Below are 71,720 nucleotides of genomic sequence, written 5' to 3' on the forward strand. Positions count from 1 at the left end.
TCCCAGCATAGACCTCAAAGCGCTCAAAATATCCACTTGCAGATTCTACAAAAAGTGTGTTTCAAAACCGCTCTTTCAAAAGGAAGGTTCAAGTCTGTGAGTTGAATGCACTCATCACAAAGAAGTTTCTGAGAATACTTCTGTGTAGTTGTTATTTGAAGACATTTCCTTTTCCAACATAGGCCTCAAATCGCTCGAAATGAAGACTTGCAGATTCTGCTGAAAGAGTGTTTCAAAACTGTTCTATCAAAAGGAACGTTCAAGTCTGTCAGTTGAATGCACTCATCACACAGAAGTTTCTGAGAATGCTTCTGTCTAGTTTTTAAGTGGAGACATTTCATTTCCCAGCATAGGCCTCACAGCGCTCCAAATATACACTAGCAGATTCTACAAAAAGAGTGTTCCAAAATTGCTCTTGCAAAAGAAACGTTCAAGTCTGTTAGTTGAATGCACTCATCACAAAGAAGTTTCTGAGAATACTTCTGTGTAGTTGTTATTTGAAGACATTTCCTTTTCCAACATGGGCCTCAAATCGCTCGAAATGAACACTTGCAGATTCTGCTGAAAGAGTGTTTCAAAACTGTTCTATCAAAAGGAACGTTCAAGTCTGTGAGTTGAATGCACTCATCACACAGAAGTTTCTGAGAATGCTTCTGTCTAGTTTTTAAGTCTAGACATTTCATTTCCCAGCATAGGCCTCACAGCGCTCCAAATATACACTAGCAGATTCTACAAAAAGAGTGTTCCAAAACTGCTCTTTCAAAAGGAACGTTCAAGTCTGTGAGTTGAATGCACTCGTCACAAACAAGTTTCTGAGAATGCTTCTGTCTAGTTTTAAGGTGAAGATATTTCATTTCCCAGCATAGGCCTCAAAGCGCTCCAAATATCCACTTGCAGATTCTACAAAAAGAGAGTTTCAAAACCGCTCTTTGAAAAGGAAGGTTCAAGTCTGTGAGTTGAATGCACTCATCACAAAGAAGTTTCTGAGAATGCTTCTGTGTAGTTGTTATTTGAAGACATTTCCTTTTCCAGCATAGGCCTCAGAGTGCTCGAAATAAACACTTGCAGATTCTGCAGAAAGAGTGTTTCAAAACTGTTCTATCAAAAGGAACGTTCAAGTCTGGAATTGAATGTACTCATCACACAGAAGTTTCTGAGAATGCTTCTGTCTAGTTTTTAGGTGAAAATATTTCATTTCCCAGCATAGGCCTCAAAGCGCTCCAAATATCCACTTGCAGATTCTACAAAAAGTATGTTTCAAAACTGCTCTTTCAAAAGGAAGTTTCAAGTCTGTGAGTTGAATGCACTCATCACAAAGAAGTTTCTGAGAATGCTTCTGTGTAGTTGTTGTTTGAAGGCATTTCCTTTTCCAGCATAGGCCTCAAATCGCTCGAAATGAACACTTGCAGATTCTGCAGAGTGTTTCAAAACTGTTCTATCAAAATGAACGTTCAAGTCTGTGAGTTGAATGCACTCATCACACAGAAGTTTCTGAGAATGCTTCTGTCTAGTTTTTAAGATAGACATTACATTTCCCAGCATAGGCTTCACAGCGCTCCAAATATACCGTAGCAGATTCTACAAAAAGAGTGTTCCAAAACTGCTCTTTCAAAAGAAACGTTCAAGTCTGTGAGTTGAATGCACTCGTCACAAACAAGTTTCTGGGAATGCTTCTGTCTAGTCTCTGTCTGAGGATGTTCCCTTTCCCAGCATTGGCCTTCAACAGCTCCAAACATGCACTTGCAGATTCTACAAAAAGAGAGTTTGATAACTCTTCTACCAAAAAGAAGGTTCAACTCCGCGAGTAGAATGCACTCATCACAAAGAAGTTTCTGAGAATGCTTCTCTCTAGTTTTTATTTGAAGATATTTCCTTTTCCAGCTTAGGCCTCAGAGCGCCCCAAATAAACACTTGCAGATTTTACAAAAAGAGTGTTTCCAAACTGCTCTATCAAAAGGAATGTTCAAGTATGTGAGTTGAATGCACTCATCACAGAGAAGTTTCTGAGAATGCTTCTGTCTAGTTTATAGGTGAAGATATTTCATTTCCCAGCATAGGCCTGAAAGCGCTCCAAATACCTACTTGCAGATTCTACAAAAAGTGTGTTTCAAAACTGTTCCATCAAAAGGAAGGTTCAAGTCTGTGAGTTGAATGCACTCATCACAAAGAAGTTTCTGAGAATGCTTCTGTGTAGTTGTTATTTGAAGACACTTCCTTTTCCAGCATAGGCCTCAAAGCGCTCGAAATAAACACTTGCAGATTCTGCAGAAAGAGTGTTTCAAAACTGTTCTATCAAAAGGAACGTTCAAGTCTGTGAGTTGAATGCACTCATCACACAGAAGTTTCTGAGAATGCTTCTGTCTAGTTTTTAGGTGAAGATATTTCATTTCCCAGCATAGGCCTCAATGCGCTCCAAATATCCACTTGCAGATTCTACAAAAAGTATGTTTCAAAACTGCTCTTTCAAAAGGAAGGTTCAAGTCTGTGAGTTGAATGCACTCATCACAAAGAAGTTTCTGAGAATGCTTCTGTGTAGTTGTTATTTGAAGGCATTTCCTTTTCCAGCATAAGCCTCAAATCGCTCGAAATGAACACTTGCAGATTCTGCAGAAAGAGTGTTTGGAAACTGTTCTATCAACAGGAACGTTCAAGTCTGTGAGTTGAATGCACTCGTCACAAACAAGTTTCTGAGAATGCTTCTGTCTAGTTTTTAGGTGGAGAAATTACATTTCCCAGCATAGGCTTCACAGCGCTCCAAATATACGCTAGCAGATTCTACAAAAAGAGTGTTCCAAAACTGCTCTTTCAAAAGAAACGTTCAAGTCTGTGAGTTGAATGCACTCGTCACAAACAAGTTTCTGGGAATGCTTCTGTCTAGTCTCTGTCTGAGGATGTTCCCTTTCCCAGCATTGGCCTCCAACAGCTCCAAATATGCACTTGCAGATTCTACAAAAAGAGAGTTTGAAAACTCTTCTACCAAAAAGAAGGTTCAACTCTGCGAGTAGAATGCACTCATCACAAAGAAGTTTCTGAGAATGCTTCTGTCTAGTTTTTATTTGAAGATATTTCCTTTTCCAGCTTAGGCGTCAGAGCGCTCCAAATAAACACTTGCAGATTTTACAAAAGGAGTGTTTCCAAACTGCTCTATCAAAAGGAATGTTCAAGTATGTGAGTTGAATGCACTCATCACAGAGAAGTTTCTGAGAATGCTTCTGTCTAGTTTATAGGAGAAGATATTTCATTTCCCAGCATAGGCCTCAAAGCGCTCCAAATACCTACTTGCAGATTCTACAAAAAGTGTGTTTCAAAACCGTTCCATCAAAAGAAAGGTTCAAGTCTGTGAGTTGAATGCACTCATCACAAAGAAGTTTCTGAGAATGCTTCTGTGTAGTTGTTATTTGAAGACACTTCCTTTTCCAGCATAGGCCTCAAAGCGCTCGAAATAAACACTTGCAGATTCTGCAGAAAGAGTGTTTCAAAACTCTTCTATCAAAAGGAACGTTCAAGTCTGTGAGTTGAATGCACTCATCACACAGAAGTTTCTGAGAATGCTTCTGTCTAGTTTTTAGGTGAAGATATTTCATTTCCCAGCATAGACCTCAAAGCGCTCCAAATATCCACTTGCAGATTCTACAAAAAGTGTGTTTCAAAACTACTCTTTCAAAAGGAAGTTTCAAGTCTGTGAGTTGAATGCACTCATCACAAAGAAGTTTCTGAGAATGCTTCTGTGTAGTTATTGTTTGAAGGCATTTCCTTTTCCAGCATAGGCCTCAAATCGCTCGAAATGAACACTTGCAGATTCTGCAGAGTGTTTCCAAACTGTTCTATCAAAATGAACGTTCAAGTCTGTGAGTTGAATGCACTCATCACACAGAAGTTTCTGAGAATGCTTCTGTCTAGTTTTTAAGATAGACATTTCATTTCCCAGCATAGGCTTCACAGCGCTCCAAATATACGCTAGCAGATTCTACAAAAAGAGTGTTCCAAATCTGCTCTTTCAAAAGAAACGTTCAAGTCTGTGAGTTGAATGCACTCGTCACAAACAAGTTTCTGGGAATGCTTCTGTCTAGTCTCTGTCTGAGGATGTTCCCTTTCCCAGCATTGGCCTTCAATAGCTCCAAATATGCACTTGCAGATTCTACAAAAAGAGAGTTTGATAACTCTTCTACCAAAAAGAAGGTTCAACTCTGCGAGTAGAATGCACTCATCACAAAGAAGTTTCTGAGAATGCTTCTGTCTAGTTTTTATTTGAAGAGATTTCCTTTTCCAGCTTAGGCCTCAGAGCGCTCCAAATAAACACTTGCAGATTTTACAAAAGGAGTGTTTCCAAACTGCTCTATCAAAAGGAATGTTCAAGTATGTGAGTTGAATGCACTCATCAGAGAGAAGTTTCTGAGAATGCTTCTGTCTAGTTTTTAGGTGAAGATATTTCATTTCCCAGCATAGGCCTGAATGCGCTCCAAATACCTACTTGAAGATTCTACAAAAAGTGTGTTTCAAAACTGTTCCATCAAAAGGAAGGTTCAAGTCTGTGAGTTGAATGCACTCATCACAAAGAAGTTTCTGAGAATGCTTCTGTGTAGTTGTTATTTGAAGACACTTCCTTTTCCAGCATAGGCCTCACAGCGCTCGAAATAATCACTTGCAGATTCTGCAGAAAGAGTGTTTCAAAACTGTTCTATCAAAAGGAACGTTCAAGTCTGTGAGTTGAATGCACTCATCACACAGAAGTTTCTGAGAATGCTTCTGTGTAGTTGTTATATGAAGACACTTCCTTTTCCTGCATAGGCCTCAGAGCGCTCGAAATAAACACTAGCAGATTCTGCAGAAAGAGTGTTTCAAAACTCTTCTATCAAAAGGAACGTTCAAGTCTGTGAGTTGAATGCACTCATCACACAGAAGTTTCTGAGAATGCTTCTCTCTAGTTTTTAGGTGAAGATATTTCATTTCCCAGCATAGGCCTCAAAGCGCTCCAAATATCCACTTGCAGATTCTACAAAAAGTATGTTTCAAAACTGCTCTTTCAAAAGGAAGGTTCAAGTCTGTGAGTTGAATGCACTCGTCACAAACAAGTTTCTGAGAATGCTTCTGTCTAGTCTCTGTCTGAGGATGTTCCCTTTCCCAGCATTGGCCTCCAACAACTCCAAATATGCACTTGCAGATTCTACAAAAAGAGAGTTTGAAACCTCTTCTACCAAAAAGAAGGTTCAACTCCGCGAGTAGAATGCACTCATCACAAAGAAGTTTCTGAGAATGCTTCTGTCTAGTTTTTATTTGAAGATATTTCCTTTTCCAGCTTAGGCCTCAGAGCGCTCCAAATAAACACTTGCAGATTTTACAAAAGGAGTGTTTCCAAATTGCTCTATCAAAAGGAATGTTCAAGTATGTGAGTTGAATGCACTCATCACAGAGAAGTTTCTGAGAATGCTTCTGTCCAGTTTATAGGTGAAGATATTTCATTTCCCAGCATAGGCCTGAAAGCGCTCCAAATACCTACTTGCAGATTCTACAAAAAGTGTGTTTCAAAACTGTTCCATCAAAAGGAAGGTTCAAGTCTGTGAGTTGAATGCACTCATCACAAAGAAGTTTCTGAGAATGCTTCTGTGTAGTTGTTATTTGAAGACACTTCCTTTTCCAGCATAGGCCTCAAAGCGCTCGAAATAAACACTTGCAGATTCTGCAGAAAGAGTGTTTCAAAACTGTTCTATCAAAAGGAACGTTCAAGTCTGTGAGTTGAATGCACTCATCACACAGAAGTTTCTGAGAATGCTTCTGTCTAGTTTTTAGGTGAAGATATTTCATTTCCCAGCATAGGCCTCAATGCGCTCCAAATATCCACTTGCAGATTCTACAAAAAGTATGTTTCAAAACTGCTCTTTCAAAAGGAAGGTTCAAGTCTTTGAGTTGAATGCACTCATCACAAAGAAGTTTCTGAGAATGCTTCTGTGTAGTTGTTATTTGAAGGCATTTCCTTTTCCAGCATAAGCCTCAAATCGCTCGAAATGAACACTTGCAGATTCTGCAGAAAGAGTGTTTGAAAACTGTTCTGTCAACAGGAACGTTCAAGTCTGTGAGTTGAATGCACTCATCACACAGAAGTTTCTGAGAATGCTTCTGTCTAGTTTTTAGGTGGAGACATTACATTTCCCAGCATAGGCTTCACAGCGCTCCAAATATACGCTAGCAGATTCTACAAAAAGAGTGTTCCAAAACTGCTCTTTCAAAAGAAACGTTCAAGTCTGTGAGTTGAATGCACTCCTCACAAACAAGTTTCTGGGAATGCTTCTGTCTAGTCTCTGTCTGAGGATGTTCCCTTTCCCAGCATTGGCCTCCAACAGCTCCAAATATGCACTTGCAGATTCTACAAAAAGAGAGTTTGAAAACTCTTCTACCAAAAAGAAGGTTCAACTCTGCGAGTAGAATGCACTCATCACAAAGAAGTTTCTGAGAATGCTTCTGTCTAGTTTTTATTTGAAGATATTTCCTTTTCCAGCTTAGGCGTCAGAGCGCTCCAAATAAACACTTGCAGATTTTACAAAAGGAGTGTTTCCAAACTGCTCTATCAAAAGGAATGTTCAAGTATGTGAGTTGAATGCACTCATCACAGAGAAGTTTCTGAGAATGCTTCTGTCTAGTTTATAGGAGAAGATATTTCATTTCCCAGCATAGGCCTCAAAGCGCTCCAAATACCTACTTGCAGATTCTACAAAAAGTGTGTTTCAAAACCGTTCCATCAAAAGAAAGGTTCAAGTCTGTGAGTTGAATGCACTCATCACAAAGAAGTTTCTGAGAATGCTTCTGTGTAGTTGTTATTTGAAGACACTTCCTTTTCCAGCATAGGCCTCAAAGCGCTCGAAATAAACACTTGCAGATTCTGCAGAAAGAGTGTTTCAAAACTCTTCTATCAAAAGGAACGTTCAAGTCTGTGAGTTGAATGCACTCATCACACAGAAGTTTCTGAGAATGCTTCTGTCTAGTTTTTAGGTGAAGATATTTCATTTCCCAGCATAGACCTCAAAGCGCTCCAAATATCCACTTGCAGATTCTACAAAAAGTGTGTTTCAAAACTGCTCTTTCAAAAGGAAGTTTCAAGTCTGTGAGTTGAATGCACTCATCACAAAGAAGTTTCTGAGAATGCTTCTGTGTAGTTGTTGTTTGAAGGCATTTCCTTTTCCAGCATAGGCCTCAAATCGCTCGAAATGAACACTTGCAGATTCTGCAGAGTGTTTCCAAACTGTTCTATCAAAATGAACGTTCAAGTCTGTGAGTTGAATGCACTCATCACACAGAAGTTTCTGAGAATGCTTCTGTCTAGTTTTTAAGATAGACATTACATTTCCCAGCATAGGCTTCACAGCGCTCCAAATATACGCTAGCAGATTCTACAAAAAGAGTGTTCCAAATCTGCTCTTTCAAAAGAAACGTTCAAGTCTGTGAGTTGAATGCACTCGTCACAAACAAGTTTCTGGGAATGCTTCTGTCTAGTCTCTGTCTGAGGATGTTCCCTTTCCCAGCATTGGCCTTCAATAGCTCCAAATATGCACTTGCAGATTCTACAAAAAGAGAGTTTGATAACTCTTCTACCAAAAAGAAGGTTCAACTCTGCGAGTAGAATGCACTCATCACAAAGAAGTTTCTGAGAATGCTTCTGTCTAGTTTTTATTTGAAGAGATTTCCTTTTCCAGCTTAGGCCTCAGAGCGCTCCAAATAAACACTTGCAGATTTTACAAAAGGAGTGTTTCCAAACTGCTCTATCAAAAGGAATGTTCAAGTATGTGAGTTGAATGCACTCATCACAGAGAAGTTTCTGAGAATGCTTCTGTCTAGTTTTTAGGTGAAGATATTTCATTTCCCAGCATAGGCCTGAATGCGCTCCAAATACCTACTTGAAGATTCTACAAAAAGTGTGTTTCAAAACTGTTCCATCAAAAGGAAGGTTCAAGTCTGTGAGTTGAATGCGCTCATCACAAAGAAGTTTCTGAGAATGCTTCTGTGTAGTTGTTATTTGAAGACACTTCCTTTTCCAGCATAGGCCTCACAGCGCTCGAAATAATCACTTGCAGATTCTGCAGAAAGAGTGTTTCAAAACTGTTCTATCAAAAGGAACGTTCAAGTCTGTGAGTTGAATGCACTCATCACACAGAAGTTTCTGAGAATGCTTCTGTGTAGTTGTTATATGAAGACACTTCCTTTTCCTGCATAGGCCTCAGAGCGCTCGAAATAAACACTTGCAGATTCTGCAGAAAGAGTGTTTCAAAACTCTTCTATCAAAAGGAACGTTCAAGTCTGTGAGTTGAATGCACTCATCACACAGAAGTTTCTGAGAATGCTTCTCTCTAGTTTTTAGGTGAAGATATTTCATTTCCCAGCATAGGCCTCAAAGCGCTCCAAATATCCACTTGCAGATTCTACAAAAAGTATGTTTCAAAACTGCTCTTTCAAAAGGAAGGTTCAAGTCTGTGAGTTGAATGCACTCGTCACAAACAAGTTTCTGAGAATGCTTCTGTCTAGTCTCTGTCTGAGGATGTTCCCTTTCCCAGCATTGGCCTCCAACAACTCCAAATATGCACTTGCAGATTCTACAAAAAGAGAGTTTGAAAACTCTTCTACCAAAAAGAAGGTTCAACTCCGCGAGTAGAATGCACTCATCACAAAGAAGTTTCTGAGAATGCTTCTGTCTAGTTTTTATTTGAAGATATTTCCTTTTCCAGCTTAGGCCTCAGAGCGCTCCAAATAAACACTTGCAGATTTTACAAAAGGAGTGTTTCCAAACTGCTCTATCAAAAGGAATGTTCAAGTATGTGAGTTGAATGCACTCATCACAGAGAAGTTTCTGAGAATGCTTCTGTCTAGTTTATAGGTGAAGATATTTCATTTCCCAGCATAGGCCTGAAAGCGCTCCAAATACCTACTTGCAGATTCTACAAAAAGTGTGTTTCAAAACTGTTCCATCAAAAGGAAGGTTCAAGTCTGTGAGCTGAATGCACTCATCACAAAGAAGTTTCTGAGAATGCTTCTGTGTAGTTGTTATTTGAAGACACTTCCTTTTCCAGCATAGGCCTCAAAGCGCTCGAAATAAACACTTGCAGATTCTGCAGAAAGAGTGTTTCAAAACTGTTCTATCAAAAGGAACGTTCAAGTCTGTGAGTTGAATGCACTCATCACACAGAAGTTTCTGAGAATGCTTCTGTCTAGTTTTTAGGTGAAGATATTTCATTTCCCAGCATAGGCCTCAAAGCGCTCCAAATATCCACTTGCAGATTCTACAAAAAGAGAGTTTCAAAACCGCTCTTTGAAAAGGAAGGTTCAAGTCTGTGAGTTGAATGCACTCATCACAAAGAAGTTTCTGAGAATGCTTCTGTCTAGTCTCTGTCCGATGATGTTCCCTTTCCCAGCATTGGCCTTCAACTGCTCCAAATATGCACTTGCAGATTCTACAAAAAGAGAGTTTGATAACTCTTCTACCAAAAAGAAGTTTCAACTCTGCGAGTAGAATGCACTCATCACAAAGAAGTTTCTGAGAATGCTTCTCTCTAGTTTTTATTTGAAGATATTTCCTTTTCCAGCTTAGGCCTCAGAGCGCTCCAAATACACACTTGCAGATTTTACAAAAGGAGTGTTTCCAAACTGCTCTTTCAAAAGGAATGTTCAAGTATGTGAGTTGAATGCACTCATCACAGAGAAGGTACTGAGAATGCTTCTGTCTAGTTTTTAGGTGAAGATATTTCATTTCCCAGCATAGGCCTGAAAGCGCTCCAAATACCTACTTGCAGATTCTACAAAAAGTGTGTTTCAAAACTGTTCCATCAAAAGGAAGGTTCAAGTCTGTGAGTTGAATGCACTCATCACAAAGAAGTTTCTGAGAATGCTTCTGTGTAGTTGTTATTTGAAGACATTTCCTTTTCCAGCATAGGCCTCAGAGCGCTCGAAATAAACACTTGCAGATTCTGCAGAAAGAGTGTTTAAAACTCTTCTATCAAAAGGAACGTTCAAGTCTGTGAGTTGAATGCACTCATCACACAGAAGTTTCTGAGAATGCTTCTGTCTAGTTTTTAGGTGAAGATATTTCATTTCCCAGCATAGGCCTCAATGCGCTCCAAATATCCACTTGCAGATTCTACAAAAAGTATGTTTCAAAACTGCTCTTTCAAAAGGAAGGTTCAAGTCTGTGAGTTGAATGCACTCATCACAAAGAAGTTTCTGAGAATGCTTCTGTGTAGTTGTTATTTGAAGGCATTTCCTTTTCCAGCATAAGCCTCAAATCGCTCGAAATGAACACTTGCAGATTCTGCAGAAAGAGTGTTTGAAAACTGTTCTATCAACAGGAACGTTCAAGTCTGTGAGTTGAATGCACTCATCACACAGAAGTTTCTGAGAATGCTTCTGTCTAGTTTTTGGCTGGAGACATTACATTTCCCAGCATAGGCTTCACAGCGCTCCAAATATACGCTAGCAGATTCTACAAAAAGAGTGTTCCAAAACTGCTCTTTCAAAAGAAACGTTCAAGTCTGTGAGTTGAATGCACTCGTCACAGACAAGTTTCTGGGAATGCTTCTGTCTAGTCTCTGTCTGAGGATGTTCCCTTTCCCAGCATTGGCCTCCAACAGCTCCAAATATGCACTTGCAGATTCTACAAAAAGAGAGTTTGAAAACTCTTCTACCAAAAAGAAGGTTCAACTCTGCGAGTAGAATGCACTCATCACAAAGAAGTTTCTGAGAATGCTTCTGTCTAGTTTTTATTTGAAGATATTTCCTTTTCCAGCTTAGGCGTCAGAGCGCTCCAAATAAACACTTGCAGATTTTACAAAAGGAGTGTTTCCAAACTGCTCTATCAAAAGGAATGTTCAAGTATGTGAGTTGAATGCACTCATCACAGAGAAGTTTCTGAGAATGCTTCTGTCTAGTTTATAGGAGAAGATATTTCATTTCCCAGCATAGGCCTCAAAGCGCTCCAAATACCTACTTGCAGATTCTACAAAAAGTGTGTTTCAAAACCGTTCCATCAAAAGAAAGGTTCAAGTCTGTGAGTTGAATGCACTCATCACAAAGAAGTTTCTGAGAATGCTTCTGTGTAGTTGTTATTTGAAGACACTTCCTTTTCCAGCATAGGCCTCAAAGCGTTCGAAATAAACACTTGCAGATTCTGCAGAAAGAGTGTTTCAAAACTCTTCTATCAAAAGGAACGTTCAAGTCTGTGAGTTGAATGCACTCATCACACAGAAGTTTCTGAGAATGCTTCTGTCTAGTTTTTAGGTGAAGATATTTCATTTCCCAGCATAGACCTCAAAGCGCTCCAAATATCCACTTGCAGATTCTACAAAAAGTGTGTTTCAAAACTGCTCTTTCAAAAGGAAGGTTCAAGTCTGTGAGTTGAATGCACTCATCACAAAGAAGTTTCTCAGAATACTTCTGTGTAGTTGTTATTTGAAGACATTTCCTTTTCCAACATAGGCCTCAAATCGCTCGAAATGAACACTTGCAGATTCTGCTGAAAGAGTGTTTCAAAACTGTTCTATCAAAAGGAACGTTCACTTCTGTGAGTTGAATGCACTCATCACCCAGAAGTTTCTGAGAATGCTTCTGTCTAGTTTTTAAGTGGAGACATTTCCTTTCCCAGCATAGGACTCACAGCGCTCCAAATATACACTAGCAGATTCTACAAAAAGAGTGTTCCAAAACTGCTCTTGCAAAAGAAATGTTCACGTCTGTGAGTTGAATGCACTCGTCACACAGAAGTTTCTGAGAATGCTTCTGTCTAGTTTTTAGGTGAAGATATTTCATTTCCCAGCATAGGCCTCAAAGCGCTGCAAATATCCACTTGCAGATTCTACAAAAAGAGAGTTTCAAAACCGCTCTATGAAAAGGAAGGTTCAAGTCTGTGAGTTGAATGCACTCATCACAAAGAAGTTTCTGAGAATGCTTCTGTGTACTTGTTATTTGAAGACATTTCCTTTTCCAGCATAGGCCTCAGAGTGCTCGAAATAAACACTTGCAGATTCTGCAGAAAGAGTGTTTCAAAACTGTTCTATCAAAAGGAACGTTCAAGTCTGGAATTGAATGTACTCATCACACAGAAGTTTCTGAGAATGCTTCTGTCTAGTTTTTAGGTGAAGATATTTCATTTCCCAGCATAGGCCTCAAAGCGCTCCAAATATCCACTTGCAGATTCTACAAAAAGTATGTTTCAAAACTGCTCTTTCAAAAGGAAGGTTCAAGTCTGTGAGTTGAATGCACTCATCACAGAGAAGTTTCTGAGAATTCTTCTGTGTAGTTGTTATTTGAAGGCATTTCCTTTTCCAGCATAGGCCTCAAATTGCTCGAAATAAACACTTGCAGATTCTGCAGAAAGAGTGTTTCAAAACTGTTCTATCAAAAGGAACGTTCAAGTCTGTGAGTTGAATGCACTCATCACACAGAAGTTTCTGAGAATGCTTCTGTGTAGTTGTTATTTGAAGACACTTCCTTTTCCAGCATAGGCCTCAGAGCGCTCGAAATAAACACTTGCATATTCTGCAGAAAGAGTGTTTCAAAACTCTTCTATCAAAAGGAACGTTCAAGTCTGTGAGTTGAATGCACTCATCACACAGAAATTTCTGAGAATGCTTCTCTCTAGTTTTTAGTTGAAGATATTTCATTTCCCAGCATAGGCCTCAAAGCGCTCCAAATATCCACTTGCAGATTCTACAAAAAGTATGTTTCAAAACTGCTCTTTCAAAAGGAAGGTTCAAGTCTGTGAGTTGAATGCACTCGTCACAAACAAGTTTCTGAGAATGCTTCTGTCTAGTCTCTGTCTGAGGATGTTCCCTTTCCCAGCATTGGCCTCCAACAACTCCAAATATGCACTTGCAGATTCTACAAAAAGAGAGTTTGAAAACTCTTCTACCAAAAAGAACGTTCAACTCCGCGAGTAGAATGCACTCATCACAAAGAAGTTTCTGAGAATGCTTCTGTCTAGTTTTTATTTGAAGATATTTCCTTTTCCAGCTTAGGCCTCAGAGCGCTCCAAATAAACACTTGCAGATTTTACAAAAGGAGTGTTTCCAAACTGCTCTATCAAAAGGAATGTTCAAGTATGTGAGTTGAATGCACTCATCACAGAGAAGTTTCTGAGAATGCTTCTGTCTAGTTTATAGGTGAAGATATTTCATTTCCCAGCATAGGCCTGAAAGCGCTCCAAGTACCTACTTGCAGATTCTACAAAAAGTGTGTTTCAAAACTGTTCCATCAAAAGGAAGGTTCAAGTCTGTGAGTTGAATGCACTCATCACAAAGAAGTTTCTGAGAATGCTTCTGTGTAGTTGTTATTTGAAGACACTTCCTTTTCCAGCATCGGCCTCAAAGCGCTCGAAATAAACACTTGCAGATTCTGCAGAAAGAGTGTTTCAAAACTGTTCTATCAAAAGGAACGTTCAAGTCTGTGAGTTGAATGCACTCATCACACAGAAGTTTCTGAGAATGCTTCTGTCTAGTTTTTAGGTGAAGATATTTCATTTCCCAGCATAGGCCTCAATGCGCTCCAAATATCCACTTGCAGATTCTACAAAAAGTATGTTTCAAAACTGCTCTTTCAAAAGGAAGGTTCAAGTCTGTGAGTTGAATGCACTCATCACAAAGAAGTTTCTGAGAATGCTTCTGTGTAGTTGTTATTTGAAGACACTTCCTTTTCCTGCATAGGCCTCAGAGCGCTCGAAATAAACACTTGCAGATTCTGCAGAAAGAGTGTTTCAAAACTCTTCTATCAAAAGGAACTTTCAAGTCTGTGAGTTGAATGCACTCATCACACAAAATTTTCTGAGAATGCTTCTGTCTAGTTTATAGGTGAAGATATTTGATTTCCCAGCATAGGCCTGAAAGCGCTCCAAATAACTACTTGCAGATTCTAGAAAAAGTGTGTTTCAAAACCGTTCCATCAAAAGAAAGGTTCAAGTCTGTGAGTTGAATGCACTCATCACAAAGAAGTTTCTCAGAATACTTCTGTGTAGTTGTTATTTGAAGACATTTCCTTTTCCAACATAGGCCTCAAATCGCTCGAAATGAACACTTGCAGATTCTGCTGAAAGAGTGTTTCAAAACTGTTCTATCAAAAGGAACGTTCACGTCTGTGAGTTGAATGCACTCATCACCCAGAAGTTTCTGAGAATGCTTCTGTCTAGTTTTTAAGTGGAGACATTTCCTTTCCCAGCATAGGACTCACAGCGCTCCAAATATACACTAGCAGATTCTACAAAAAGAGTGTTCCAAAACTGCTCTTTCAAAAGAAACGTTCAAGTCTGTGAGTTGAATGCACTCGTCACAAACAAGTTTCTGGGAATGCTTCTGTCTAGTCTCTGTCTGAGGATGTTCCCTTTCCCAGCATTGGCCTTCAACAGCTACAAATATGCACTTGCAGATTCTACAAAAAGAGAGTTTGATAACTCTTCTACCAAAAAGAAGGTTCAACTCTGCGAGTAGAATGCACTCATCACAAAGAAGTTTCTGAGAATGCTTCTGTCTAGTTTTTATTTGAAGATATTTCCTTTTCCAGCTTAGGCCTCAGAGCGCTCCAAATAAACACTTGCAGATTTTACAAAAGGAGTGTTTCTAAAGTGCTCTACCAAAAGGAATGTTCAAGTATGTGAGTTGAATGCACTCATCACGGAGAAGTTTCTGAGAATGCTTCTGTCTAGTTTTTAGGTGAAGATATTTCATTTCCCAGCATAGGCCTGAAAGCGCTCCAAATACCTACTTGCAGATCCTACAAAAAGTGTGTTTCACAACTGTTCCATCAAAAGGAAGTTTCAAGTCTGTGAGTTGAATGCACTCATCACAAAGAAGTTTCTGAGAATGCTTCTGTGTAGTTGTTATTTGAAGACACTTCCTTTTCCAGCATAGGCCTCAAAGCGCTCGAAATAAACACTTGCAGATTCTGCAGAAAGAGTGTTTCAAAACTGTTCTATCAAAAGGAACGTTCAAGTCTGTGAGTTGAATGCACTCATCACACAGAAGTTTCTGAGAATGCTTCTGTCTAGTTTTTAGGTGAAGATATTTCATTTCCCAGCATAGGCCTGAAAGCGCTCCAAATATCCACTTGCAGATTCTACAAAAAGAGAGTTTCAAAACCGCTCTTTGAAAAGGAAGGTTCAAGTCTGTGAGTTGAATGCACTCATCACAAAGAAGTTTCTGAGAATACTTCTGTGTAGTTGTTATTTGAAGACATTTCCTTTTCCAGCATAGGCCTCAGAGCGCTCGAAATAAACACTTGCAGATTCTGCAGAAAGAGTGTTTCCAAACTGCTCTATCAAAAGGAATGTTCAAGTATGTGAGTTGAATGCACTCATCACAGAGAAGTTTCTGAGAATGCTTCTGTCTAGTTTTTAGGTGAAGATATTTCATTTCCAAGCATAGGCCTGAAAGCGCTCAAAATACCTACTTGCAGATTCTACAAAAAGTGTGTTTCAAAACTGTTCTATCAAAAGGAAAGTACAAGTCTGTGTGTTCAATGCACTCATCACAAAGAAGTTTCTGAGAATGCTTCTGTGTAGTTGTTATTTGAAGACACTTCCTTTTCCAGCACAGGCCTCAAAGCGCTAGAAATGAACACTTGCAGATTCTGCAGAAAGAGTGTTTCAAAACTGTTCTATCAAAAGGAACGTTCAAGTCTGTGAGTTGAATGCACTCATCACACAGAAGTTTCTGAGAATGCTTCTGTCTAGTTTTTAAGTGCAGACATTTCATTTCCCAGCATAGGCCTCACAGCGCTCTAAAATATACACTAGCAGATTCTACAAAAAGAGGGTTCCAAAACTGCTCTTGCAAAAGAAATGTTCACGTCTGTGAGTTGAATGCACTCGTCACACAGAAGTTTCTGAGAATGCTTCTGTCTAGTTTTTAGGTGAAGATATTTCATTTCCCAGCATAGGCCTCAAAGCGCTCCAAATATCCACTTGCAGATTCTACAAAAAGAGAGTTTGAAAACCGCTCTTTGAAAAGGAAGTTTCAAGTCTGTGAGTTGAATGCACTCATCACAAAGAAGTTTCTGAGAATGCCTCTGTGTAGTTGTTATTTGAAGATATTTCCTTTTCCAGCATAGGCCTCAGAGCGCTCGAAATAAACACTTGCAGATTCTGCAGAAAGAGTGTTTCAAAACTGTACTATGAAAAGGAACGTTCAAGTCTGTGAGTTGAATGCACTCATCACACAGAAGTTTCTGAGAATGCTTCTGTCTAGTTTTTAGGTGAAGATATTTCATTTCCCAGCATAGGCCTCAAAGCGCTCCAAATATCCACTTGCAGATTCTACAAAAAGTATGTTTCAAAACTGCTCTTTCAAAAGGAAGGTTCAAGTCTGTGAGTTGAATGCACTCATCACAAAGAAGTTTCTGAGAATTCTGTGTAGTTGTTATTTGAAGGCATTTCCTTTTCCAGCATAGGCCTCAAATTGCTCGAAATGAACACTTGCAGATTCTGCAGAAAGAGTGTTTGAAAACTGTTCTATCAAAAGGAACGTTGAAGTCTGTGAGTTGAATGCACTCATCACACAGAAGTTTCTGAGAATGCTTCTGTCTAGTTTTTAATGGAGACATTACATTTCCCAGCATAGGCTTCACAGCGCTCCAAATATACGCTAGCAGATTCTACAGAAAGAGTGTTCCAAAACTGCTCTTTCAAAAGAAACGTTCAAGTCTGTGAGTTGAATGCACTCGTCACAAACAAGTTTCTGGGAATGCTTCTGTCTAGTCTCTGTCTGAGGATGTTCCCTTTCCCAGCATTGACCTCCAACAGCTCCAAATATGCACTTGCAGATTCTACAAAAAGAGAGTTTGAAAACTCTTCTACCAAAAAGAAGGTTCAACTCTGCGAGTAGAATGCACTCATCACAAAGAAGTTTCTGAGAATGCTTCTGTCTACTTTTTATTTGAAGATATTTCCTTTTCCAGCTTAGGCCTCAGAGCCCTCCAAATAAACACTTGCAGATATTACAAAAGGAGTGTTTCCAAACTGCTCTATCAAAAGGAATGTTCAAGTATGTGAGTTGAATGCACTCATCACAGAGAAGTTTCTGAGAATGCTTCTGTGTAGTTGTTATTTGAAGACACTTCCTTTTCCAGCATAGGCCTCAAAGCGCTCGAAATAAACACTTGCAGATTCTGCAGAAAGAGTGTTTCAAAACTGTTCTATCAAAAGGAACGTTCAAGTCTGGGAGTTGAATGCACTCATCACACAGAAGTTTCTGAGAATGCTTCTGTCTAGTTTTTAGGTGAAGATATTTCATTTCCCAGCATAGACCTCAAAGCGCTCCAAATATCCACTTGCAGATTCTACAAAAAGTGTGTTTCAAAACCGCTCTTTCAAAAGGAAGGTTCAAGTCTGTGAGTTGAATGCACTCATCACAAAGAAGTTTCTGAGAATACTTCTGTGTAGTTGTTATTTGAAGACATTTCCTTTTCCAACATAGGCCTCAAATCGCTCGAAATGAAGACTTGCAGATTCTGCTGAAAGAGTGTTTCAAAACTGTTCTATCAAAAGGAACGTTCAAGTCTGTCAGTTGAATGCACTCATCACACAGAAGTTTCTGAGAATGCTTCTGTCTAGTTTTTAAGTGGAGACATTTCATTTCCCAGCATAGGCCTCACAGCGCTCCAAATATACACTAGCAGATTCTACAAAAAGAGTGTTCCAAAATTGCTCTTGCAAAAGAAACGTTCAAGTCTGTTAGTTGAATGCACTCATCACAAAGAAGTTTCTGAGAATACTTCTGTGTAGTTGTTATTTGAAGACATTTCCTTTTCCAACATGGGCCTCAAATCGCTCGAAATGAACACTTGCAGATTCTGCTGAAAGAGTGTTTCAAAACTGTTCTATCAAAAGGAACGTTCAAGTCTGTGAGTTGAATGCACTCATCACACAGAAGTTTCTGAGAATGCTTCTGTCTAGTTTTTAAGTCTAGACATTTCATTTCCCAGCATAGGCCTCACAGCGCTCCAAATATACACTAGCAGATTCTACAAAAAGAGTGTTCCAAAACTGCTCTTTCAAAAGGAACGTTCAAGTCTGTGAGTTGAATGCACTCGTCACAAACAAGTTTCTGAGAATGCTTCTGTCTAGTTTTTAGGTGAAGATATTTCATTTCCCAGCATAGGCCTCAAAGCGCTCCAAATATCCACTTGCAGATTCTACAAAAAGAGAGTTTCAAAACCGCTCTTTGAAAAGGAAGGTTCAAGTCTGTGAGTTGAATGCACTCATCACAAAGAAGTTTCTGAGAATGCTTCTGTGTAGTTGTTATTTGAAGACATTTCCTTTTCCAGCATAGGCCTCAGAGTGCTCGAAATAAACACTTGCAGATTCTGCAGAAAGAGTGTTTCAAAACTGTTCTATCAAAAGGAACGTTCAAGTCTGTGAGTTGAATGCACTCATCACACAGAAGTTTCTGAGAATGCTTCTGTCTAGTTTTTAATGGAGACATTACGTTTCCCAGCATAGGCTTCACAGCGCTCCAAATATACGCTAGCAGATTCTACAAAAAGAGTGTTCCAAAACTGCTCTTTCAAAAGAAACGTTCAAGTCTGTGAGTTGAATGCACTCGTCACAAACAAGTTTCTGGGAATTCTTCTGTCTAGTCTCTGTCTGAGGATGTTCCCTTTCCCAGCATTGGCCTCCTACAGCTCCAAATATGCACTTGCAGATTCTACAAAAAGAGAGTTTGAAAACTCTTCTACCAAAAAGAAGGTTCAACTCTGCGAGTAGAATGCACTCATCACAAAGAAGTTTCTGAGAATGCTTCTGTCTACTTTTTATTTGAAGATATTTCCTTTTCCAGCTTAGGCCTCAGAGCCCTCCAAATAAACACTTGCAGATATTACAAAAGGAGTGTTTCCAAACTGCTCTACCAAAAGGAATGTTCAAGTATGTGAGTTGAATGCACTCATCACAGAGAAGTTTCTGAGAATGCTTCTGTCTAGTTTTTAGGTGAAGATATTTCATTTCCCAGCATAGGCCTGAAAGCGCTCCAAATACCTACTTGCAGATTCTACAAAAAGTGTGTTTCAAAACTGTTCTATCAAAAGGAAGGTACAAGTCTGTGAGTTGAATGCACTCATCACAAAGAAGTTTCTGAGAATGCTTCTGTGTAGTTGTTATTTGAAGACACTTCCTTTTCCAGCATAGGCCTCAAAGCGCTCGAAATAAACACTTGCAGATTCTGCAGAAAGAGTGTTTCAAAACTGTTCTATCAAAAGGAACGTTCAAGTCTGTGAGTTGAATGCACTCATCACACAGAAGTTTCTGAGAATGCTTCTGTCTAGTTTTTAGGTGAAGATAATTCATTTCCCAGCATAGACCTCAAAGCGCTCCAAATATCCACTTGCAGATTCTACAAAAAGTGTGTTTCAAAACCGCTCTTTCAAAAGGAAGGTTCAAGTCTGTGAGTTGAATGCACTCATCACAAAGAAGTTTCTGAGAATACTTCTGTGTAGTTGTTATTTGAAGACATTTCCTTTTCCAACATAGGCCTCAAATCGCTCGAAATAAACACTTGCAGATTCTGCTGAAAGAGTGTTTCAAAACTGTTCTATCAAAAGGAACGTTCAAGTCTGTGAGTTGAATGCACTCATCACGCAGAAGTTTCTGAGAATGCTTCTGTCTAGTTTTTAGGTGAAGATATTTCATTTCCCAGCATAGGCCTCAATGCGCTCCAAATATCCACTTGCAGATTCTACAAAAAGTATGTTTCAAAACTGCTCTTTCAAAAGGAAGGTTCAAGTCTGTGAGTTGAATGCACTCATCACAAAGAAGTTTCTGAGAATGCTTCTGTGTAGTTGTTATTTGAAGGCATCTCCTTTTCCAGCATAAGCCTCAAATCGCTCGAAATGAACACTTGCAGATTCTGCAGAAAGAGTGTTTGGAAACTGTTCTATCAACAGGAACGTTCAAGTCTGTGAGTTGAATGCACTCATCACACAGAAGTTTCTGAGAATGCTTCTGTCTAGTTTTTAGGTGGAGACATTACATTTCCCAGCATAGGCTTCACAGCGCTCCAAATATACGCTAGCAGATTCTACAAAAAGAGTGTTCCAAAACTGCTCTTTCAAAAGAAACGTTCAAGTCTGTGAGTTGAATGCACTCGTCACAAACAAGTTTCTGGGAATGCTTCTGTCTAGTCTCTGTCTGAGGATGTTCCCTTTCCCAGCATTGGCCTCCAACAGCTCCAAATATGCACTTGCAGATTCTACAAAAAGAGAGTTTGAAAACTCTTCTACCAAAAAGAAGGTTCAACTCTGCGAGTAGAATGCACTCATCACAAAGAAGTTTCTGAGAATGCTTCTGTCTAGTTTTTATTTGAAGATATTTCCTTTTCCAGCTTAGGCGTCAGAGCGCTCCAAATAAACACTTGCAGATTTTACAAAAGGAGTGTTTCCAAACTGCTCTATCAAAAGGAATGTTCAAGTATGTGAGTTGAATGCACTCATCACAGAGAAGTTTCTGAGAATGCTTCTGTCTAGTTTATAGGAGAAGATATTTCATTTCCCAGCATAGGCCTCAAAGCGCTCCAAATACCTACTTGCAGATTCTACAAAAAGTGTGTTTCAAAACCGTTCCATCAAAAGAAAGGTTCAAGTCTGTGAGTTGAATGCACTCATCACAAAGAAGTTTCTGAGAATGCTTCTGTGTAGTTGTTATTTGAAGACACTTCCTTTTCCAGCATAGGCCTCAAAGCGCTCGAAATAAACACTTGCAGATTCTGCAGAAAGAGTGTTTCAAAACTCTTCTATCAAAAGGAACGTTCAAGTCTGTGAGTTGAATGCACTCATCACACAGAAGTTTCTGAGAATGCTTCTGTCTAGTTTTTAGGTGAAGATATTTCATTTCCCAGCATAGACCTCAAAGCGCTCCAAATATCCACTTGCAGATTCTACAAAAAGTGTGTTTCAAAACTGCTCTTTCAAAAGGAAGTTTCAAGTCTGTGAGTTGAATGCACTCATCACAAAGAAGTTTCTGAGAATGCTTCTGTGTAGTTGTTGTTTGAAGGCATTTCCTTTTCCAGCATAGGCCTCAAATCGCTCGAAATGAACACTTGCAGATTCTGCAGAGTGTTTCCAAACTGTTCTATCAAAATGAACGTTCAAGTCTGTGAGTTGAATGCACTCATCACACAGAAGTTTCTGAGAATGCTTCTGTCTAGTTTTTAAGATAGACATTACATTTCCCAGCATAGGCTTCACAGCGCTCCAAATATACGCTAGCAGATTCTACAAAAAGAGTGTTCCAAATCTGCTCTTTCAAAAGAAACGTTCAAGTCTGTGAGTTGAATGCACTCGTCACAAACAAGTTTCTGGGAATGCTTCTGTCTAGTCTCTGTCTGAGGATGTTCCCTTTCCCAGCATTGGCCTTCAATAGCTCCAAATATGCACTTGCAGATTCTACAAAAAGAGAGTTTGATAACTCTTCTACCAAAAAGAAGGTTCAACTCTGCGAGTAGAATGCACTCATCACAAAGAAGTTTCTGAGAATGCTTCTGTCTAGTTTTTATTTGAAGAGATTTCCTTTTCCAGCTTAGGCCTCAGAGCGCTCCAAATAAACACTTGCAGATTTTACAAAAGGAGTGTTTCCAAACTGCTCTATCAAAAGGAATGTTCAAGTATGTGAGTTGAATGCACTCATCACAGAGAAGTTTCTGAGAATGCTTCTGTCTAGTTTTTAGGTGAAGATATTTCATTTCCCAGCATAGGCCTGAATGCGCTCCAAATACCTACTTGAAGATTCTACAAAAAGTGTGTTTCAAAACTGTTCCATCAAAAGGAAGGTTCAAGTCTGTGAGTTGAATGCACTCATCACAAAGAAGTTTCTGAGAATGCTTCTGTGTAGTTGTTATTTGAAGACACTTCCTTTTCCAGCATAGGCCTCACAGCGCTCGAAATAATCACTTGCAGATTCTGCAGAAAGAGTGTTTCAAAACTGTTCTATCAAAAGGAACGTTCAAGTCTGTGAGTTGAATGCACTCATCACAAAGAAGTTTCTGAGAATGCTTCTGTGTAGTTGTTATATGAAGACACTTCCTTTTCCTGCATAGGCCTCAGAGCGCTCGAAATAAACACTTGCAGATTCTGCAGAAAGAGTGTTTCAAAACTCTTCTATCAAAAGGAACGTTCAAGTCTGTGAGTTGAATGCACTCATCACACAGAAGTTTCTGAGAATGCTTCTCTCTAGTTTTTAGGTGAAGATATTTCATTTCCCAGCATAGGCCTCAAAGCGCTCCAAATATCCACTTGCAGATTCTACAAAAAGTATGTTTCAAAACTGCTCTTTCAAAAGGAAGGTTCAAGTCTGTGAGTTGAATGCACTCGTCACAAACAAGTTTCTGAGAATGCTTCTGTCTAGTCTCTGTCTGAGGATGTTCCCTTTCCCAGCATTGGCCTCCAACAACTCCAAATATGCACTTGCAGATTCTACAAAAAGAGAGTTTGAAAACTCTTCTACCAAAAAGAAGGTTCAACTCCGCGAGTAGAATGCACTCATCACAAAGAAGTTTCTGAGAATGCTTCTGTCTAGTTTTTATTTGAAGATATTTCCTTTTCCAGCTTAGGCCTCAGAGCGCTCCAAATAAACACTTGCAGATTTTACAAAAGGAGTGTTTCCAAACTGCTCTATCAAAAGGAATGTTCAAGTATGTGAGTTGAATGCACTCATCACAGAGAAGTTTCTGAGAATGCTTCTGTCTAGTTTATAGGTGAAGATATTTCATTTCCCAGCATAGGCCTGAAAGCGCTCCAAATACCTACTTGCAGATTCTACAAAAAGTGTGTTTCAAAACTGTTCCATCAAAAGGAAGGTTCAAGTCTGTGAGTTGAATGCACTCATCACAAAGAAGTTTCTGAGAATGCTTCTGTGTAGTTGTTATTTGAAGACACTTCCTTTTCCAGCATAGGCCTCAAAGCGCTCGAAATAAACACTTGCAGATTCTGCAGAAAGAGTGTTTCAAAACTGTTCTATCAAAAGGAACGTTCAAGTCTGTGAGTTGAATGCACTCATCACACAGAAGTTTCTGAGAATGCTTCTGTCTAGTTTTTAGGTGAAGATATTTCATTTCCCAGCATAGGCCTCAATGCGCTCCAAATATCCACTTGCAGATTCTACAAAAAGTATGTTTCAAAACTGCTCTTTCAAAAGGAAGGTTCAAGTCTGTGAGTTGAATGCACTCATCACAAAGAAGTTTCTGAGAATGCTTCTGTGTAGTTGTTATTTGAAGGCATTTCCTTTTCCAGCATAAGCCTCAAATCGCTCGAAATGAACACTTGCAGATTCTGCAGAAAGAGTGTTTGAAAACTGTTCTATCAACAGGAACGTTCAAGTCTGTGAGTTGAATGCACTCATCACACAGAAGTTTCTGAGAATGCTTCTGTCTAGTTTTTAGGTGGAGACATTACATTTCCCAGCATAGGCTTCACAGCGCTCCAAATATACGCTAGCAGATTCTACAAAAAGAGTGTTCCAAAACTGCTCTTTCAAAAGAAACGTTCAAGTCTGTGAGTTGAATGCACTCGTCACAAACAAGTTTCTGGGAATGCTTCTGTCTAGTCTCTGTCTGAGGATGTTCCCTTTCCCAGCATTGGCCTCCAACAGCTCCAAATATGCACTTGCAGATTCTACAAAAAGAGAGTTTGATAACTCTTCTACCAAAAAGAAGGTTCAACTCTGCGAGTAGAATGCACTCATCACAAAGAAGTTTCTGAGAATGCTTCTGTCTAGTTTTTATTTGAAGATATTTCCTTTTCCAGCTTAGGCGTCAGAGCGCTCCAAATAAACACTTGCAGATTTTACAAAAGGAGTGTTTCCAAACTGCTCTATCAAAAGGAATGTTCAAGTATGTGAGTTGAATGCACTCATCACAGAGAAGTTTCTGAGAATGCTTCTGTCTAGTTTATAGGAGAAGATATTTCATTTCCCAGCATAGGCCTCAAAGCGCTCCAAATACCTACTTGCAGATTCTACAAAAAGTGTGTTTCAAAACCGTTCCATCAAAAGAAAGGTTCAAGTCTGTGAGTTGAATGCACTCATCACAAAGAAGTTTCTGAGAATGCTTCTGTGTAGTTGTTATTTGAAGACACTTCCTTTTCCAGCATAGGCCTCAAAGCGCTCGAAATAAACACTTGCAGATTCTGCAGAAAGAGTGTTTCAAAACTCTTCTATCAAAAGGAACGTTCAAGTCTGTGAGTTGAATGCACTCATCACACAGAAGTTTCTGAGAATGCTTCTGTCTAGTTTTTAGGTGAAGATATTTCATTTCCCAGCATAGACCTCAAAGCGCTCCAAATATCCACTTGCAGATTCTACAAAAAGTGTGTTTCAAAACTGCTCTTTCAAAAGGAAGTTTCAAGTCTGTGAGTTGAATGCACTCATCACAAAGAAGTTTCTGAGAATGCTTCTGTGTAGTTGTTGTTTGAAGGCATTTCCTTTTCCAGCATAGGCCTCAAATCGCTCGAAATGAACACTTGCAGATTCTGCAGAGTGTTTCCAAACTGTTCTATCAAAATGAACGTTCAAGTCTGTGAGTTGAATGCACTCATCACACAGAAGTTTCTGAGAATGCTTCTGTCTAGTTTCTAAGATAGACATTACATTTCCCAGCATAGGCTTCACAGCGCTCCAAATATACGCTAGCAGATTCTACAAAAAGAGTGTTCCAAATCTGCTCTTTCAAAAGAAACGTTCAAGTCTGTGAGTTGAATGCACTCGTCACAAACAAGTTTCTGGGAATGCTTCTGTCTAGTCTCTGTCTGAGGATGTTCCCTTTCCCAGCATTGGCCTTCAATAGCTCCAAATATGCATTTGCAGATTCTACAAAAAGAGAGTTTGATAACTCTTCTACCAAAAAGAAGGTTCAACTCTGCGAGTAGAATGCACTCATCACAAAGAAGTTTCTGAGAATGCTTCTGTCTAGTTTTTATTTGAAGAGATTTCCTTTTCCAGCTTAGGCCTCAGAGCGCTCCAAATAAACACTTGCAGATTTTACAAAAGGAGTGTTTCCAAACTGCTCTATCAAAAGGAATGTTCAAGTATGTGAGTTGAATGCACTCATCACAGAGAAGTTTCTGAGAATGCTTCTGTCTAGTTTTTAGGTGAAGATATTTCATTTCCCAGCATAGGCCTGAATGCGCTCCAAATACCTACTTGAAGATTCTACAAAAAGTGTGTTTCAAAACTGTTCCATCAAAAGGAAGGTTCAAGTCTGTGAGTTGAATGCACTCATCACAAAGAAGTTTCTGAGAATGCTTCTGTGTAGTTGTTATTTGAAGACACTTCCTTTTCCAGCATAGGCCTCACAGCGCTCGAAATAATCACTTGCAGATTCTGCAGAAAGAGTGTTTCAAAACTGTTCTATCAAAAGGAACGTTCAAGTCTGTGAGTTGAATGCACTCATCACACAGAAGTTTCTGAGAATGCTTCTGTGTAGTTGTTATATGAAGACACTTCCTTTTCCTGCATAGGCCTCAGAGCGCTCGAAATAAACACTTGCAGATTCTGCAGAAAGAGTGTTTCAAAACTCTTCTATCAAAAGGAACGTTCAAGTCTGTGAGTTGAATGCACTCATCACACAGAAGTTTCTGAGAATGCTTCTCTCTAGTTTTTAGGTGAAGATATTTCATTTCCCAGCATAGGCCTCAAAGCGCTCCAAATATCCACTTGCAGATTCTACAAAAAGTATGTTTCAAAACTGCTCTTTCAAAAGGAAGGTTCAAGTCTGTGAGTTGAATGCACTCGTCACAAACAAGTTTCTGAGAATGCTTCTGTCTAGTCTCTGTCTGAGGATGTTCCCTTTCCCAGCATTGGCCTCCAACAACTCCAAATATGCACTTGCAGATTCTACAAAAAGAGAGTTTGAAAACTCTTCTACCAAAAAGAAGGTTCAACTCCGCGAGTAGAATGCACTCATCACAAAGAAGTTTCTGAGAATGCTTCTGTCTAGTTTTTATTTGAAGATATTTCCTTTTCCAGCTTAGGCCTCAGAGCGCTCCAAATAAACACTTGCAGATTTTACAAAAGGAGTGTTTCCAAACTGCTCTATCAAAAGGAATGTTCAAGTATGTGAGTTGAATGCACTCATCACAGAGAAGTTTCTGAGAATGCTTCTGTCTAGTTTATAGGTGAAGATATTTCATTTCCCAGCATAGGCCTGAAAGCGCTCCAAATACCTACTTGCAGATTCTACAAAAAGTGTGTTTCAAAACTGTTCCATCAAAAGGAAGGTTCAAGTCTGTGAGTTGAATGCACTCATCACAAAGAAGTTTCTGAGAATGCTTCTGTGTAGTTGTTATTTGAAGACACTTCCTTTTCCAGCATAGGCCTCAAAGCGCTCGAAATAAACACTTGCAGATTCTGCAGAAAGAGTGTTTCAAAACTGTTCTATCAAAAGGAACGTTCAAGTCTGTGAGTTGAATGCACTCATCACACAGAAGTTTCTGAGAATGCTTCTGTCTAGTTTTTAGGTGAAGATATTTCATTTCCCAGCATAGGCCTCAAAGCGCTCCAAATATCCACTTGCAGATTCTACAAAACGAGAGTTTCAAAACCGCTCTTTGAAAAGGAAGGTTCAAGTCTGTGAGTTGAATGCACTCATCACAAAGAAGTTTCTGAGAATGCTTCTGTCTAGTCTCTGTCTGATGATGTTCCCTTTCCCAGCATAGGCCTTCAACTGCTCCAAATATGCACTTGCAGATTCTACAAAAAGAGAGTTTGATAACTCTTCTACCGAAAAGAAGTTTCAACTCTGCGAGTAGAATGCACTCATCACAAAGAAGTTTCTGAGAATGCTTCTCTCTAGTTTTTATTTGAAGATATTTCCTTTTCCAGCTTAGGCCTCAGAGCGCTCCAAATAAACACTTGCAGATTTTACAAAAGGAGTGTTTCCAAACTGCTCTTTCAAAAGGAATGTTCAAGTATGTGAGTTGAATGCACTCATCACAGAGAAGGTACTGAGAATGCTTCTGTCTAGTTTTTAGGTGAAGATATTTCATTTCCCAGCATAGGCCTGAAAGCGCTCCAAATACCTACTTGCAGATTCTACAAAAAGTGTGTTTCAAAACTGTTCCATCAAAAGGAAGGTTCAAGTCTGTGAGTTGAATGCACTCATCACAAAGAAGTTTCTGAGAATGCTTCTGTGTAGTTGTTATTTGAAGACATTTCCTTTTCCAGCATAGGCCTCAGAGCGCTCGAAATAAACACTTGCAGATTCTGCAGAAAGAGTGTTTAAAACTCTTCTATCAAAAGGAACGTTCAAGTCTGTGAGTTGAATGCACTCATCACACAGAAGTTTCTGAGAATGCTTCTGTCTAGTTTTTAGGTGAAGATATTTCATTTCCCAGCATAGGCCTCAATGCGCTCCAAATATCCACTTGCAGATTCTACAAAAAGTATGTTTCAAAACTGCTCTTTCAAAAGGAAGGTTCAAGTCTGTGAGTTGAATGCACTCATCACAAAGAAGTTTCTGAGAATGCTTCTGTGTAGTTGTTATTTGAAGGCATTTCCTTTTCCAGCATAAGCCTCAAATCGCTCGAAATGAACACTTGCAGATTCTGCAGAAAGAGTGTTTGAAAACTGTTCTATCAACAGGAACGTTCAAGTCTGTGAGTTGAATGCACTCATCACACAGAAGTTTCTGAGAATGCTTCTGTCTAGTTTTTGGCTGGAGACATTACATTTCCCAGCATAGGCTTCACAGCGCTCCAAATATACGCTAGCAGATTCTACAAAAAGAGTGTTCCAAAACTGCTCTTTCAAAAGAAACGTTCAAGTCTGTGAGTTGAATGCACTCGTCACAAACAAGTTTCTGGGAATGCTTCTGTCTAGTCTCTGTCTGAGGATGTTCCCTTTCCCAGCATTGGCCTCCAACAGCTCCAAATATGCACTTGCAGATTCTACAAAAAGAGAGTTTGAAAACTCTTCTACCAAAAAGAAGGTTCAACTCTGCGAGTAGAATGCACTCATCACAAAGAAGTTTCTGAGAATGCTTCTGTCTAGTTTTTATTTGAAGATATTTCCTTTTCCAGCTTAGGCGTCAGAGCGCTCCAAATAAACACTTGCAGATTTTACAAAAGGAGTGTTTCCAAACTGCTCTATCAAAAGGAATGTTCAAGTATGTGAGTTGAATGCACTCATCACAGAGAAGTTTCTGAGAATGCTTCTGTCTAGTTTATAGGAGAAGATATTTCATTTCCCAGCATAGGCCTCAAAGCGCTCCAAATACCTACTTGCAGATTCTACAAAAAGTGTGTTTCAAAACCGTTCCATCAAAAGAAAGGTTCAAGTCTGTGAGTTGAATGCACTCATCACAAAGAAGTTTCTGAGAATGCTTCTGTGTAGTTGTTATTTGAAGACACTTCCTTTTCCAGCATAGGCCTCAAAGCGCTCGAAATAAACACTTGCAGATTCTGCAGAAAGAGTGTTTCAAAACTCTTCTATCAAAAGGAACGTTCAAGTCTGTGAGTTGAATGCACTCATCACACAGAAGTTTCTGAGAATGCTTCTGTCTAGTTTTTAGGTGAAGATATTTCATTTCCCAGCATAGACCTCAAAGCGCTCCAAATATCCACTTGCAGATTCTACAAAAAGTGTGTTTCAAAACTGCTCTTTCAAAAGGAAGTTTCAAGTCTGTGAGTTGAATGCACTCATCACAAAGAAGTTTCTGAGAATGCTTCTGTGTAGTTGTTGTTTGAAGGCATTTCCTTTTCCAGCATAGGCCTCAAATCGCTCGAAATGAACACTTGCAGATTCTGCAGAGTGTTTCCAAACTGTTCTATCAAAATGAACGTTCAAGTCTGTGAGTTGAATGCACTCATCACACAGAAGTTTCTGAGAATGCTTCTGTCTAGTTTTTAAGATAGACATTACATTTCCCAGCATAGGCTTCACAGCGCTCCAAATATACGCTAGCAGATTCTACAAAAAGAGTGTTCCAAAACTGCTCTTGCAAAAGAAATGTTCACGTCTGTGAGTTGAATGCACTCGTCACAAACAAGTTTCTGAGAATGCTTCTGTCTAGTATCTGTCTGAGGATGTTCCCTTTCCCAGCATTGGCCTCCAACAACTCAAAATATGCACTTGCAGATTCTACAAAAAGAGAGTTTGAAAACTCTTCTACCAAAAAGAAGGTTCAACTCCGCGAGTAGAATGCACTCATCACAAAGAAGTTTCTGAGAATGCTTCTGTCTAGTTTTTATTTGAAGATATTTCCTTTTCCAGCTTAGGCCTCAGAGCGCCCCAAATAAACACTTGCAGATTTTACAAAAAGAGTGTTTCCAAACTGCTCTATCAAAAGGAATGTTCAAGTATGTGAGTTGAATGCACTCATCACAGAGAAGTTTCTGAGAATGCTTCTGTCTAGTTTATAGGTGAAGATATTTCATTTCCCAGCATAGGCCTGAAAGCGCTCCAAATACCTACTTGCAGATTCTACAAAAAGTGTGATTCAAAACTGTTCCGTCAAAAGGAAGGTTCAAGTCTGTGAGTTGAATGCACTCATCACAAAGAAGTTTCTGAGAATGCTTCTGTGTAGTTGTTATTTGAAGACACTTCCTTTTCCAGCATAGGCCTCAAAGCGCTCGAAATAAACACTTGCAGATTCTGCAGAAAGAGTGTTTCAAAACTGTTCTATCAAAAGGAACGTTCAAGTCTGTGAGTTGAATGCACTCATCACACAGAAGTTTCTGAGAATGCTTCTGCCTAGTTTTTAGGTGAAGATATTTCATTTCCCAGCATAGGCCTCAATGCGCTCCAAATATCCACTTGCAGATTCTACAAAAAGTATGTTTCAAAACTGCTCTTTCAAAAGGAAGGTTCAAGTGTGTGAGTTGAATGCACTCATCACAAAGAAGTTTCTGAGAATGCTTCTGTGTAGTTGTTATTTGAAGGCATTTCCTTTTCCAGCATAAGCCTCAAATCGCTCGAAATGAACACTTGCAGATTCTGCAGAAAGAGTGTTTGAAAACTGTTCTATCAACAGGAACGTTCAAGTCTGTGAGTTGAATGCACTCATCACACAGAAGTTTCTGAGAATGCTTCTGTCTAGTTTTTAGGTGGAGACATTACATTTCCCAGCATAGGCTTCACAGCGCTCCAAATATACGCTAGCAGATTCTACAAAAAGAGTGTTCCAAAACTGCTCTTTCAAAAGAAACGTTCAAGTCTGTGAGTTGAATGCACTCGTCACAAACAAGTTTCTGGGAATGCTTCTGTCTAGTCTCTGTCTGAGGATGTTCCCTTTCCCAGCATTGGCCTTCAATAGCTCCAAATATGCACTTGCAGATTCTACAAAAAGAGAGTTTGATAATTCTTCTACCAAAAAGAAGGTTCAACTCTGCGAGTAGAATGCACTCATCACAAAGAAGTTTCTGAGAATGCTTCTGTCTAGTTTTTATTTGAAGAGATTTCCTTTTCCAGCTTAGGCCTCAGAGCGCTCCAAATAAACACTTGCAGATTTTACAAAAGGAGTGTTTCCAAACAGCTCTATCAAAAGGAATGTTCAAGTATGTGAGTTGAATGCACTCATCACAGAGAAGTTTCTGAGAATGCTTCTGTCTAGTTTTTAGGTGAAGATATTTCATTTCCCAGCATAGGCCTGAATGCGCTCCAAATACCTACTTGAAGATTCTACAAAAAGTGTGTTTCAAAACTGTTCCATCAAAAGGAAGGTTCAAGTCTGTGAGTTGAATGCACTCATCACAAAGAAGTTTCTGAGAATGCTTCTGTGTAGTTGTTATTTGAAGACACTTCCTTTTCCAGCATAGGCCTCACAGCGCTCGAAATAATCACTTGCAGATTCTGCAGAAAGAGTGTTTCAAAACTGTTCTATCAAAAGGAACGTTCAAGTCTGTGAGTTGAATGCACTCATCACACAGAAGTTTCTGAGAATGCTTCTGTGTAGTTGTTATATGAAGACACTTCCTTTTCCAGCATAGGCCTCAGAGCGCTCGAAATAAACACTTGCAGATTCTGCAGAAAGAGTGTTTCAAAACTCTTCTATCAAAAGGAACGTTCAAGTCTGTGAGTTGAATGCACTCATCACACAGAAGTTTCTGAGAATGCTTCTCTCTAGTTTTTAGGTGAAGATATTTCATTTCCCAGCATAGGCCTCAAAGCGCTCCAAATATCCACTTGCAGATTCTACAAAAAGTATGTTTCAAAACTGCTCTTTCAAAAGGAAGGTTCAAGTCTGTGAGTTGAATGCACTCGTCACAAACAAGTTTCTGAGAATGCTTCTGTCTAGTCTCTGTCTGAGGATGTTCCCTTTCCCAGCATTGGCCTCCAACAACTCCAAATATGCACTTGCAGATTCTACAAAAAGAGAGTTTGAAAACTCTTCTACCAAAAAGAAGGTTCAACTCCGCGAGTAGAATGCACTCATCACAAAGAAGTTTCTGAGAATGCTTCTGTCTAGTTTTTATTTGAAGATATTTCCTTTTCCAGCTTAGGCCTCAGAGCGCTCCAAATAAACACTTGCAGATTTTACAAAAGGAGTGTTTCCAAACTGCTCTATCAAAAGGAATGTTCAAGTATGTGAGTTGAATGCACTCATCACAGAGAAGTTTCTGAGAATGCTTCTGTCTAGTTTATAGGTGAAGATATTTCATTTCCCAGCATAGGCCTGAAAGCGCTCCAAATACCTACTTGCAGATTCTACAAAAAGTGTGTTTCAAAACTGTTCCATCAAAAGGAAGGTTCAAGTCTGTGAGTTGAATGCACTCATCACAAAGAAGTTTCTGAGAATGCTTCTGTGTAGTTGTTATTTGAAGACACTTCCTTTTCCAGCATAGGCCTCAAAGCGCTCGAAATAAACACTTGCAGATTCTGCAGAAAGAGTGTTTCAAAACTGTTCTATCAAAAGGAACGTTCAAGTCTGTGAGTTGAATGCACTCATCACACAGAAGTTTCTGAGAATGCTTCTGTCTAGTTTTTAGGTGAAGATATTTCATTTCCCAGCATAGGCCTCAAAGCGCTCCAAATATCCACTTGCAGATTCTACAAAAAGAGAGTTTCAAAACCGCTCTTTGAAAAGGAAGGTTCAAGTCTGTGAGTTGAATGCACTCATCACAAAGAAGTTTCTGAGAATGCTTCTGTCTAGTCTCTGTCTGATGATGTTCCCTTTCCCAGCATTGGCCTTCAACTGCTCCAAATATGCACTTGCAGATTCTACAAAAAGAGAGTTTGATAACTCTTCTACCAAAAAGAAGTTTCAACTCTGCGAGTAGAATGCACTCATCACAAAGAAGTTTCTGAGAATGCTTCTCTCTAGTTTTTATTTGAAGATATTTCCTTTTCCAGCTTAGGCCTCAGAGCGCTCCAAATAAACACTTGCAGATTTTACAAAAGGAGTGTTTCCAAACTGCTCTTTCAAAAGGAATGTTCAAGTATGTGAGTTGAATGCACTCATCACAGAGAAGGTACTGAGAATGCTTCTGTCTAGTTTTTAGGTGAAGATATTTCATTTCCCAGCATAGGCCTGAATGCGCTCCAAATACCTACTTGCAGATTCTACAAAAAGTGTGTTTCAAAACTGTTCCATCAAAAGGAAGGTTCAAGTCTGTGAGTTGAATGCACTCATCACAAAGAAGTTTCTGAGAATGCTTCTGTGTAGTTGTTATTTGAAGACATTTCCTTTTCCAGCATAGGCCTCAGAGCGCTCGAAATAAACACTTGCAGATTCTGCAGAAAGAGTGTTTAAAACTCTTCTATCAAAAGGAACGTTCAAGTCTGTGAGTTGAATGCACTCATCACACAGAAGTTTCTGAGAATGCTTCTGTCTAGTTTTTAGGTGAAGATATTTCATTTCCCAGCATAGGCCTCAATGCGCTCCAAATATCCACTTGCAGATTCTACAAAAAGTATGTTTCAAAACTGCTCTTTCAAAAGGAAGGTTCAAGTCTGTGAGTTGAATGCACTCATCACAAAGAAGTTTCTGAGAATGCTTCTGTGTAGTTGTTATTTGAAGGCATTTCCTTTTCCAGCATAAGCCTCAAATCGCTCGAAATGAACACTTGCAGATTCTGCAGAAAGAGTGTTTGAAAACTGTTCTATCAACAGGAACGTTCAAGTCTGTGAGTTGAATGCACTCATCACACAGAAGTTTCTGAGAATGCTTCTGTCTAGTTTTTAGGTGGAGACATTACATTTCCCAGCATAGGCTTCACAGCGCTCCAAATATACGCTAGCAGATTCTACAAAAAGAGTGTTCCAAAACTGCTCTTTCAAAAGAAACGTTCAAGTCTGTGAGTTGAATGCACTCGTCACAAACAAGTTTCTGGGAATGCTTCTGTCTAGTCTCTGTCTGAGGATGTTCCCTTTCCCAGCATTGGCCTCCAACAGCTCAAAATATGCACTTGCAGATTCTGCAAAAAGAGAGTTTGAAAACTCTTCTACCAAAAAGAAGGTTCAACTCTGCGAGTAGAATGCACTCATCACAAAGAAGTTTCTGAGAATGCTTCTGTCTAGTTTTTATTTGAAGATATTTCCTTTTCCAGATTAGGCGTCAGAGCGCTCCAAATAAACACTTGCAGATTTTACAAAAGAAGTGTTTCCAAACTGCTCTATCAAAAGGAATGTTCAAGTATGTGAGTTGAATGCACTCATCACAGAGAAGTTTCTGAGAATGCTTCTGTCTAGTTTATAGGAGAAGATATTTCATTTCCCAGCATAGGCCTCAAAGCGCTCCAAATACCTACTTGCAGATTCTACAAAAAGAGAGTTTCAAAACCGCTCTTTGAAAAGGAAGGTTCAAGTCTGTGAGTTGAATGCACTCATCACAAAGAAGTTTCTGAGAATGCTTCTGTGTAGTTGTTATTTGAAGACATTTCCTTTTCCAGCATAGGCCTCAGAGCGCTCGAAATAAACACTTGCAGATTCTGCAGAAAGAGAGTTTCAAAACTCTTCTACCAAAAGGAACGTTCAAGTCTGTGAGTTGAATGCACTCATCACACAGAATTTTTTGAGAATGCTTCTGTCTAGTTTTTCGGTGAAGATATTTCATTTCCCAGCATAGACCTCAAAGCGCTCCAAATATCCACTTGCAGATTCTACAAAAAGTGTGTTTCAAAACTGCTCTTTCAAAAGGAAGGTTCAAGTCTGTGAGTTGAATGCACTCATCACACAGAAGTTTCTGAGAATGCTTCTGTATAGTTTTTAAGTGGAGACATTACATTTCCCAGCATAGGCTTCACAGCGCTCCAAATATACGCTAGCAGATTCTACAAAAAGAGTGTTCCAAAACTGCTCTTTCAAAAGAAACGTTCAAGTCTGTGAGTTGAATGCACTCGTCACAAACAAGTTTCTGGGAATGCTTCTGTCTAGTCTCTGTCTGAGGATGTTCCCTTTCCCAGCATTGGCCTCCAACAGCTCCAAATATGCACTTGCAGATTCTACAAAAAGAGAGTTTGAAAACTCTTCTACCAAAAAGAAGGTTCAACTCTGCGAGTAGAATGCACTCATCACAAAGAAGTTTCTGAGAATGCTTCTGTCTAGTTTTTATTTGAAGATATTTCCTTTTCCAGCTTAGGCGTCAGAGCGCTCCAAATAAACACTTGCAGATTTTACAAAAGGAGTGTTTCCAAACTGCTCTATCAAAAGGAATGTTCAAGTATGTGAGTTGAATGCACTCATCACAGAGAAGTTTCTGAGAATGCTTCTGTCTAGTTTATAGGAGAAGATATTTCATTTCCCAGCATAGGCCTGAAAGCGCTCCAAATACCTACTTGCAGATTCTACAAAAAGTGTGTTTCAAAACCGTTCCATCAAAAGAAAGGTTCAAGTCTGTGAGTTGAATGCACTCATCCCAAAGAAGTTTCTGAGAATGCTTCTGTGTAGTTGTTATTTGAAGACACTTCCTTTTCCAGCATAGGCCTCAAAGCGCTCGAAATAAACACTTGCAGATTCTGCAGAAAGAGTGTTTCAAAACTGTTCTATCAAAAGGAACGTTCAAGTCTGTGAGTTGAATGCACTCATCACACAGAAGTTTCTGAGAATGCTTCTGTCTAGTTTTTAGGTGGAGACATTACATTTCCCAGCATAGGCTTCACAGCGCTCCAAATATACGCTAGCAGATTCTACAAAAAGAGTGTTCCAAAACTGCTCTTTCAAAAGAAACGTTCAAGTCTGTGAGTTGAATGCACTCGTCACAAACAAGTTTCTGGGAATGCTTCTGTCTAGTCTCTGTCTGAGGATGTTCCCTTTCCCAGCATTGGCCTTCAACAGCTCCAAATATGCAATTGCAATTTCTACAAAAAGAGAGTTTGATAACTCTTCTACCAAAAAGAAGGTTCAACTCTGCGAGTAGAATGCACTCATCACAAAGAAGTTTCTGAGAATGCTTCTGTCTAGTTTTTATTTCAAGATATTTCCTTTTCCAGCTTAGGCGTCAGAGCGCTCCAAATAAACACTTGCAGATTTTACAAAAGGAGTGTTTCCAAACTGCTCTATCAAAAGGAATGTTCAAGTCTGTGAGTTGAATGCACTCGTAACAAAGAAGTTTCTGAGAATGCTTCTGTCTAGTTTTTAGGTGAAGATATTTCATTTCCAAGCATAGGCCTGGAAGCGCTCAAAATACCTACTTGCAGATTCTACAAAAAGTGTGTTTCAAAACTGTTCTATCAAAAGGAAGGTACAAGTCTGTGTGTTGAATGCACTCATCACAAAGAAGTTTCTGAGAATGCTTCTGTGTAGTTGTTATGTGAAGACACTTCCTTTTCCAGCATAGGCCTCAAAGCGCTAGAAATGAACACTTGCAGATTCTGCAGAAAGAGTGTTTCAAAACTGTTCTATCAAAAGGAACGTTCAAGTCTGTGAGTTGAATGCACTCATCACACAGAAGTTTCTGAGAATGCTTCTGTCTAGTTTTTAAGTGCAGACATTTCATTTCCCAGCATAGGCCTCACAGCGCTCCAAATATACACTAGCAGATTCTACAAAAAGAGTGTTCCAAAATTGCTCTTGCAAAAGAAACGTTCAAGTCTGTCAGTTGAATGCACTCATCCCAAAGAAGTTTCTGAGAATACTTCTGTGTAGTTGTTATTTGAAGACATTTCCTTTTCCAACATAGGCCTCAAATCGCTCGAAATGAACACTTGCAGATTCTGCTGAAAGAGTGTTTCAAAACTGTTCTATCAAAAGGAACGTTCAAGTCTGTGAGTTGAATGCACTCATCACACAGAAGTTTCTGAGAATGCTTCTGTCTAGTTTTTAAGTCTAGACATTTCATTTCCCAGCATAGGCCTCACAGCGCTCCAAATATACACTAGCAGATTCTACAAAAAGAGTGTTCCAAAACTGCTCTTGCAAAAGAAACGTTCAAGTCTGTGAGTTGAATGCACTCGTCACAAACAAGTTTCTGAGAATGCTTCTGTCTAGTTTTTAGGTGAAGATATTTCATTTCCCAGCATAGGCCTCAAAGCGCTCCAAATATCCACTTGCAGATTCTACAAAAAGAGAGTTTCAAAACCGCTCTTTGAAAAGGAAGGTTCACGTCTCTGAGTTGAATGCACTCATCACAAAGAAGTTTCTGAGAATGCTTCTGTGTAGTTGTTATTTGAAGATATTTCCTTTTCCAGCATAGGCCTCAGAGTGCTCGAAATAAACACTTGCAGATTCTGCAGAAAGAGTGTTTCAAAACTGTTCTATCAAAAGGAACGTTCAAGTCTGGAATTGAATGTACTCATCACACAGAAGTTTCTGAGAATGCTTCTGTCTAGTTTTTAGGTGAAGATATTTCATTTCCCAGCATAGGCCTCAAAGCGCTCCAAATATCCACTTGCAGATTCTACAAAAAGTATGTTTCAAAACTGCTCTTTCAAAAGGAAGTTTCAAGTCTGTGAGTGGAATGCACTCATCACAAAGAAGTTTCTGAGAATGCTTCTGTGTAGTTGTTGTTTGAAGGCATTTCCTTTTCCAGCATAGGCCTCAAATCGCTCGAAATGAACACTTGCAGATTCTGCAGAGTGTTTCAAAACTGTTCTATCAAAATGAACGTTCAAGTCTGTGAGTTGAATGCACTCATCACGCAGAAGTTTCTGAGAATGCTTCTGTCTAGTTTTTAAGAGAGACATTACATTTCCCAGCGTAGGCTTCACAGCGCTCGAAATATACGCTAGCAGATTCTACAAAAAGAGTGTTCCAAAACTGCTCTTTCAAAAGAAACGTTCAAGTCTGTGAGTTGAATGCACTCGTCACAGACAAGTTTCTGGGAATGCTTCTGTCTAGTCTCTGTCTGAGGATATTCCCTTTCCCAGCGTTGGCCTTCAACAGCTCCAAATATGCACTTTCAGATTCTACAAAAAGAGAGTTTGATAACTCTTCTACCAAAAAGAAGGTTCAACTCTGCGAGTAGAATGCACTCATCACAAAGAAGTTTCTGAGAATGCTTCTGTCTACTTTTTATTTGAAGAGATTTCCTTTGACAGCTTAGGCCTCAGAGCGCTCCAAATAAACACTTGCAGATTTTACAAAAGGAGTGTTTCCAAACTGCTCTATCAAAAGGAATGTTCAAGTATGTGAGTTGAATGCACTCATCACAGAGAAGGTACTGAGAATGCTTCTGTCTAGTTTTTAGGTGAAGATATTTCATTTCCCAGCGTAGGCCTGAATGCGCTCCAAATACCTACTTGCAGATTCTACAAAAAGTGTGTTTCAAAACTGTTCCATCAAAAGGAAGGTTCAAGTCTGTGAGTTGAATGCACTCATCACAAAGAAGTTTCTGAGAATGCTTCTGTGTAGTTGTTATTTGAAGACACTTCCTTTTCCAGCATAGGCCTCACAGCGCTCGAAATAAACACTTGCAGATTCTGCAGAAAGAGTGTTTCAAAACTGTTCTATCAAAAGGAACGTTCAAGTCTGTGAGTTGAATGCACTCATCACACAGAAGTTTCTGAGAATGCTTCTGTGTAGTTGTTATTTGAAGACACTTCCTTTTCCAGCATAGGCCTCAGAGCGCTCGAAATAAACACTTGCAGATTCTGCAGAAAGAGTGTTTCAAAACTCTTCTATCAAAAGGAATTTTCAAGTCTGTGAGTTGAATGCACTCATCACACAAAAGTTTCTGAGAATGCTTCTAGCTAGTTTTTAGGTGAAGATATTTCATTTCCCAGCATAGACCTCAAAGAGCTCCAAATATCCACTTGCAGATTCTACAAAAAGTGTGTTTCAAAACTGCTCTTTCAAAAGGAAGGTTCAAGTCTGTGAGTTGAATGCACTCATCACAAAGAAGTTTCTGAGAATACTTCTGTGTAGTTGTTATTTGAAGACATTTCCTTTTCCAACATAGGCCTCAAATCGCTCGAAATGAACACTTGCAGATTCTGCTGAAAGAGTGTTTCAAAACTGTTCTATCAAAAGGAACGTTCAAGTCTGTGAGTTGAATGCACTCATCACACAGAAGTTTCTGAGAATGCTTCTGTCTAGTTTTTAGGTGAAGATATTTCATTTCCCAGCATAGGCCTCAAAGCGCTCCAAATATCCACTTGCAGATTCTACAAAAAGAGAGTTTCAAAACCGCTCTTTGAAAAGGAAGTTTCAAGTCTGTGAGTTGAATGCACTCATCACAAAGAAGTTTCTGAGAATGCTTCTGTCTAGTCTCTGTCTGATGATGTTCCCTTTCCCAGCATTGGCCTTCAACAGCTCCAAATATGCACTTGCAGATTCTACAAAAAGAGAGTTTGATAACTCTTCTACCAAAAAGTAGGTTCAACTCTGCGAGTAGAATGCACTCATCACAAAGAAGTTTCTGAGAATGCTTCTCTCTAGTTTTTATTTGAAGATATTTCCTTTTCCAGCTTAGGCCTCAGAGCGCTCCAAATAAACACTTGCAGATTTTACAAAAGGAGTGTTTCCAAACTGCTCTATCAAAAGGAATGTTCAAGTATGTGAGTTGAATGCACTCATCACAGAGAAGTTTCTGAGAATGCTTCTGTCTAGTTTTTAGGTGAAGATATTTCATTTCCCAGCATAGGCCTGAAAGCGCTCCAAATACCTACTTGCAGATTCTACAAAAAGTGTGTTTCAAAACTGTTCTATCAAAAGGAAGGTACAAGTCTGTGAGTTGAATGCACTCATCACAAAGAAGTTTCTGAGAATGCTTCTGTGTAGTTGTTATTTGAAGACACTTCCTTTTCCAGCATAGGCCTCAAAGCGCTCGAAATAAACACTTGCAGATTCTGCAGAAAGAGTGTTTCAAAACTGTTCTATCAAAAGGAACGTTCAAGTCTGTGAGTTGAATGCACTCATCACACAGAAGTTTCTGAGAATGCTTCTGTGTAGTTGTTATTTGAAGACACTTCCTTTTCCAGCATAGGCCTCCGAGCGCTCGAAATAAACACTTGCAGATTCTGCAGAAAGAGTGTTTCAAAACTCTTCTATCAAAAGGAACGTTCAAGTCTGTGAGTTGAATGCACTCATCACACAGAAGTTTCTGAGAATGCTTCTGTCTAGTTTTTAGGTGAAGATATTTCATTTCCCAGCATAGACCTCAAAGCGCTCCAAATATCCACTTGCAGATTCTACAAAAAGTGTGTTTCAAAACTGCTCTTTCAAAAGGAAGGTTCAAGTCTGTGAGTTGAATGCACTCATCACAAAGAAGTTTCTGAGAATACTTCTGTGTAGTTGTTATTTGAAGACATTTCCTTTTCCAACATAGGCCTCAAATCGCTCGAAATGAACACTTGCAGATTCTGCTGAAAGAGTGTTTCAAAACTGTTCTATCAAAAGGAACGTTCAAGTCTGTGAGTTGAATGCACTCATCACACAGAAGTTTCTGAGAATGCTTCTGTCTAGTTTTTAAGTGGAGACATTTCATTTCAAAGCATAGGCCTCACAGCGCTCCAAATATACACTAGCAGATTCTACAAAAAGAGTGTTCCAAAACTGCTCTTGCAAAAGAAACGTTCAAGTCTGTGAGTTGAATGCACTCGTCACAAACAAGTTTCTGAGAATGCTTCTGTCTAGTTTTTAGGTGAAGATATTTCATTTCCCAGCATAGGCCTCAAAGCGCTCCAAATATCCACTTGCAGATTCTACAAAAAGAGAGTTTCAAAACCGCTCTTTGAAAAGGAAGATTCAAGTCTGTGAGTTGAATGCACTCATCACAAAGAAGTTTCTGAGAATGCTTCTGTGTAGTTGTTATTTGAAGACATTTCCTTTTCCAGCATAGGCCTCAGAGCGCTCGAAATAAACACTTGCAGATTCTGCAGAAAGAGTGTTTCAAAACTGTTCTATCAAAAGGAACGTTCAAGTCTGGAGTTGAATGTACTCATCACACAGAAGTTTCTGAGAATGCTTCTGTCTAGTTTTTAGGTGAAGATATTTCATTTCCCAGCATAGGCCTCAAAGCGCTCCAAATATCCACTTGCAGATTCTACAAAAAGTATGTTTCAAAACTGCTCTTTCAAAAGGAAGGTTCAAGTCTGTGAGTTGAATGCACTCATCACAAAGAAGTTTCTGAGAATGCTTCTGTGTAGTTGTTGTTTGAAGGCATTTCCTTTTCCAGCATAGGCCTCAAATCGCTCGAAATGAACACTTGCAGATTCTGCAGTGTGTTTCAAAACTGTTCTACCAAAATCAACGTTCAAGTCTGTGAGTTGAATGCACTCATCACACAGAAGTTTCTGAGAATGCTTCTGTCTAGTTTTTAAGAGGAGACATTACATTTCCCAGCATAGGCTTCACAGCGCTCCAAATATACGCTAGCAGATTCTACAAAAAGAGTGTTCCAAAACTGCTCTTTCAAAAGAAACGTTCAAGTCTGTGAGTTGAATGCACTCGTCACAAACAAGTTTCTGGGAATGCTTCTGTCTAGTCTCTGTCTGAGGATGTTCCCTTTCCCAGCATTGGCCTTCAACAGCTCCAAATATGCACTTGCAGATTCTACAAAAAGAGAGTTTGATAACTCTTCTACCAAAAAGAAGGTTCAACTCTGCGAGTAGAATGCACTCATCACAAAGAACTTTCTGAGAATGCTTCTGTCTAGTTTTTATTTGAAGAGATTTCCTTTTCCAGCTTAGGCCTCAGAGCGCTCCAAATAAACACTTGCAGATTTTACAAAAGGAGTGTTTCCAAACTGCTCTATCAAAAGGAATGTTCAAGTATGTGAGTTGAATGCACTCATCACAGAGAAGTTTCTGAGAATGCTTCTGTCTAGTTTTTAGGTGAAGATATTTCATTTCCCAGCATAGGCCTGAATGCGCTCCAAATACCTACTTGCAGATTCTACAAAAAGTGTGTTTCAAAACTGTTCCATCAAAAGGAAGGTTCAAGTCTGTGAGTTGAATGCACTCATCACAAAGAAGTTTCTGAGAATGCTTCTGTGTAGTTGTTGTTTGAAGGCATTTCCTTTTCCAGCATAGGCCTCAAATCGCTCGAAATGAACACTTGCAGATTCTGCAGAGTGTTTCAAAACTGTTCTATTAAAATGAACGTTCAAGTCTGTGAGTTGAATGCACTCATCACACAGAAGTTTCTGAGAATGCTTCTGTCTAGTTTTTAAGAGAGACATTACATTTCCCAGCATAGGCTTCACAGCGCTCCAAATATACGCTAGCAGATTCTACAAAAAGAGTGTTCCAAAACTGCTCTTTCAAAAGAAACGTTCAAGTCTGTGAGTTGAATGCACTCGTCACAAACAAGTTTCTGGGAATGCCTCTGTCTAGTCTCTGTCTGAGGATGTTCCCTTTCCCAGCATTGGCCTTCAACAGCTCCAAATATGCACTTGCAGATTCTACAAAAAGAGAGTTTGATAACTCTTCTACCAAAAAGAAGGTTCAACTCTGCGAGTAGAATGCACTCATCACAAAGAAGTTTCTGAGAATGCTTCTGTGTAGTTGTTATTTGAAGACACTTCCTTTTCCAGCATAGGCCTCAGAGCGCTCGAAATAAACACTTGCAGATTCTGCAGAAAGAGTGTTTCAAAACTCTTCTATCAAAAGGAACGTTCAAGTCTGTGAGTTGAATGCACTCATCACACAGAAGTTTCTGAGAATGCTTCTGTCTAGTTTTTAGGTGAAGATATTTCATTTCCCAGCATAGACCTCAAAGCGCTCCAAATATCCACTTGCAGATTCTACAAAAAGTGTGTTTCAAAACTGCTCTTTCAAAAGGAAGGTTCAAGTCTGTGAGTTGAATGCACTCATCACAAAGAAGTTTCTGAGAATACTTCTGTGTAGTTGTTATTTGAAGACATTTCCTTTTCCAACATAGGCCTCAAATCGCTCGAAATGAACACTTGCAGATTCTGCTGAAAGAGTGTTTCAAAACTGTTCTATCAAAAGGAACGTTCAAGTCTGTGAGTTGAATGCACTCATCACACAGAAGTTTCTGAGAATGCTTCTGTCTAGTTTTTAAGTGGAGACATTTCATTTCCCAGCATAGGCCTCACAGCGCTCCAAATATACACTAGCAGATTCTACAAAAAGAGTGTTCCAAAACTGCTCTTGCAAAAGAAACGTTCAAGTCTGTGAGTTGAATGCACTCGTCACAAACAAGTTTCTGAGAATGCTTCTGTCTAGTTTTTAGGTGAAGATATTTCATTTCCCAGCATAGGCCTCAAAGCGCTCCAAATATCCACTTGCAGATTCTACTAAAAGAGAGTTTCAAAACCGCTCTTTGAAAAGGAAGGTTCAAGTCTGTGAGTTGAATGCACTGATCACAAAGAAGTTTCTGAGAATGCTTCTGTGTAGTTGTTATTTGAAGACATTTCCTTTTCCAGAACAGGCCTCAGAGCGCTCGAAATAAACACTTGCAGATTCTGCAGAAAGAGTGTTTCAAAACTGTTCTATCAAAAGGAACGTTCAAGTCTGGAGTTGAATGTACTCATCACACAGAATTTTCTGAGAATGCTTCTGTCTAGTTTTTAGGTGAAGATATTTCATTTCCCAGCATAGGCCTCAAAGCGCTCCAAATATCCCCTTGCAGATTCTACAAAAAGTATGTTTCAAAACTGCTCTTTCAAAAGGAAGGTTCAAGTCTGTGAGTTGAATGCACTCATCACAAAGAAGTTTCTGAGAATGCTTCTGTGTAGTTGTTGTTTGAAGGCATTTCCTTTTCCAGCATAGGCCTCAAATCGCTCGAAATGAACACTTGCAGATTCTGCAGTGTGTTTCAAAACTGTTCTACCAAAATCAACGTTCTAGTCTGTGAGTTGAATGCACTCATCACACAGAAGTTTCTGAGAATGCTTCTGTCTAGTTTTTAAGTGGAGACATTACATTTCCCAGCATAGGCTTCACAGCGCTCCAAATATACGCTAGCAGATTCTACAAAAAGAGTGTTCCAAAACTGCTCTTTCAAAAGAAACGTTCAAGTCTGTGAGTTGAATGCACTCGTCACAAACAAGTTTCTGGGAATGCTTCTTTCTAGTCTCTGTCTGAGGATGTTCCCTTTCCCAGCATTGGCCTCCAACAGCTCCAAATATGCACTTGCAGATTCTACAAAAAGAGAGTTTGAAAACTCTTCTACCAAAAAGAAGGTTCAACTCTGCGAGTAGAATGCACTCATCACAAAGAAGTTTCTGAGAATGCTTCTGTCTAGTTTTTATTTGAAGATATTTCCCTTTCCAGCTTAGGCCTCAGAGCGCTCCAAATAAACACTTGCAGATATTAAAAAAGGAGGGTTTCCAAACTGCTCTATCAAAAGGAATGTGCAAGTATGTGAGTTGAATGCACTCATCACAGAGAAGTTTCTGAGAATGCTTCTGTCTAGTTTTTAGGTGAAGATATTTCATTTACCAGCATAGGCCTGAAAGCGCTCCAAATACCTACTTGCAGATTCTACAAAAAGTGTGTTTCAAAACTGTTCCATCAAAAGGAAGGTTCAAGTCTGTGAGTTGAATGCACTCATCACAAAGAAGTTTCTGAGAATGCTTCTGTGTAGTTGTTATTTGAAGACACTTCCTTTTCCAGCATAGGCCTCAAAGCGCTCGAAATAAACACTTGCAGATTCTGCAGAAAGAGTGTTTCAAAACTGTTCTATCAAAAGGAACGTTCAAGTCTGTGAGTTGAATGCACTCATCACACAGAAGTTTCTGAGAATGCTTCTGTCTAGTTTTTAGGTGAAGATATTTCATTTCCCAGCATAGGCCTGAAAGCGCTCCAAATATCCACTTGCAGATTCTACAAAAAGAGAGTTTCAAAACCGCTCTTTGAAAAGGAAGGTTCAAGTCTGTGAGTTGAATGCACTCATCACAAAGAAGTTTCTGAGAATGCTTCTGTGTAGTTGTTATTTGAAGACATTTCCTTTTCCAGCATAGGCCACAGAGCGCTCGAAATAAACCCTTGCAGATTCTGCAGAAAGGGTGTTTCAAAACTCTTCTGTCAAAAGGAACGTTCAAGTTTGTGAGTTGAATGCACTCATCACACAGAAGTTTCTGAGAATGCTTCTGTCTAGTTTTTAGGTGAAGATATTTCATTTCCCAGCATAGGCCTCAAAGCGCTCCAAATATCCACTTGCAGATTCTACAAAAAGTATGTTTCAAAACTGCTCTTTCAAAAGGAAGGTTCAAGTCTGTGAGTTGAATGCACTCATCGCAAAGAAGTTTCTGAGAATGCTTCTGTGTAGTTGTTATTTGAAGGCATTTCCTTTTCCAGCATAGGCCTCAAATCGCTCGAAATGAACACTTGCAGATTCTGCAGAAAGAGTGTTTGAAAACTGTTCTATCAAAAGGAACGTTCAAGTCTGTGAGTTGAATGCACTCATCACACAGAAGTTTCTGAGAATGCTTCTGTCTAGTTTTTAAGTGGAGACATTACATTTCCCAGCATAGGCTTCTCAGCGCTCCAAATATACGCTAGCAGATTCTACAAAAAGAGTGTTCCAAAACTGCTCTTTCAAAAGAAACGTTCAAATCTGTGAGTTGAATGCGCTCGTCACAAACAAGTTTCTGGGAATGCTTCTGCCTAGTCTCTGTCTGAGGATGTTCCCTTTCCCAGCATTGGCCTCCAACAGCTCCAAATATGCACTTGCAGATTCTACAAAAAGAGAGTTTGAAAACTCTTCCACCAAAAAGAAGGTTCAACTCTGCGAGTAGAATGCACTCATCACAAAGAAGTTTCTGAGAATGCTTCTGTCTAGTTTTTATTTGAAGATATTTCCTTTTCCAGCTTAGGCCTCAGAGCGCTCCAAATGAACACTTGCAGATTTTACAAAAGGAGTGTTTCCAAACTGCTCTATCAAAAGGAATGTTCAAGTATGTGAGTTGAATGCAGTCATCACAGAGAAGTTTCTGAGAATGCTTCTGTCTAGTTTTTAGGTGAAGATATTTCATTTCTCAGCATAGGCCTCAAATCGCTCCAAATATCCACTTGCAGATTCTACAAAAAGTATGTTTCAAAACTGCTCTTTCAAAAGGAAGGTTCAAGTCTGTGAGTTGAATGCACTCATCACAAAGAAGTTTCTGAGAATGCTTCTGTGTAGTTGTTATTTGAAGACATTTCCTTTTCCAGCATAGGCCTCAAATCGCTCGAAATGAACACTTGCAGATTCTGCAGAAAGAGTGTTTCAAAACTGTTCTATCAAAAGGAACGTTCAAGTCTGTGAGTTGAATGCACTCATCACACAGAAGTTTCTGAGAATGCTTCTGTCTAGTTTTTAGGTGAAGATATTTCATTTCCCAGCATAGACCTCAAAGCGCTCCAAATATCCACTTGCAGATTCTACAAAAAGTGTGTTTCAAAACTGCTCTTTCAAAAGGAAGGTTCAAGTCTGTGAGTTGAATGCACTCATCACAAAGAAGTTTCTGAGAATACTTCTGTGTAGTTGTTATTTGAAGACATTTCCTTTTCCAACATAGGCCTCAAATCGCTCGAAATGAACACTTGCAAATTCTGCTGAAAGAGTGTTTCAAAACTGTTCTATCAAAAGGAACGTTCAAGTCTGTGAGTTGTATGCACTCATCACACAGAAGTTTCTGAGAATGCTTCTGTCTAGTTTTTAAGTGGAGACATTTCATTTCCCAGCATAGGCCTCACAGCGCTCCAAATATACACTAGCAGATTCTACAAAAAGAGTGTTCCAAAACTGCTCTTTCAAAAGAAACGTTCAAGTCTGTGAGTTGAATGCACTCGTCACAAACAAGTTTCTGGGAATGCTTCTGTCTAGTCTCTGTCGGAGGATGTTCCGTTTCCCAGCATTGGCCTCCAACAGCTCCAAATATGCACTTGCAGATTCTACAAAAAGAGAGTTTGAAAACTCTTCTACCAAAAAGAAGGTTCAACTCTGCGAGTAGAATGCACTCATCACAAAGAACTTTCTGAGAATGCTTCTGTCTAGTTTTTATTTGAAGATATTTCCTTTTCCAGCTTAGGCCTCAGAGCGCTCCAAATAAACACTTGCAGATTTTACAAAAGGAGTGTTTCCAAACTGCTCTATCAAAAGGAATGTTCAAGTATGTGAGTTGAATGCACTCATCACAGAGAAGTTTCTGAGAATGCTTCTGTCTAGTTTTTAGGTGAAGATATTTCATTTCCCAGCATAGGCCTGAAAGCGCTCCAAATACCTACTTGCAGATTCTACAAAAAGTGTGTTTCAAAACTGTTCCATCAAAAGAAAGGTTCAAGTCTGTGAGTTGAATGCACTCATCACAAAGAAGTTTCTGAGAATGCTTCTGTGTAGTTGTTATTTGAAGGCATTTCCTTTTCCAGCATAGGCCTCAAATCGCTCAAAATGAACACTTGCAGATTCTGCAGAAAGAGTGTTTCAAAACTGTTCTATCAACAGGAACGTTGAAGTCTGTGAGTTGAATGCACTCATCACACAGAAGTTTCTGAGAATGCTTCTGTGTAGTTTTTAGGTGAAGATATTTCATTTCCCAGCATAGGCCTGAAATCGCTCCAAATACCTACTTGCAGATTCTACAAAAAGTGTGTTTCAAAACTGTTCCATCAAAAGGAAGGTTCAAGTCTGTGAGTTGAATGCACTCATCACAAAGAAGTTTCTGAGAATGCTTCTGTGTAGTTGTAATTTGAAGACACTTCCTTTTCCAGCATAGGCCTCAAAGCGCTCGAAATAAACACTTGCAGATTCTGCAGAAAGAGTGTTTCAAAAGTCTTCTATCAAAAGGAACGTTCAAGTCTGTGAGTTGAATGCACTCATCACACAGAAGTTTCTGAGAATGTTTCTGTCTAGTTTTTAGGTGAAGATATTTCATTTCCCAGCATAGACCTCAAAGCGCTCCAAATATCCACTTGCAGATTCTACAAAAAGTGTGTTTCAAAACTGCTCTTTCAAAAGGAAGGTTCAAGTCTGTGAGTTGAATGCACTCATCACAAAGAAGTTTCTGAGAATACTTCTGTGTAGTAGTTATTTGAAGACATTTCCTTTTCCAACATAGGTCTCAAATCGCTCGAAATGAACACTTGCAGATTCTGCTGAAAGAGTGTTTCAAAACTGTTCTATCAAAAGGAACGTTCAAGTCTGTGAGTTGAATGCACTCATCACACAGAAGTTTCTGAGAATGCTTCTGTCTAGTTTTTAAGTGGAGACATTTCATTTCCCAGCATAGGCCTCACAGCGCTCCAAATATACACTAGCAGATTCTACAAAAAGAGTGTTCCAAAACTCCTCTTGCAAAAGAAACGTTCAAGTCTGTGAGTTGAATGCACTCGTCACAAACAAGTTTCTGAGAATGCTTCTGTCTAGTTTTTAGGTGAAGATATTTCATTTCCCAGCATAGGCCTCAAAGCGCTCCAAATATCCACTTGCAGATTCTACAAAAAGAGAGTTTCAAAACCGCTCTTTGAAAAGGAAGGTTCAAGTCTGTGAGTTGAATGTACTCATCACAAAGAAGTTTCTGAGAATGCTTCTGTGTACTTGTTATTTGAAGACATTTCCTTTTCCAGGTTACGCCTCAGAGCGCTCGAAATGAACACTTGCAGATTCCGGAGAAAGAGTGTTTGAAAACTGTTCTATCAAAAGGAACGTTCAAGTCTGTGAGTTGAATGCACTCATCACACAGAAGTTTCTGAGAATGCTTCTGTCTAGTTTTTAGGTGGAGACATTACATTTCCCAGCATAGGCTTCACAGCGCTCCAAATATACGCTAGCAGATTCTACAAAAAGAGTGTTCCAAAACTACTCTTTCAAAAGAAACGTTCAAGTCTGTGAGTTGAATGCACTCGTCACAAACAAGTTTCTGGGAATGCCTCTGTCTAGTCTCTGTCTGAGGATGTTCCCTTTCCCAGCATTGGCCTTCAACAGCTACAAATATGCACTTGCAGATTCTACAAAAAGAGAGTTTGATAACTCTTCTACCAAAAAGAAGGTTCAACTCTGCGAGTAGAATGCACTCATCACTAAGAAGTTTCTGAGAATGCTTCTGTGTAGGTGTTATTTGAAGACACTTCCTTTTCCAGCATAGGCCTCAAAGCGCTCGAAATAAAAACTTGCAGATTCTGCAGAAAGAGTGTTTCAAAACTCTTCTATCAAAACGAACGTTCAAGTCTGTGAGTTGAATGCACTCATCACAGAGAAGTTTCTGAGAATGCTTCTGTCTAGTTTTTAGGTGAAGATATTTCATTTCCCAGCATAGGCCTGAAAGCGCTCCAAATACCTACTTGCAGATTCTACAAAAAGTGTGTTTCAAAACTGTTCCATCAAAAGGAAGGTTCAAGTCTGTGAGTTGAATGCACTCATCACAAAGAAGTTTCTGAGAATGCTTCTGTGTAGTTGTTATTTGAAGACACTTCCTTTTCCAGCATAGGCCTCAAAGCCCTCGAAATAAACACTTGCAGATTCTGCAGAAAGAGTGTTTCAAAACTCTGCTATCAAAAGGAACGTTCAAGTCTGTGAGTTGAATGCACTCATCACACAGAAGTTTCTGAGAATGCTTCTGTCTAGTTTTTAGGTGAAGATATTTCATTTCCCAGCATAGACCTGAAAGCGCTCCAAATATCCACTTGCAGATTCTACAAAAAGTGTGTTTCAAAACTGCTCTTTCAAAAGGAAGGTTCAAGTCTGTGAGTTGAATGCACTCATCACAAAGAAGTTTCTGAGAATACTTCTGTGTAGTTGTTATTTGAAGACATTTCCTTTTCCAACATAGGCCTCAAATCGCTCGAAATGAACACTTGCAGATTCTGCTGAAAGAGTGTTTCAAAACTGTTCTATCAAAAGGAACGTTCAAGTCTGTGAGTTGAATGCACTCATCACACAGAAGTTTCTGAGAATGCTTCTGTCTAGTTTTTAAGTGGAGACATTTCATTTCCCAGCATAGGCCTCACAGCGCTCCAAATATACACTAGCAGATTCTACAAAAAGAGTGTTCCAAAACTGCTCTTTCAAAAGAAACGTTCAAGTCTGTGAGTTGAATGCACTCGTCACAAAGAAGTTTCTGAGAATGCTTCTGTCTAGTCTCTGTCTGAGGATGTTCCCTTTCCCAGCATTGGCCTCCAACAGCTCCAAATATGCACTTGCAGATTCTACAAAAAGAGAGTTTGAAAACTCTTCTACCAAAAAGAAGGTTCAACTCTGCGAGTAGAATGCACTCATCTCAAAGAAGTTTCTGAGAATGCTTCTGTCTAGTTTTTATTTGAAGATATTTCCTTTTCCAGCTTAGGCCTCAGAGCGCTCCAAATAAACACTTGCAGATTTTACAAAAGGAGTGTTTCCAAACTGCTCTATCAAAAGGAATGTTCAAGTATGTGAGTTGAATGCACTCATCACAGAGAAGTTTCTGAGAATGCTTCTGTCTAGTTTTTAGGTGAAGATATTTCATTTCCCAGCATAGGCCTGAAAGCGCTCCAAATACCTACTTGCAGATTCTACAAAAAGTGTGTTTCAAAACTGTTCCATCAAAAGAAAGGTTCAAGTCTGTGAGTTGAATGCACTCATCACAAAGAAGTTTCTGAGAATGCTTCTGTGTAGTTGTTATTTGAAGGCATTTCCTTTTCCAGCATAGGCCTCAAATCGCTCAAAATGAACACTTGCAGATTCTGCAGAAAGAGTGTTTCAAAACTGTTCTATCAACAGGAACGTTGAAGTCTGTGAGTTGAATGCACTCATCACACAGAAGTTTCTGAGAATGCTTCTGTCTAGTTTTTAGGTGAAGATATTTCATTTCCCAGCATAGGCCTGAAATCGCTCCAAATACCTACTTGCAGATTCTACAAAAAGTGTGTTTCAAAACTGTTCCATCAAAAGGAAGGTTCAAGTCTGTGAGTTGAATGCACTCATCACAAAGAAGTTTCTGAGAATGCTTCTGTGTAGTTGTTATTTGAAGACACTTCCTTTTCCAGCATAGGCCTCAAAGCGCTCGAAATAAACACTTGCAGATTCTGCAGAAAGAGTGTTTCAAAAGTCTTCTATCAAAAGGAACGTTCAAGTCTGTGAGTTGAATGCACTCATCACACAGAAGTTTCTGAGAATGCTTCTGTCTAGTTTTTAGGTGAAGATATTTCATTTCCCAGCATAGACCTCAAAGCGCTCCAAATATCCACTTGCAGATTCTACAAAAAGTGTGTTTCAAAACTGCTCTTTCAAAAGGAAGGTTCAAGTCTGTGAGTTGAATGCACTCATCACAAAGAAGTTTCTGAGAATACTTCTGTGTAGTTGTTATTTCAAGACATTTCCTTTTCCAACATAGGCCTCAAATCGCTCGAAATGAACACTTGCAGATTCTGCTGAAAGAGTGTTTCAAAACTGTTCTATCAAAAGGAACGTTCAAGTCTGTGAGTTGAATGCACTCATCACACAGAAGTTTCTGAGAATGCTTCTGTCTAGTTTTTAAGTGGAGACATTTCATTTCCCAGCATAGGCCTCACAGCGCTCCAAATATACACTAGCAGATTCTACAAAAAGAGTGTTCCAAAACTGCTCTTGCAAAAGAAACGTTCAAGTCTGTGAGTTGAATGCACTCGTCACAAACAAGTTTCTGAGAATGCTTCTGTCTAGTTTTTAGGTGAAGATATTTCATTTCCCAGCATAGGCCTCAAAGCGCTCCAAATATCCACTTGCAGATTCTACAAAAAGAGAGTTTCAAAACCGCTCTTTGAAAAGGAAGGTTCAAGTCTGTGAGTTGAATGTACTCATCACAAAGAAGTTTCTGAGAATGCTTCTGTGTACTTGTTATTTGAAGACATTTCCTTTTCCAGGTTACGCCTCAGAGCGCTCGAAATGAACACTTGCAGATTCCGGAGAAAGAGTGTTTGAAAACTGTTCTATCAAAAGGAACGTTCAAGTCTGTGAGTTGAATGCACTCATCACACAGAAGTTTCTGAGAATGCTTCTGTCTAGTTTTTAGGTGGAGACATTACATTTCCCAGCATAGGCTTCACAGCGCTCCAAATATACGCTAGCAGATTCTACAAAAAGAGTGTTCCAAAACTGCTCTTTCAAAAGAAACGTTCAAGTCTGTGAGTTGAATGCACTCGTCACAAACAAGTTTCTGGGAATGCCTCTGTCTAGTCTCTGTCTGAGGATGTTCCCTTTCCCAGCATTGGCCTTCAACAGCTACAAATATGCACTTGCAGATTCTACAAAAAGAGAGTTTGATAACTCTTCTACCAAAAAGAAGGTTCAACTCTGCAAGTAGAATGCACTCATCACAAAGAAGTTTCTGAGAATGCTTCTGTGTAGGTGTTATTTGAAGACACTTCCTTTTCCAGCATAGGCCTCAAAGCGCTCGAAATAAAAACTTGCAGATTCTGCAGAAAGAGTGTTTCAAAACTCTTCTATCAAAAGGAACGTTCAAGTCTGTGAGTTGAATGCACTCATCACAGAGAAGTTTCTGAGAATGCTTCTGTCTAGTTTTTAGGTGAAGATATTTCATTTCCCAGCATAGGCCTGAAAGCGCTCCAAATACCTACTTGCAGATTCTACAAAAAGTGTGTTTCAAAACTGTTCCATCAAAAGGAAGGTTCAAGTCTGTGAGTTGAATGCACTCATCACAAAGAAGTTTCTGAGAATGCTTCTGTGTAGTTGTTGTTTGAAGGCATTTCCTTTTCCAGCATAGGCCTCAAATCGCTCGAAATGAACACTTGCAGATTCTGCAGTGTGTTTCAAAACTGTTCTACCAAAATCAACGTTCAAGTCTGTGAGTTGAATGCACTCATCACACAGAAGTTTCTGAGAATGCTTCTGTCTAGTTTTTAAGTGGAGACATTACATTTCCCAGCATAGGCTTCACAGCGCTCCAAATATACGCTAGCAGATTCTACAAAAAGAGTGTTCCAAAACTGCTCTTTCAAAAGAAACGTTCAAGTCTGTGAGTTGAATGCACTCGTCACAAACAAGTTTCTGGGAATGCTTCTGTCTAGTCTCTGTCTGAGGATGTTCCCTTTCCCAGCATTGGCCTTCAACAGCTCCAAATATGCACTTGCAGATTCTACAAAAAGAGAGTTTGATAACTCTTCTACCAAAAAGAAGGTTCAACTCTGCGAGTAGAATGCACTCATCACAAAGAACTTTCTGAGAATGCTTCTGTCTAGTTTTTATTTGAAGAGATTTCCTTTTCCAGCTTAGGCCTCAGAGCGCTCCAAATAAACACTTGCAGATTTTACAAAAGGAGTGTTTCCAAACTGCTCTATCAAAAGGAATGTTCAAGTATGTGAGTTGAATGCACTCATCACAGAGAAGTTTCTGAGAATGCTTCTGTCTAGTTTTTAGGTGAAGATATTTCATTTCCCAGCATAGGCCTGAATGCGCTCCAAATACCTACTTGCAGATTCTACAAAAAGTGTGTTTCAAAACTGTTCCATCAAAAGGAAGGTTCAAGTCTGTGAGTTGAATGCACTCATCACAAAGAAGTTTCTGAGAATGCTTCTGTGTAGTTGTTGTTTGAAGGCATTTCCTTTTCCAGCATAGGCCTCAAATCGCTCGAAATGAACACTTGCAGATTCTGCAGAGTGTTTCAAAACTGTTCTATTAAAATGAACGTTCAAGTCTGTGAGTTGAATGCACTCATCACACAGAAGTTTCTGAGAATGCTTCTGTCTAGTTTTTAAGAGAGACATTACATTTCCCAGCATAGGCTTCACAGCGCTCCAAATATACGCTAGCAGATTCTACAAAAAGAGTGTTCCAAAACTGCTCTTTCAAAAGAAACGTTCAAGTCTGTGAGTTGAATGCACTCGTCACAAACAAGTTTCTGGGAATGCCTCTGTCTAGTCTCTGTCTGAGGATGTTCCCTTTCCCAGCATTGGCCTTCAACAGCTCCAAATATGCACTTGCAGATTCTACAAAAAGAGAGTTTGATAACTCTTCTACCAAAAAGAAGGTTCAACTCTGCGAGTAGAATGCACTCATCACAAAGAAGTTTCTGAGAATGCTTCTGTGTAGTTGTTATTTGAAGACACTTCCTTTTCCAGCATAGGCCTCAGAGCGCTCGAAATAAACACTTGCAGATTCTGCAGAAAGAGTGTTTCAAAACTCTTCTATCAAAAGGAACGTTCAAGTCTGTGAGTTGAATGCACTCATCACACAGAAGTTTCTGAGAATGCTTCTGTCTAGTTTTTAGGTGAAGATATTTCATTTCCCAGCATAGACCTCAAAGCGCTCCAAATATCCACTTGCAGATTCTACAAAAAGTGTGTTTCAAAACTGCTCTTTCAAAAGGAAGGTTCAAGTCTGTGAGTTGAATGCACTCATCACAAAGAAGTTTCTGAGAATACTTCTGTGTAGTTGTTATTTGAAGACATTTCCTTTTCCAACATAGGCCTCAAATCGCTCGAAATGAACACTTGCAGATTCTGCTGAAAGAGTGTTTCAAAACTGTTCTATCAAAAGGAACGTTCAAGTCTGTGAGTTGAATGCACTCATCACACAGAAGTTTCTGAGAATGCTTCTGTCTAGTTTTTAAGTGGAGACATTTCATTTCCCAGCATAGGCCTCACAGCGCTCCAAATATACACTAGCAGATTCTACAAAAAGAGTGTTCCAAAACTGCTCTTGCAAAAGAAACGTTCAAGTCTGTGAGTTGAATGCACTCGTCACAAACAAGTTTCTGAGAATGCTTCTGTCTAGTTTTTAGGTGAAGATATTTCATTTCCCAGCATAGGCCTCAAAGCGCTCCAAATATCCACTTGCAGATTCTACTAAAAGAGAGTTTCAAAACCGCTCTTTGAAAAGGAAGGTTCAAGTCTGTGAGTTGAATGCACTGATCACAAAGAAGTTTCTGAGAATGCTTCTGTGTAGTTGTTATTTGAAGACATTTCCTTTTCCAGAACAGGCCTCAGAGCGCTCGAAATAAACACTTGCAGATTCTGCAGAAAGAGTGTTTCAAAACTGTTCTATCAAAAGGAACGTTCAAGTCTGGAGTTGAATGTACTCATCACACAGAATTTTCTGAGAATGCTTCTGTCTAGTTTTTAGGTGAAGATATTTCATTTCCCAGCATAGGCCTCAAAGCGCTCCAAATATCCCCTTGCAGATTCTACAAAAAGTATGTTTCAAAACTGCTCTTTCAAAAGGAAGGTTCAAGTCTGTGAGTTGAATGCACTCATCACAAAGAAGTTTCTGAGAATGCTTCTGTGTAGTTGTTGTTTGAAGGCATTTCCTTTTCCAGCATAGGCCTCAAATCGCTCGAAATGAACACTTGCAGATTCTGCAGTGTGTTTCAAAACTGTTCTACCAAAATCAACGTTCTAGTCTGTGAGTTGAATGCACTCATCACACAGAAGTTTCTGAGAATGCTTCTGTCTAGTTTTTAAGTGGAGACATTACATTTCCCAGCATAGGCTTCACAGCGCTCCAAATATACGCTAGCAGATTCTACAAAAAGAGTGTTCCAAAACTGCTCTTTCAAAAGAAACGTTCAAGTCTGTGAGTTGAATGCACTCGTCACAAACAAGTTTCTGGGAATGCTTCTTTCTAGTCTCTGTCTGAGGATGTTCCCTTTCCCAGCATTGGCCTCCAACAGCTCCAAATATGCACTTGCAGATTCTACAAAAAGAGAGTTTGAAAACTCTTCTACCAAAAAGAAGGTTCAACTCTGCGAGTAGAATGCACTCATCACAAAGAAGTTTCTGAGAATGCTTCTGTCTAGTTTTTATTTGAAGATATTTCCCTTTCCAGCTTAGGCCTCAGAGCGCTCCAAATAAACACTTGCAGATATTAAAAAAGGAGGGTTTCCAAACTGCTCTATCAAAAGGAATGTGCAAGTATGTGAGTTGAATGCACTCATCACAGAGAAGTTTCTGAGAATGCTTCTGTCTAGTTTTTAGGTGAAGATATTTCATTTACCAGCATAGGCCTGAAAGCGCTCCAAATACCTACTTGCAGATTCTACAAAAAGTGTGTTTCAAAACTGTTCCATCAAAAGGAAGGTTCAAGTCTGTGAGTTGAATGCACTCATCACAAAGAAGTTTCTGAGAATGCTTCTGTGTAGTTGTTATTTGAAGACACTTCCTTTTCCAGCATAGGCCTCAAAGCGCTCGAAATAAACACTTGCAGATTCTGCAGAAAGAGTGTTTCAAAACTGTTCTATCAAAAGGAACGTTCAAGTCTGTGAGTTGAATGCACTCATCACACAGAAGTTTCTGAGAATGCTTCTGTCTAGTTTTTAGGTGAAGATATTTCATTTCCCAGCATAGGCCTGAAAGCGCTCCAAATATCCACTTGCAGATTCTACAAAAAGAGAGTTTCAAAACCGCTCTTTGAAAAGGAAGGTTCAAGTCTGTGAGTTGAATGCACTCATCACAAAGAAGTTTCTGAGAATGCTTCTGTGTAGTTGTTATTTGAAGACATTTCCTTTTCCAGCATAGGCCACAGAGCGCTCGAAATAAACCCTTGCAGATTCTGCAGAAAGGGTGTTTCAAAACTCTTCTGTCAAAAGGAACGTTCAAGTTTGTGAGTTGAATGCACTCATCACACAGAAGTTTCTGAGAATGCTTCTGTCTAGTTTTTAGGTGAAGATATTTCATTTCCCAGCATAGGCCTCAAAGCGCTCCAAATATCCACTTGCAGATTCTACAAAAAGTATGTTTCAAAACTGCTCTTTCAAAAGGAAGGTTCAAGTCTGTGAGTTGAATGCACTCATCGCAAAGAAGTTTCTGAGAATGCTTCTGTGTAGTTGTTATTTGAAGGCATTTCCTTTTCCAGCATAGGCCTCAAATCGCTCGAAATGAACACTTGCAGATTCTGCAGAAAGAGTGTTTGAAAACTGTTCTATCAAAAGGAACGTTCAAGTCTGTGAGTTGAATGCACTCATCACACAGAAGTTTCTGAGAATGCTTCTGTCTAGTTTTTAAGTGGAGACATTACATTTCCCAGCATAGGCTTCTCAGCGCTCCAAATATACGCTAGCAGATTCTACAAAAAGAGTGTTCCAAAACTGCTCTTTCAAAAGAAACGTTCAAATCTGTGAGTTGAATGCGCTCGTCACAAACAAGTTTCTGGGAATGCTTCTGCCTAGTCTCTGTCTGAGGATGTTCCCTTTCCCAGCATTGGCCTCCAACAGCTCCAAATATGCACTTGCAGATTCTACAAAAAGAGAGTTTGAAAACTCTTCCACCAAAAAGAAGGTTCAACTCTGCGAGTAGAATGCACTCATCACAAAGAAGTTTCTGAGAATGCTTCTGTCTAGTTTTTATTTGAAGATATTTCCTTTTCCAGCTTAGGCCTCAGAGCGCTCCAAATGAACACTTGCAGATTTTACAAAAGGAGTGTTTCCAAACTGCTCTATCAAAAGGAATGTTCAAGTATGTGAGTTGAATGCAGTCATCACAGAGAAGTTTCTGAGAATGCTTCTGTCTAGTTTTTAGGTGAAGATATTTCATTTCTCAGCATAGGCATCAAATCGCTCCAAATATCCACTTGCAGATTCTACAAAAAGTATGTTTCAAAACTGCTCTTTCAAAAGGAAGGTTCAAGTCTGTGAGTTGAATGCACTCATCACAAAGAAGTTTCTGAGAATGCTTCTGTGTAGTTGTTATTTGAAGACATTTCCTTTTCCAGCATAGGCCTCAAATCGCTCGAAATGAACACTTGCAGATTCTGCAGAAAGAGTGTTTCAAAACTGTTCTATCAAAAGGAACGTTCAAGTCTGTGAGTTGAATGCACTCATCACACAGAAGTTTCTGAGAATGCTTCTGTCTAGTTTTTAGGTGAAGATATTTCATTTCCCAGCATAGACCTCAAAGCGCTCCAAATATCCACTTGCAGATTCTACAAAAAGTGTGTTTCAAAACTGCTCTTTCAAAAGGAAGGTTCAAGTCTGTGAGTTGAATGCACTCATCACAAAGAAGTTTCTGAGAATACTTCTGTGTAGTTGTTATTTGAAGACATTTCCTTTTCCAACATAGGCCTCAAATCGCTCGAAATGAACACTTGCAAATTCTGCTGAAAGAGTGTTTCAAAACTGTTCTATCAAAAGGAACGTTCAAGTCTGTGAGTTGTATGCACTCATCACACAGAAGTTTCTGAGAATGCTTCTGTCTAGTTTTTAAGTGGAGACATTTCATTTCCCAGCATAGGCCTCACAGCGCTCCAAATATACACTAGCAGATTCTACAAAAAGAGTGTTCCAAAACTGCTCTTTCAAAAGAAACGTTCAAGTCTGTGAGTTGAATGCACTCGTCACAAACAAGTTTCTGGGAATGCTTCTGTCTAGTCTCTGTCGGAGGATGTTCCCTTTCCCAGCATTGGCCTCCAACAGCTCCAAATATGCACTTGCAGATTCTACAAAAAGAGAGTTTGAAAACTCTTCTACCAAAAAGAAGGTTCAACTCTGCGAGTAGAATGCACTCATCACAAAGAACTTTCTGAGAATGCTTCTGTCTAGTTTTTATTTGAAGATATTTCCTTTTCCAGCTTAGGCCTCAGAGCGCTCCAAATAAACACTTGCAGATTTTACAAAAGGAGTGTTTCCAAACTGCTCTATCAAAAGGAATGTTCAAGTATGTGAGTTGAATGCACTCATCACAGAGAAGTTTCTGAGAATGCTTCTGTCTAGTTTTTAGGTGAAGATATTTCATTTCCCAGCATAGGCCTGAAAGCGCTCCAAACACCTACTTGCAGATTCTACAAAAAGTGTGTTTCAAAACTGTTCTATCAAAAGGAAGGTTCAAGTCTGTGAGTTGAATGCACTCATCACAAAGAAGTTTCTGAGAATGCTTCTGTCTAGTTTTTAGGTGAAGATATTTCATTTCCCAGCATAGGCCTGAAAGCGCTCCAAATACCTACTTGCAGATTCTACAAAAAGTGTGTTTCAAAACTGTGCCATCAAAAGAAAGGTTCAAGTCTGTGAGTTGAATGCACTCATCACAAAGAAGTTTCTGAGAATGCTTCTGTGTAGTTGTTATTTGAAGACACTTCCTTTTCCAGCATAGGCCTCAAAGCCCTCGAAAGAAACACTTGCAGATTCTGCAGAAAGAGTGTTTCAAAACTGTTCTATCAAAAGGAACGTTCAAGTCTGTGAGTTGAATGCACTCATCACACAGAAGTTTCTGAGAATGCTTCTGTCTAGTTTTTAGGTGAAGATATTTCATTTCTCAGCATAGGCCTCAAATCGCTCCAAATATCCACTTGCAGATTCTACAAAAAGTATGTTTCAAAACTGCTCTTTCAAAAGGAAGGTTCAAGTCTGTGAGTTGAATGCACTCATCACAAAGAAGTTTCTGAGAATGCTTCTGTGTAGTTGTTATTTGAAGACATTTCCTTTTCCAGCATAGGCCTCAAATCGCTCGAAATGAACACTTGCAGATTCTGCAGAAAGAGTGTTTGAAAACTGTTCTATCAAAAGGAACGTTCAAGTCTGTGAGTTGAATGCACTCATCACACAGAAGTTTCTGAGAATGCTTCTGTCTAGTTTTTAAGTGGAGACATTTCATTTCCCAGCATAGGCTTCACAGCGCTCCAAATATACGCTAGCAGATTCTACAAAAAGAGTGTTCCAAAACTGCTCTTTCAAAAGAAACGTTCAAGTCTGTGAGTTGAATGCACTCGTCACAAACAAGTTTCTGGGAATGCTTCTGTCTAGTCTCTGTCTGAGGATGTTCCCTTTCCCAGCATTGGCCTCCAACAGCTCCAAATATGCACTTGCAGATTCTACAAAAAGAGAGTTTGAAAACTCTTCTACCAAAAAGAAGGTTCAACTCTGCGAGTAGAATGCACTCATCACAAAGAAGTTTCTGAGAATGCTTCTGTCTAGTTTTTATTTGAAGATATTTCCTTTTCCAGCTTAGGCCTCAGAGCGCTCCAAATAAACACTTGCAGATTTTACAAAAGGAGTGTTTCCAAACTGCTCTATCAAAAGGAATGTTCAAGTATGTGAGTTGAATGCACTCATCACAGAGAAGTTTCTGAGAATGCTTCTGTCTAGTTTTTAGGTGAAGATATTTCATTTCCCAGCATAGGCCTGAAAGCGCTCCAAACACCTACTTGCAGATTCTACAAAAAGTGTGTTTCAAAACTGTTCTATCAAAAGGAAGGTTCAAGTCTGTGAGTTGAATGCACTCATCACAAAGAAGTTTCTGAGAATGCTTCTGTGTAGTTGTTATTTGAAGACACTTCCTTTTCCAGCATAGGCCTGAAAGCTCTCGAAATAAACACTTGCAGATTCTGCAGAAAGAGTGTTTCAAAACTCTTCTATCAAAAGGAACGTTGAAGTCTGTGAGTTGAATGCACTCATCACACAGAAGTTTCTGAGAATGCTTCTGTCTAGTTTTTAGGTGAAGATATTTCATTTCCCAGCATAGACCTCAAAGCGCTCCAAATATCCACTTGCAGATTCTACAAAAAGTGTGTTTCAAAACTGCTCTTTCAGAAGGAAGGTTCAAGTCTGTGAGTTGAATGCACTCATCACAAAGAAGTTTCTGAGAATACTTCTGTGTAGTTGTTATTTGAAGACATTTCCTTTTCCAACATAGGCCTCAAATCGCTCGAAATGAACACTTGCAGATTCTGCTGAAAGAGTGTTTCAAAACTGTTCTATCAAAAGGAACGTTCAAGTCTGTGAGTTGAATGCACTCATCACACAGAAGTTTCTGAGAATGCTTCTGTCTAGTTTTTAAGTGGAGACATTTCATTTCCCAGCATAGGCCTCACAGCGCTCCAAATATACACAAGCAGAATCTACAAAAAGAGTGTTCCAAAACTGCTCTTTCAAAAGAAACGTTCAAGTCTGTGAGTTGAATGCACTCGTCACAAAGAAGTTTCTGAGAATGCTTCTGTCTAGTTTTTAGGTGAAGATATTTCATTTCCCAGCATAGGTCTCAAAGCGCTCCAAATATCCACTTGCAGATTCTATAAAAAGTGTGTTTCAAAACTGCTCTTTCAAAAGGAAGGTTCAAGTCTGTGAGTTGAATGCACTCATCACAAAGAAGTTTCTGAGAATGCTTCTGTGTAGTTGTTATTTGAAGGCATTTCCTTTTCCAGCATAGGCCTCAAATCGCTCGAAATGAACACTTGCAGATTCTGCAGAAAGAGTGTTTGAAAACTGTTCTATCAAAAGGAACGTTCAAGTCTGTGAGTTGAATGCACTCATCACACAGAAGTTTCTGAGAATGCTTCTGTCTAGTTTTAAAGTGGAGACATTACATTTCCCAGCATAGGCCTCACAGCGCTCCAAATATACACTAGCAGATTCTACAAAAAGAGTGTTCCAAAACTGCTCTTTCAAAAGAAACGTTCAAATCTGTGAGTTGAATGCACTCGTCACAAACAAGTTTCTGGGAATGCTTCTGTCTAGTCTCTGTCTGAGGATGTTCCCTTTCCCAGCATTGGCCTCCAACAGCTCCAAATATGCACTTGCAGTTTCTACAAAAAGAGAGTTTGAAAACTCTTCTACCAAAAAGAAGGTTCAACTCTGCGAGTAGAATGCACTCATCACAAAGAAGTTTCTGAGAATGCTTCTGTCTAGTTTTTAGGTGAAGATATTTCATTTCCCAGCATAGGCCTCAAAGCGCTCCAAATATCCACTTGCAGATTCTACAAAAAGAGAGTTTCAAAACCGCTCTTTGAAAAGGAAGGTTCAAGTCTGTGAGTTGAATGCACTCATCACAAAGAAGTTTCTGACAATGCTTCTGTGTAGTTGTTATTTGAAGACACTTCCTTTTCCAGCATAGGCCTCAAAGCCCTCGAAATAAACACTTGCAGATTCTGCAGAAAGAGTGTTTCAAAACTGTTCTATCAAAAGGAACGTTCAAGTCTGTGAGTTGAATGCACTCATCACACAGAAGTTTCTGAGAATGCTTCTGTCTAGTTTTTAGGTGAAGATATTTCATTTCCCAGCATAGACCTCAAAGCGCTCCAAATATCCACTTGCAGATTCTACAAAAAGTGTGTTTCAAAACTGCTCTTTCAAAAGGAAGGTTCAAGTCTGTGAGTTGAATGCACTCATCACAAAGAAGTTTCTGAGAATACTTCTGTGTAGTTGTTATTTGAAGACATTTCCTTTTCCAACATAGGCCTCAAATCGCTCGAAATGAACACTTGCAAATTCTGCTGAAAGAGTCTTTCAAAACTCTTCTATCAAAAGGAACGTTCAAGTCTGTGAGTTGTATGCACTCATCACACAGAAGTTTCTGAGAATGCTTCTGTCTAATTTTTAAGTGGAGACATTTCATTTCCCAGCATAGGCCTCACAGCGCTCCAAATATACACTAGCAGATTCTACAAAAAGAGTGTTCCAAAACTGCTCTTTCAAAAGAAACGTTCAAGTCTGTGAGTTGAATGCACTCGTCACAAAGAAGGTTCTGAGAATGCTTCTGTCTAGTCTCTGTCTGAGGATGTTCCCTTTCCCAGCATTGGCCTCCAACAGCTCCAAATATGCACTTGCAGATTCTACAAAAAGAGAGTTTGAAAACTCTTCTACCAAAAAGAAGGTTCAACTCTGCGAGTAGAATGCACTCATCACAAAGAAGTTTCTGAGAATGCTTCTGTCTAGTTTTTATTTGAAGATATTTCCTTTTCCAGCTTAGGCCTCAGAGCGCTCCAAATAAACACTTGCAGATTTTACAAAAGGAGTGTTTCCAAACTGCTCTATCAAAAGGAATGTTCAAGTATGTGAGTTGAATGCACTCATCACAGAGAAGTTTCTGAGAATGCTTCTGTCTAGTTTTTAGGTGAAGATATTTCATTTCCCAGCATAGGCCTGAAAGCGCTCCAAATACCTACTTGCAGATTCTACAAAAAGTGTGTTTCAAAACTGTTCCATCAAAAGAAAGGTTCAAGTCTGTGAGTTGAATGCACTCATCACAAAGAAGTTTCTGAGAATGCTTCTGTGTAGTTGTTATTTGAAGGCATTTCCTTTTCCAGCATAGGCCTCAAATCGCTCAAAATGAACACTTGCAGATTCTGCAGAAAGAGTGTTTCAAAACTGTTCTATCAACAGGAACGTTGAAGTCTGTGAGTTGAATGCACTCATCACACAGAAGTTTCTGAGAATGCTTCTGTGTAGTTTTTAGGTGAAGATATTTCATTTCCCAGCATAGGCCTGAAATCGCTCCAAATACCTACTTGCAGATTCTACAAAAAGTGTGTTTCAAAACTGTTCCATCAAAAGGAAGGTTCAAGTCTGTGAGTTGAATGCACTCATCACAAAGAAGTTTCTGAGAATGCTTCTGTGTAGTTGTTATTTGAAGACACTTCCTTTTCCAGCATAGGCCTCAAAGCGCTCGAAATAAACACTTGCAGATTCTGCAGAAAGAGTGTTTCAAAAGTCTTCTATCAAAAGGAACGTTCAAGTCTGTGAGTTGAATGCACTCATCACACAGAAGTTTCTGAGAATGTTTCTGTCTAGTTTTTAGGTGAAGATATTTCATTTCCCAGCATAGACCTCAAAGCGCTCCAAATATCCACTTGCAGATTCTACAAAAAGTGTGTTTCAAAACTGCTCTTTCAAAAGGAAGGTTCAAGTCTGTGAGTTGAATGCACTCATCACAAAGAAGTTTCTGAGAATACTTCTGTGTAGTAGTTATTTGAAGACATTTCCTTTTCCAACATAGGTCTCAAATCGCTCGAAATGAACACTTGCAGATTCTGCTGAAAGAGTGTTTCAAAACTGTTCTATCAAAAGGAACGTTCAAGTCTGTGAGTTGAATGCACTCATCACACAGAAGTTTCTGAGAATGCTTCTGTCTAGTTTTTAAGTGGAGACATTTCATTTCCCAGCATAGGCCTCACAGCGCTCCAAATATACACTAGCAGATTCTACAAAAAGAGTGTTCCAAAACTCCTCTTGCAAAAGAAACGTTCAAGTCTGTGAGTTGAATGCACTCGTCACAAACAAGTTTCTGAGAATGCTTCTGTCTAGTTTTTAGGTGAAGATATTTCATTTCCCAGCATAGGCCTCAAAGCGCTCCAAATATCCACTTGCAGATTCTACAAAAAGAGAGTTTCAAAACCGCTCTTTGAAAAGGAAGGTTCAAGTCTGTGAGTTGAATGTACTCATCACAAAGAAGTTTCTGAGAATGCTTCTGTGTACTTGTTATTTGAAGACATTTCCTTTTCCAGGTTACGCCTCAGAGCGCTCGAAATGAACACTTGCAGATTCCGGAGAAAGAGTGTTTGAAAACTGTTCTATCAAAAGGAACGTTCAAGTCTGTGAGTTGAATGCACTCATCACACAGAAGTTTCTGAGAATGCTTCTGTCTAGTTTTTAGGTGAAGATATTTCATTTCCCAGCATAGACCTCAAAGCGCTCCAAATATCCACTTGCAGATTCTACAAAAAGTGTGTTTCAAAACTGCTCTTTCAAAAGGAAGGTTCAAGTCTGTGAGTTGAATGCACTCATCACAAAGAAGTTTCTGAGAATACTTCTGTGTAGTTGTTATTTGAAGACATTTCCTTTTCCAACATAGGCCTCAAATCGCTCGAAATGAACACTTGCAAATTCTGCTGAAAGAGTCTTTCAAAACTGTTCTATCAAAAGGAACGTTCAAGTCTGTGAGTTGTATGCACTCATCACACAGAAGTTTCTGAGAATGCTTCTGTCTAATTTTTAAGTGGAGACATTTCATTTCCCAGCATAGGCCTCACAGCGCTCCAAATATACACTAGCAGATTCTACAAAAAGAGTGTTCCAAAACTGCTCTTTCAAAAGAAACGTTCAAGTCTGTGAGTTGAATGCACTCGTCACAAAGAAGGTTCTGAGAATGCTTCTGTCTAGTCTCTGTCTGAGGATGTTCCCTTTCCCAGCATTGGCCTCCAACAGCTCCAAATATGCACTTGCAGATTCTACAAAAAGAGAGTTTGAAAACTCTTCTACCAAAAAGAAGGTTCAACTCTGCGAGTAGAATGCACTCATCACAAAGAAGTTTCTGAGAATGCTTCTGTCTAGTTTTTATTTGAAGATATTTCCTTTTCCAGCTTAGGCCTCAGAGCGCTCCAAATAAACACTTGCAGATTTTACAAAAGGAGTGTTTCCAAACTGCTCTATCAAAAGGAATGTTCAAGTATGTGAGTTGAATGCACTCATCACAGAGAAGTTTCTGAGAATGCTTCTGTCTAGTTTTTAGGTGAAGATATTTCATTTCCCAGCATAGGCCTGAAAGCGCTCCAAATACCTACTTGCAGATTCTACAAAAAGTGTGTTTCAAAACTGTTCCATCAAAAGAAAGGTTCAAGTCTGTGAGTTGAATGCACTCATCACAAAGAAGTTTCTGAGAATGCTTCTGTGTAGTTGTTATTTGAAGGCATTTCCTTTTCCAGCATAGGCCTCAAATCGCTCAAAATGAACACTTGCAGATTCTGCAGAAAGAGTGTTTCAAAACTGTTCTATCAACAGGAACGTTGAAGTCTGTGAGTTGAATGCACTCATCACACAGAAGTTTCTGAGAATGCTTCTGTGTAGTTTTTAGGTGAAGATATTTCATTTCCCAGCATAGGCCTGAAATCGCTCCAAATACCTACTTGCAGATTCTACAAAAAGTGTGTTTCAAAACTGTTCCATCAAAAGGAAGGTTCAAGTCTGTGAGTTGAATGCACTCATCACAAAGAAGTTTCTGAGAATGCTTCTGTGTAGTTGTTATTTGAAGACACTTCCTTTTCCAGCATAGGCCTCAAAGCGCTCGAAATAAACACTTGCAGATTCTGCAGAAAGAGTGTTTCAAAAGTCTTCTATCAAAAGGAACGTTCAAGTCTGTGAGTTGAATGCACTCATCACACAGAAGTTTCTGAGAATGTTTCTGTCTAGTTTTTAGGTGAAGATATTTCATTTCCCAGCATAGACCTCAAAGCGCTCCAAATATCCACTTGCAGATTCTACAAAAAGTGTGTTTCAAAACTGCTCTTTCAAAAGGAAGGTTCAAGTCTGTGAGTTGAATGCACTCATCACAAAGAAGTTTCTGAGAATACTTCTGTGTAGTAGTTATTTGAAGACATTTCCTTTTCCAACATAGGTCTCAAATCGCTCGAAATGAACACTTGCAGATTCTGCTGAAAGAGTGTTTCAAAACTGTTCTATCAAAAGGAACGTTCAAGTCTGTGAGTTGAATGCACTCATCACACAGAAGTTTCTGAGAATGCTTCTGTCTAGTTTTTAAGTGGAGACATTTCATTTCCCAGCATAGGCCTCACAGCGCTCCAAATATACACTAGCAGATTCTACAAAAAGAGTGTTCCAAAACTCCTCTTGCAAAAGAAACGTTCAAGTCTGTGAGTTGAATGCACTCGTCACAAACAAGTTTCTGAGAATGCTTCTGTCTAGTTTTTAGGTGAAGATATTTCATTTCCCAGCATAGGCCTCAAAGCGCTCCAAATATCCACTTGCAGATTCTACAAAAAGAGAGTTTCAAAACCGCTCTTTGAAAAGGAAGGTTCAAGTCTGTGAGTTGAATGTACTCATCACAAAGAAGTTTCTGAGAATGCTTCTGTGTACTTGTTATTTGAAGACATTTCCTTTTCCAGGTTACGCCTCAGAGCGCTCGAAATGAACACTTGCAGATTCCGGAGAAAGAGTGTTTGAAAACTGTTCTATCAAAAGGAACGTTCAAGTCTGTGAGTTGAATGCACTCATCACACAGAAGTTTCTGAGAATGCTTCTGTCTAGTTTTTAGGTGGAGACATTACATTTCCCAGCATAGGCTTCACAGCGCTCCAAATATACGCTAGCAGATTCTACAAAAAGAGTGTTCCAAAACTACTCTTTCAAAAGAAACGTTCAAGTCTGTGAGTTGAATGCACTCGTCACAAACAAGTTTCTGGGAATGCCTCTGTCTAGTCTCTGTCTGAGGATGTTCCCTTTCCCAGCATTGGCCTTCAACAGCTACAAATATGCACTTGCAGATTCTACAAAAAGAGAGTTTGATAACTCTTCTACCAAAAAGAAGGTTCAACTCTGCGAGTAGAATGCACTCATCACTAAGAAGTTTCTGAGAATGCTTCTGTGTAGGTGTTATTTGAAGACACTTCCTTTTCCAGCATAGGCCTCAAAGCGCTCGAAATAAAAACTTGCAGATTCTGCAGAAAGAGTGTTTCAAAACTCTTCTATCAAAAGGAACGTTCAAGTCTGTGAGTTGAATGCACTCATCACAGAGAAGTTTCTGAGAATGCTTCTGTCTAGTTTTTAGGTGAAGATATTTCATTTCCCAGCATAGGCCTGAAAGCGCTCCAAATACCTACTTGCAGATTCTACAAAAAGTGTGTTTCAAAACTGTTCCATCAAAAGGAAGGTTCAAGTCTGTGAGTTGAATGCACTCATCACAAAGAAGTTTCTGAGAATGCTTCTGTGTAGTTGTTATTTGAAGACACTTCCTTTTCCAGCATAGGCCTCAAAGCCCTCGAAATAAACACTTGCAGATTCTGCAGAAAGAGTGTTTCAAAACTCTGCTATCAAAAGGAACGTTCAAGTCTGTGAGTTGAATGCACTCATCACACAGAAGTTTCTGAGAATGCTTCTGTCTAGTTTTTAGGTGAAGATATTTCATTTCCCAGCATAGACCTGAAAGCGCTCCAAATATCCACTTGCAGATTCTACAAAAAGTGTGTTTCAAAACTGCTCTTTCAAAAGGAAGGTTCAAGTCTGTGAGTTGAATGCACTCATCACAAAGAAGTTTCTGAGAATACTTCTGTGTAGTTGTTATTTGAAGACATTTCCTTTTCCAACATAGGCCTCAAATCGCTCGAAATGAACACTTGCAGATTCTGCTGAAAGAGTGTTTCAAAACTGTTCTATCAAAAGGAACGTTCAAGTCTGTGAGTTGAATGCACTCATCACACAGAAGTTTCTGAGAATGCTTCTGTCTAGTTTTTAAGTGGAGACATTTCATTTCCCAGCATAGGCCTCACAGCGCTCCAAATATACACTAGCAGATTCTACAAAAAGAGTGTTCCAAAACTGCTCTTTCAAAAGAAACGTTCAAGTCTGTGAGTTGAATGCACTCGTCACAAAGAAGTTTCTGAGAATGCTTCTGTCTAGTCTCTGTCTGAGGATGTTCCCTTTCCCAGCATTGGCCTCCAACAGCTCCAAATATGCACTTGCAGATTCTACAAAAAGAGAGTTTGAAAACTCTTCTACCAAAAAGAAGGTTCAACTCTGCGAGTAGAATGCACTCATCTCAAAGAAGTTTCTGAGAATGCTTCTGTCTAGTTTTTATTTGAAGATATTTCCTTTTCCAGCTTAGGCCTCAGAGCGCTCCAAATAAACACTTGCAGATTTTACAAAAGGAGTGTTTCCAAACTGCTCTATCAAAAGGAATGTTCAAGTATGTGAGTTGAATGCACTCATCACAGAGAAGTTTCTGAGAATGCTTCTGTCTAGTTTTTAGGTGAAGATATTTCATTTCCCAGCATAGGCCTGAAAGCGCTCCAAATACCTACTTGCAGATTCTACAAAAAGTGTGTTTCAAAACTGTTCCATCAAAAGAAAGGTTCAAGTCTGTGAGTTGAATGCACTCATCACAAAGAAGTTTCTGAGAATGCTTCTGTGTAGTTGTTATTTGAAGGCATTTCCTTTTCCAGCATAGGCCTCAAATCGCTCAAAATGAACACTTGCAGATTCTGCAGAAAGAGTGTTTCAAAACTGTTCTATCAACAGGAACGTTGAAGTCTGTGAGTTGAATGCACTCATCACACAGAAGTTTCTGAGAATGCTTCTGTCTAGTTTTTAGGTGAAGATATTTCATTTCCCAGCATAGGCCTGAAATCGCTCCAAATACCTACTTGCAGATTCTACAAAAAGTGTGTTTCAAAACTGTTCCATCAAAAGGAAGGTTCAAGTCTGTGAGTTGAATGCACTCATCACAAAGAAGTTTCTGAGAATGCTTCTGTGTAGTTGTTATTTGAAGACACTTCCTTTTCCAGCATAGGCCTCAAAGCGCTCGAAATAAACACTTGCAGATTCTGCAGAAAGAGTGTTTCAAAAGTCTTCTATCAAAAGGAACGTTCAAGTCTGTGAGTTGAATGCACTCATCACACAGAAGTTTCTGAGAATGTTTCTGTCTAGTTTTTAGGTGAAGATATTTCATTTCCCAGCATAGACCTCAAAGCGCTCCAAATATCCACTTGCAGATTCTACAAAAAGTGTGTTTCAAAACTGCTCTTTCAAAAGGAAGGTTCAAGTCTGTGAGTTGAATGCACTCATCACAAAGAAGTTTCTGAGAATACTTCTGTGTAGTAGTTATTTGAAGACATTTCCTTTTCCAACATAGGTCTCAAATCGCTCGAAATGAACACTTGCAGATTCTGCTGAAAGAGTGTTTCAAAACTGTTCTATCAAAAGGAACGTTCAAGTCTGTGAGTTGAATGCACTCATCACACAGAAGTTTCTGAGAATGCTTCTGTCTAGTTTTTAAGTGGAGACATTTCATTTCCCAGCATAGGCCTCACAGCGCTCCAAATATACACTAGCAGATTCTACAAAAAGAGTGTTCCAAAACTCCTCTTGCAAAAGAAACGTTCAAGTCTGTGAGTTGAATGCACTCGTCACAAACAAGTTTCTGAGAATGCTTCTGTCTAGTTTTTAGGTGAAGATATTTCATTTCCCAGCATAGGCCTCAAAGCGCTCCAAATATCCACTTGCAGATTCTACAAAAAGAGAGTTTCAAAACCGCTCTTTGAAAAGGAAGGTTCAAGTCTGTGAGTTGAATGTACTCATCACAAAGAAGTTTCTGAGAATGCTTCTGTGTACTTGTTATTTGAAGACATTTCCTTTTCCAGGTTACGCCTCAGAGCGCTCGAAATGAACACTTGCAGATTCCGGAGAAAGAGTGTTTGAAAACTGTTCTATCAAAAGGAACGTTCAAGTCTGTGAGTTGAATGCACTCATCACACAGAAGTTTCTGAGAATGCTTCTGTCTAGTTTTTAGGTGGAGACATTACATTTCCCAGCATAGGCTTCACAGCGCTCCAAATATACGCTAGCAGATTCTACAAAAAGAGTGTTCCAAAACTACTCTTTCAAAAGAAACGTTCAAGTCTGTGAGTTGAATGCACTCGTCACAAACAAGTTTCTGGGAATGCCTCTGTCTAGTCTCTGTCTGAGGATGTTCCCTTTCCCAGCATTGGCCTTCAACAGCTACAAATATGCACTTGCAGATTCTACAAAAAGAGAGTTTGATAACTCTTCTACCAAAAAGAAGGTTCAACTCTGCGAGTAGAATGCACTCATCACTAAGAAGTTTCTGAGAATGCTTCTGTGTAGGTGTTATTTGAAGACACTTCCTTTTCCAGCATAGGCCTCAAAGCGCTCGAAATAAAAACTTGCAGATTCTGCAGAAAGAGTGTTTCAAAACTCTTCTATCAAAAGGAACGTTCAAGTCTGTGAGTTGAATGCACTCATCACAGAGAAGTTTCTGAGAATGCTTCTGTCTAGTTTTTAGGTGAAGATATTTCATTTCCCAGCATAGGCCTGAAAGCGCTCCAAATACCTACTTGCAGATTCTACAAAAAGTGTGTTTCAAAACTGTTCCATCAAAAGGAAGGTTCAAGTCTGTGAGTTGAATGCACTCATCACAAAGAAGTTTCTGAGAATGCTTCTGTGTAGTTGTTATTTGAAGACACTTCCTTTTCCAGCATAGGCCTCAAAGCCCTCGAAATAAACACTTGCAGATTCTGCAGAAAGAGTGTTTCAAAACTCTGCTATCAAAAGGAACGTTCAAGTCTGTGAGTTGAATGCACTCATCACACAGAAGTTTCTGAGAATGCTTCTGTCTAGTTTTTAGGTGAAGATATTTCATTTCCCAGCATAGACCTGAAAGCGCTCCAAATATCCACTTGCAGATTCTACAAAAAGTGTGTTTCAAAACTGCTCTTTCAAAAGGAAGGTTCAAGTCTGTGAGTTGAATGCACTCATCACAAAGAAGTTTCTGAGAATACTTCTGTGTAGTTGTTATTTGAAGACATTTCCTTTTCCAACATAGGCCTCAAATCGCTCGAAATGAACACTTGCAGATTCTGCTGAAAGAGTGTTTCAAAACTGTTCTATCAAAAGGAACGTTCAAGTCTGTGAGTTGAATGCACTCATCACACAGAAGTTTCTGAGAATGCTTCTGTCTAGTTTTTAAGTGGAGACATTTCATTTCCCAGCATAGGCCTCACAGCGCTCCAAATATACACTAGCAGATTCTACAAAAAGAGTGTTCCAAAACTGCTCTTTCAAAAGAAACGTTCAAGTCTGTGAGTTGAATGCACTCGTCACAAAGAAGTTTCTGAGAATGCTTCTGTCTAGTCTCTGTCTGAGGATGTTCCCTTTCCCAGCATTGGCCTCCAACAGCTCCAAATATGCACTTGCAGATTCTACAAAAAGAGAGTTTGAAAACTCTTCTACCAAAAAGAAGGTTCAACTCTGCGAGTAGAATGCACTCATCTCAAAGAAGTTTCTGAGAATGCTTCTGTCTAGTTTTTATTTGAAGATATTTCCTTTTCCAGCTTAGGCCTCAGAGCGCTCCAAATAAACACTTGCAGATTTTACAAAAGGAGTGTTTCCAAACTGCTCTATCAAAAGGAATGTTCAAGTATGTGAGTTGAATGCACTCATCACAGAGAAGTTTCTGAGAATGCTTCTGTCTAGTTTTTAGGTGAAGATATTTCATTTCCCAGCATAGGCCTGAAAGCGCTCCAAATACCTACTTGCAGATTCTACAAAAAGTGTGTTTCAAAACTGTTCCATCAAAAGAAAGGTTCAAGTCTGTGAGTTGAATGCACTCATCACAAAGAAGTTTCTGAGAATGCTTCTGTGTAGTTGTTATTTGAAGGCATTTCCTTTTCCAGCATAGGCCTCAAATCGCTCAAAATGAACACTTGCAGATTCTGCAGAAAGAGTGTTTCAAAACTGTTCTATCAACAGGAACGTTGAAGTCTGTGAGTTGAATGCACTCATCACACAGAAGTTTCTGAGAATGCTTCTGTCTAGTTTTTAGGTGAAGATATTTCATTTCCCAGCATAGGCCTGAAATCGCTCCAAATACCTACTTGCAGATTCTACAAAAAGTGTGTTTCAAAACTGTTCCATCAAAAGGAAGGTTCAAGTCTGTGAGTTGAATGCACTCATCACAAAGAAGTTTCTGAGAATGCTTCTGTGTAGTTGTTATTTGAAGACACTTCCTTTTCCAGCATAGGCCTCAAAGCGCTCGAAATAAACACTTGCAGATTCTGCAGAAAGAGTGTTTCAAAAGTCTTCTATCAAAAGGAACGTTCAAGTCTGTGAGTTGAATGCACTCATCACACAGAAGTTTCTGAGAATGCTTCTGTCTAGTTTTTAGGTGAAGATATTTCATTTCCCAGCATAGACCTCAAAGCGCTCCAAATATCCACTTGCAGATTCTACAAAAAGTGTGTTTCAAAACTGCTCTTTCAAAAGGAAGGTTCAAGTCTGTGAGTTGAATGCACTCATCACAAAGAAGTTTCTGAGAATACTTCTGTG

The sequence above is a fragment of the Pongo abelii genome, chromosome 5 (genome assembly GCF_028885655.2).
Source record: "Pongo abelii isolate AG06213 chromosome 5, NHGRI_mPonAbe1-v2.0_pri, whole genome shotgun sequence".
NCBI lineage: Eukaryota > Metazoa > Chordata > Mammalia > Primates > Hominidae > Pongo > Pongo abelii.